At 52.3% G+C, this 70,248-nt stretch overlaps 4 protein-coding genes, 1 long non-coding RNA gene and 1 pseudogene across 7 annotated transcripts in view; 2 read left to right on the forward strand and 4 right to left on the reverse strand.

Moving 5' to 3' along the window:
* LOC112271669 overlaps positions 1-1,136 on the reverse strand; it is a 1,796-nt gene extending 660 nt beyond the window's left edge. Inside the window, exons 1-2 of the mRNA XM_024461413.1 lie at positions 1,030-1,136; positions 391-436 (exon numbers count right to left, since the gene is read on the reverse strand). Coding sequence (XP_024317181.1) covers positions 391-436; positions 1,030-1,136 — 153 coding nt within the window. The remainder of the gene's footprint in view (positions 1-390; positions 437-1,029) is intronic.
* Positions 1,137-13,035: 11,899 nt separating this feature from the next.
* Positions 13,036-15,610, reverse strand: LOC100845103. The gene is made up of 3 exons (XM_003574026.4): positions 15,437-15,610; positions 15,191-15,316; positions 13,036-13,416 (listed from the first exon to the last, which is right to left on the reverse strand). Exons 1-3 carry the CDS (start codon positions 15,455-15,457, stop codon positions 13,303-13,305), a joined length of 261 nt encoding a protein of 86 aa, XP_003574074.1. The 5' UTR covers positions 15,458-15,610; the 3' UTR covers positions 13,036-13,302.
* A 7,713-nt stretch (positions 15,611-23,323) lies between these two features.
* Positions 23,324-29,227, reverse strand: LOC100845411. Of its 2 annotated transcripts, XM_010236529.3 has the most exons (6): positions 28,739-29,227; positions 25,665-25,799; positions 25,552-25,594; positions 25,261-25,323; positions 24,981-25,095; positions 23,324-23,652 (listed from the first exon to the last, which is right to left on the reverse strand). In XM_010236529.3, the coding sequence occupies exons 1-6, from the start codon at positions 29,104-29,106 to the stop codon at positions 23,522-23,524; spliced, it is 855 nt and encodes a 284-aa protein (XP_010234831.1). In that variant the 5' UTR covers positions 29,107-29,227; the 3' UTR covers positions 23,324-23,521. The 2 variants fall into 2 exon arrangements, with proteins under 2 accessions (XP_010234831.1, XP_003574075.1); XM_003574027.4 differs by lacking the exon at positions 25,261-25,323.
* Positions 29,228-33,272: 4,045 nt separating this feature from the next.
* Positions 33,273-36,101, forward strand: LOC104583671. Of its 2 annotated transcripts, none has more exons than XR_002965015.1 (4): positions 33,273-33,631; positions 33,755-33,826; positions 35,074-35,140; positions 35,696-36,101. It is a non-coding gene; the product is annotated as an uncharacterized LOC104583671 (long non-coding RNA). The 2 variants fall into 2 exon arrangements; XR_731573.3 differs by having other exon boundaries at positions 35,085-35,140.
* A 1,837-nt stretch (positions 36,102-37,938) lies between these two features.
* LOC100845710 (flotillin-like protein 1) lies at positions 37,939-39,757 on the forward strand. Its single transcript, XM_010236530.3, has one exon. It carries the CDS (start codon positions 38,043-38,045, stop codon positions 39,480-39,482), a length of 1,440 nt encoding a protein of 479 aa, XP_010234832.2. The 5' UTR covers positions 37,939-38,042; the 3' UTR covers positions 39,483-39,757.
* Positions 39,758-40,732: 975 nt separating this feature from the next.
* Positions 40,733-42,314, reverse strand: LOC100846016 (annotated as a pseudogene).
* Between the last annotated feature and the right edge of the window lie 27,934 nt (positions 42,315-70,248).

The raw sequence follows: 70,248 nt of genomic DNA on the forward strand, positions 1-70,248 counted from the left end.
TTGGACAATAGCAAAGTAAATTCCAGCAAGTTTGTGACATTCAAAACTGATTCCAGCAACTAGTTGGACAATAGCAAAGTTCTCTTCTAAGCCTAAGCATGTTTATACATGTCGTGTCATTCTTTCATATCTTATTATCTAGATACTCTATTCTCATCTTATCCCTATCAAACATTGTCCCATATGTAATATGTTCTCTCCTTTTCCTAGACTCAACAACCATAGCCATCATCGAGATAAGCATATACGATGCAGCCGCATAAATTAACATCTTTGTCCTGTTATCCATCTACAATTCAAGGTTCACAAAATAATCTCAACTTCACATGCAAATCAGTAAACACTACAAGCAATTCTACCATGCAAATATAAAGATAGATGTATCAATACCACATACCTCAGCTTTGCAAAGTCACAAGTCCTCTTCCTTTGTGTCCTGCATGAAGATACATAGAGTGAGATTGACAAAAATAAAACCACAGAACAAAAGAGAGAGCCAATCGGGAGAGGGAAATCAGAAGAGAGGTAGAGGGAGAGAGAGGTAGGCACGGAGGGATGGAGATGGTGGTGGCCCGGGAGAGGGAGATGGGGTCGGGCTGCAGCTACCGAGCGGGAAGAGAGGCAGAGGGAGATGGGGACGGCCGGGGGAGGGAGATGGGGCGGCCGGGGGAGGAAGAGGGAGAGGGAGATGGGGGCGGCCGGGGGAGGAAGAGGGAGATGGGGACGGCCGGAAGGAGATGGGGGTGGCCAGGTCTGAGAGGGAGAAGGTGATGGGGTAGCGGCCGGATTTGAGAGAAAAGCAGAGGGAGAGGGAGAGGGAGAGGGAGAGAAGGAGAGGGTCGGCCGGATTTGAGCGAGACGGGGAGGGAGATCACCTAAGAGCGCCTCCTGCCTCTGCCGTCGTCGCCGCCAACTCGCCAGAGAGAGAGAGAGTGGAGTGGAGTCGCGAGAGGTCGGGGGAGGAGGTGAAAAGAGGGGGAAAAGAGGGGGAAAATGCTTCGGCCGCGCGCTCGCCCGCGCCTGGCTCACCTCGTCCGGCCAAATTTCTGGGATTTGCTCAGCCAGCATCTGAGAGGAATATGCTTCCTAGCTGGTTGTCCATATCCATGCCATCCACCCAACCAAATGAACGCCATCCAGGAAAAATGTGGATATCCCTATCCCATCCACCCCTAGGCAGACAACCAAACGCACCCTAAGCTCCGGCGCTGACCCGGATTCGGGGAGCCAATCGTGAATGTTTGTCGTGGTGGTGTCACGACAGATACCATTTATGGGCCAGTCATGTCACACTGACATGCGGGCCGAGTCTAACGTCACCTTCCTTGGGCCCCGCCGGGCACGCGGCTCGGTTCCCTCCAGGCAGTACCGCAGGGGACAAGACAACTTTACTTTTCCCTGCCAGCATGCAATGGGTACAGCTATCCTCTGCCGGCTTCCGTCATAGATTCCCTTTCGGTGCTTTTTTAGCGTGGTCACCTGACACCGGTACGTAGGCGCTGACTGCTTTTCTGAGATGATGATGGCGCTGCTTTACTTTGCACCGCGTGGTCAGGATAAGACCGTTGAAGGACCTCGGCTCAAGGGGCTAGTCCTTATCCTGCAAATTTACAAGATAAGAAAACTATGCTGGCATACGTCCGGGATGCCGGCTTATCGTTAGTTTAACTTTATGATGCCGGCATACGTTGCTATGCCGGCTTTGCCTCCGTTATCTCGGCTAGAGTTGTGTCGCCATGACCCTACCTGGGGTCATCCCCCCGACACTAGCCCCCGAAGCTGTTGTGGTCCGGCATAGAAGGATGTCGGGCTGCGACAGTTTCCCATAGACAGACCACCAACACCTACTTGGGTCCAGCCGAGAAGGATGCCGAGACAACCCCAGGTTCTCCTAGCCGAGATCAATTCACTCCCGGATTCTGGGTTGGCGTGTCTATCCAACCCTCAGCCGAGATTCTTTCTTCCTCATAACCGACAGTTGAAAACTCGCTTCTGCCGATATATGCGCCGTCCGTGACTTGTACTCTTCACTTCTGACGGGAGGATAAGGCTCGAGTTAGTGCTGTTGCGCCTTTCGGGGCGAGCGTGCCGTCTTGTCAGGCAGTAAAGCCGACAGAGCCATTAAGGATAGAACTTCGGTTCCCACGCGAACACTTATCCTCCGGATCCTGCGGGATTCTTGGCGGCATGCCGCGCGGTAATCGAGCGTGCGCCTTGATGGGAATAACTGTCCCAAATCGTGCGCAATCTTCCCGCTAGCCACTAAGGTGGTGCGCTCGGAAAACCCGCGCCCCATTACTTCGCCTCGGGTATAAAAGCAGGAGGAGGGCGTGGGCAGAGAACCCTTCGCACTCCTCGCTCTCCTCGCCCCTTCGTTCTCCTCTGTCTTCTTGCTCCTTGTGCACTTCACCGCCACTGCTAGCACCAAGCTTGCTTGCTGCACCCGCCTGCAAGCTTAGCCCTTCGCGCAAGCGCTACCTCGCAGAAACTCAAACCCTAGATCTACTTTCCTCCATGGCGTCTTCTTCTCGCAATCCGGCCGTCGACCCTGCTGCTCAGGCGGAGGAGAGGACGAGCTCTGAGCGCGCCGCCTGGGAGGGTTCCGACGTGACCCCGGCGGACATCCAGTGGCTCCGCCGCTCCCGGCGGATCCCGGAGGAGGTCGAATGCCGGGTTCCTGGCGAAGAAATCGTGCCGACCCCCGAAGCTGGTGAGCACGTCGTCTTTCTCTCGCACTTCGAACGCGGGCTTGCCCTTCCTGCCAGTGATTTCTTTAGGACATTCCTAGATTTCTTTGGCCTCCAGCCGCACCACCTTCCGTCGAATGCCATTCTCACCCTTTCGGCATTCGTCACCTGTTGCGAAGGCTACCTCGGCCTTTGGCCTTCCGTTGATCTGTGGTCCCGGTACTTCATGTTCCGGCCACAAGTTCTCTCGGATAAGGACAATCCCGGCGCCGCAAAGACGATGACCCAACGCGGCGCCGCCACCATCGTTCCTCGCTGAAACTCGGCTTTCCCCAGGATTCAGGGTCTTGAGTCATGCAAAAAATGGCTCAACACCTTTTTCTATGTTAAGAACTCCTCCATGGCCGACAAGATCAATATGCCGGGATTCGAAGTCGGCCCCCCGGAAGAGAAGAGGAACTAGTCTTTTGACCCAAAGGAGACCAACCCGGAGGTCAACGAGATCCACGCCACCATCCTCGAGCTTAAGGAGGAGGGGATGACGGCTGACGATCTGTTGGCGACATTTGTGTACCGGCGGTTGTGCCCGCTGTAGTGCCGGTCACAAAAAATGTGCTTCTACAGCGGTCAGCTCGACCCGGACTGAGTGTCTACAGTCCGGCTTGACCAGACTGAAGTCCGGCGCTGGGTTAAAGCTATTGCAAAGACCAGCCTAGCGGAGCAGTGGAGATGGGGTATGCCGGCGTACAACTGGAAGCACTGAGCGCCCCTGGTAAGTTTTTTGTTTATACATAACTTCTGCTCTGATCCGATATAAGATTATGCCGGCCTTGCTTTGAAATAACTCAGTGGCACCTAATTTTTCTTTGCAGAGGTTCGCCCGTCAAGGGAATGAAGACGGGAAATCCCCGGACAAACGCTTTGCGGCCCCGCGCCTGACCATCGACCATGAAGATCCGGACTCGGAGGACTTCATGCCGATCGCTCACGCCGGCCCTCGCCGTACAGAACGTAAGAGTCTCTACCATCTTCTTGTAACCCTTATAATTCTCGTAACCAAAATGCTTATTCATGCTTTATCCCTGAAATTGCCGACTCGGGTGAGCGTGCCGTTGAGGCGTCGGAACCGGCTGCTGCTGTGGCTCCGGTTCAGGAGAAACGCGCGGTTGCAAAATGCCCTGCCGAGAAAGATCTTCCGCAGAATGTGAAGCGGAAGAAAACTGCGGCACGTGGTCCTAAGCCGAAACCCCTGATCGTCGGGTAAGGCTCTTATTACCTGAACCTCTGATGCCGTCTTCCTTCTTCAAAATCATGCGAACGACTAAGCTTTTTATTTTTGCAGGCAGGCTTTAACGGCCACGCAATCTCGGACGTGTATCGCGTCCGAGATCCCGGCGGCTCCCACTTCCCGCGCCGAGGTTTCAAACCCGGCTGTGGGCGAGACTGAGACTGCCGGGGATCCGACATCCCCCGCCCGAGATGTCGGCCCAAGTGCCGACGCCGCGGTCGTCGGCGAGTCCGAGACTCCTGCGGCCGGGGTCTCGGCAGGCGAGGCCGTTACCGAGACCGCTCCTACCTCGGCTGCAGTCAAGACGTCGACGGAGCCACCAGCTTCGGAGACGCCGCAGCAGCCGGCTGCGGGTCCTCAAGGACCTCAAGGGCCGCAGCCGACCCCGACGCCGCCTCCGTCTCCATCGCGGCCGGCGGACGCCCAACTTGCTGCCGCCCGGGCCAAGAAGGCCAAAGGCCCTGCTGTTGCTGCTGCTGCAGGGTTGGTAGCTCAGGGTTCCGTTGCCCCGCGGCCTTCTGTCAGGCTGCAGGAGGTGCCCCTTCGGACGACCAGCGGGCACAACTGGGGGTCATTGGGCCAGTCCATCATGGACTGGAACAGCGCTGAGCACTACGCGGTGACTTCTAACACCTTGCAGTCGGCTCGGCAAAGCCCGCTGGTGGGACCTTCGCCCGCAGCAACTCCGGAGTCAATCTCGACCCGGATGTACCAAGCCCGGGTGGCTTTATTCGAGGCCGGCCAAGCCACGGAGGTGCATACGTTTGTGGAGGGCCCAACCTCTGAAGCTGACGCCGAGATGACCGACGGGGAAGAGGAAGAGGCTGCAGCCGAGGAAGATGCTGTGGAGTCGGCCTCCACCGGAAATGCTGCGCCGAGTTCCGACGCCAACCCCTCCGTCTACACAAGGAAGAATGACGTGTAGCCTGTAGAGCGATTGGGAGTCGTCCTGATACTCCATAGCACAGCCGGGAGCTCATCCAGCCAGCATCCCGGAGTACGTTTCAATGGTTCGATTAGCTAGGGTTTTATGCCATCCAATACCATGCCGTTCGCCCTTTCAACTTGCCCATTGGACTGAGGATGCGCCACGGAAGCAACATCCAGCCGGATTTTCTTTTCAGCACATAATCGCGCGAAAGGTCCCTCGGCGAAGTTCGTTCCATTATCCGTGATGATACTGTGCGGGTACCCATATCTCAAGATAATATCCTTTAGAAATGACACCGCGGTTTTGCCGTCACACTTCTTTGTTGGCTTGACCTCAATCCATTTGGTGAATTTGTCGACCATGACCAGGATATGCGTCATGCCTCCTCGCGCCTGCTTGAACGGTCCTACCATATCCAAACACCAAACGGCGAAAGGCCAAGTGATTGGAATAGTCTTGAGTTCAGATGCCGGCATATGAATCTTGCTGGCGTATCTCTGGCAGCCGTTGCACTTCCTGACTATGTCTTCTGCCTCTTGTAGTGCACTTGGTCCGTAAAAACCATGCCGGAAAGCTTTGCCCACTAGCGTTCTTGAAGATGCTGGTGTCCACACTCGCCTTGATGAATATCCCGAAGTATTTCTTGTCATTCCTCTGGCTCGACGCACCGCTATAGGACGTTAGTAACGCTCCTCTTGTAAAGCTCACCATTGATGATGGTGTACGCTTTCGCTCTTCTCTGGATTTGTCTTGCCGACAGTTCTTCTTTCGGGAGACTCCCATCTTTGAGGTAAGACATTATCGGTTGCACCCAGGCTGGCACAGGACGAGTGGTGAAGATTGGCTCATCCGGCTCGTCTATCTCCATTGGCTCAACCGCCATTGTTTCTGCTGAGTTAAAGCGCTCAGTCCCCGGGTTATCGGAACCGCTGCCACTATCAACGTCCATGGGAGTGATGTCGGCTTCTGAGCTCGCCGGGATAAATATCGACTCCGATTCTGGTGAGGGTTTGATGGATGGTTTACGTAAATGCTCTAACGCCACCCCAGTTGGAATAGACTGTCGCGTCGAACCGAGTTTTGACAATGTGTCGGCTGCTTCATTTTCCGCCCGAGGTATATGATGAAACTCACATCCTTCGAAATGGCCACTGATCTTCTGGACATGAAAACGGTATAGCGCAATGTTGGCATCCAATGCATCCCAATTACCAGAAACTTGCTGGACGATCAGGTCGGAATCACCAAAGCACTGAATCCGGCGGACTCCAGTTTCTTTCGCCATTTTCAATCCGTGCAGAAGTGCCTCATACTCGGCAACATTGTTGGATGCTGCGAAGTGAATCTACAATACATACTTATGTTGGCCACGCTTTGGCGAGGTCAGAACTATGCCGGCACCAAGCCCGCTTTTCATCTTAGAGCCGTCAAAATGTAATTTCCAGTAGTTAGTTTCCGAGGGCGGTGGTTCATATTCCATCTCAGCCCAATCCACCAAGAAATCCGCCAAAGCCTGAGATTTCACGGCATCCCGTCTATCATACTGCAGCGCATAGGTTGCCAGCTCGACAGCCCATTTTGCGACTCGGCCGCTCGCGTCTTTGTTACTCATGATTTCCGAAACGGGTGCCTCACATATAACTCGGATCTGATGTGCCTCAAAGTAATGCTTTAACTTCTTTGTCGCCATATACACGCCATATGCCATCTTTTGGTAGTGGAGATAATTTTGCTTGGATGATGATAACACCTCGCTCAATTAATATACTGGCCTCTGCACTGATTTGCCATTTTCATCCCTTTCCACTACAATGACAGCACTGACAACCCGATTTGTCGCTGCTATGTATAACAACATATGCTCCTTCTCCATCGGCAAAGCTAATATGGGTGCCGTAGCAATCATCTTTTTCAGCTCTTGAAAAGGTAGGTCCGCCTGTGGTGTCCACACAAATTTGTCGGTTTTCTTCATCAGCTGGTATAAGGGCATAGCCTTTTCATCAAGCTGACTCACGAAACGACCCAGCGATGTGAGGCATCCCGTGAATTTCTGCACATCTTTAAGGCACTTTGGCAGTTTCATTCTTTCTATAGCAACAATTTTCACATGGTTTGTTTCTATTCCTCGGCTTGATACCAGGAAACCGAGCAACTTTCCTGCCGGCTCACCGAATGTGCACTTGGCGGGTTCAGTTTCATTCGGAACCTCCGCAGATTTGCGAATGTTTCCCGGATATTATCCAGGAGAGTGGCGCTCTGTTTGGTTTTTATGACGACATCATCAACATATACCTGTACATTTTTGTCGAGTTGATCATGTAAGCACTTCTGCATGCACCTTTGATAGGTAGCTCCTGTGTTTCTCAAACCAAACGGCATAGTGCGATAGCAATAAGCCCCGAACGGGGTGATAAGTGATTTCTTTATTTGATCATTAGGGTTCAGTGGTATCTGATGAAAACCAGAATACGCATCCACAAAAGACAACAACTCACACCCAGCAGTGGAATCAATCACTTGATCGATCCGAGGTAATGGAAATGGGTCTTTGGGACATGCCTTGTTTAGGCTGGTGTAGTCGATACACATGTGCCATACTTTGGCAGCAGTTGGGTCGTCTTTTTTCTTCTCGACCATGACCGGGTTTGCCAGCCAGTCAGGATGCAACACTTCCATGATAAAGCCGGCAGCTAGAAGTCGGGATACCTCTTCCGATATGACTTACCTTCTGTCATCGGCGAAGCGTCGAAGGGGTTACTTCATCGGTCTTGCGTCTGGTCTGACATGTAATGAGTGCTCAGCTAACTCCCTCGGCACACCTGCAGGTCTTGAGTTGAGCATGCGAAGATATTCCGATTCTCACGGAGGAAGCTGCTGAGCTCGCCTTCCTATTTCTCCCCTAGGCCGGCACCGATGATGACAGTGCGGTCCGGGAATTCGTTGTCGACCTGGACCTTCCTTGTCTCCTTGGCTGCCTGAAAAGCCACACTTCCATGAGGATTGGTCATTGCGGGCAGACCGACTTGTGTCGCCTGCGCCATCGCAACAGCTTCTTGTAATTTCTTCTTCTCGCCAGCGATGACCAGCGACTCGGCCAAAGCAGATCCAGCCGCCGCGCATTCCATTGAGCGTTTGTAGTTGCCCGTGATAGTTATGGTACCATTTGGTCCCGGCATCTTCATCTTCAGATAACCAATGTGAGTAGTAACCATGAACTTGGCGAGTGCCGGCCTACCCAACAGTGCATGGTACGGACTGCTAAGGTCCACCACCTCGAACTCTAGATTTTCGGTCCGACAGTTCTCCCTGGTGCCGAATAAGACATCCACTTGGATCTTGCCTACCGGGGCACAATACATTCCCGGCACAATACCATGAAAGGTAGTCCGGCTGGGCTCAAGCATGTTATCTATAATGCCGAGCTTAAGCATCGTGTCCCGGTACAGGATATTGATGCTGCTTCCATTGTCAATGAGAACCCGAGTGAACTTGACGTTAATGTCGGGCCCAATGAGCGTCGGGTCGACCACCAAGGCATATCCACCAGGGTTGGGCATAACTTTGGGATGGTCTGCCCGGTTCCAGTTGACCTCCCGCTCTGACCAATACATGAACCTTGGAACTGCCGGCATAACAGCATTGACTTCCATTTCTCGCATGCGCTGACTTTGCTTGTCAGTGGGCTCAGTGATGAAAATCATGTAGCTCTGGTGAGGCTTCTTGTACTTGTTTCTCTCGGCATACCCTAGGATTTCTTGTCCCTCCACCTGGTTGACTGCATTGTTTGCCTGAGGGGGTCCTTGGATCTGTGCGTTTGCGCCTGTGAGTGGTGGAGGTGGAGGTGGAGGTAACCGGCTTGCCTCGCCGTTCTCGGCCCGTTGCATCCAGCTGCATTGCCGCGTTGTGTGGTTCGCCGGCTTGTTTTGGTTAGTCGTGTGAAAACGACAAGGCTGATCCAACATCACCTCAAAAGTATACTTCGGCTTATCCTGCCAGGGCTTCTTTTGCTCCCCCTTCATAACCAATTGTTAATTTCCTGTTTTTGGACGCTGGTTGGAACCGGCATCAGGTTGGTCCTGAACTGCAGCGACATGGGTTGGACCGTATCGGTAATCCTGCCTGTCATCCCTTCTTTTGTTGCGGTGATCTTGATAATCATTCCTCCGGAAAGCCCCTGTAGGATTGTATGTCGGCTGCTCCCTTTGTGGTTCCGCCGGCATCAGTCATGGCTGAGTCGGATCGCCAAGTGCATACATGTCGACGATCCTGATCATTTTAGATAGAGTGGTCGACATCTCTCTTTGCAGCCTCTGCCATACCATGCTGCGTGCCGACATCCTTGGGCGAATCACGCTATGACTTGCGATTCCACTATCCCCTCACAGGAATTGCGGAGATTGTTCCATCTTGTCAGGTAATCCCAGTCGGTTTCATTGTCTCTTTGCTTACACATGGACAACTGTTGAGGGCGGTTCGGCCTCTTGTACGTGCTAGTGAAATTGCTGACAAACGCTTCCTCGAAGTCTATCCAACAATTGATGCTGCTTTTCGGCAAATTGTTCAACCATATCCTTGCCGGCCCCACGAGCATCTGGGGTACATAACGTACTGCCCATCTGCCGCCACCTGCCACGCTTATTACCGTGACATAGTCTTCCAGCCAATCTTCTGGCTTAGTACTGCCGTCATGCGTTCTTGTACCCCTGGGCAGCTGAAAACCCGGGGCTGCTCTCTTCCTCATGATCCGATGCGCGAAACAACGCGGTCCCGGAGGGCCTTGCTCCTCCAGAAGCTCGGATAGATAAATTCTATCAAGCCGGTGTCGAGCATCCAGGGGCGAAACCTGCCTATTCCCAATTCGGCCTCCGAGCGGATCGAGATTGTCGCGCTCTCGCCTGATATAACCCTCGTCAGCCATGGCCGAGTATCCGTCATCGTAACGGTCATAACGACGATCCTCACCTCGATACATGGGGTTGCGCCCGACACCCTGCTGTCCCGCAGCAGTATTGGGTGCCGGATCTTGAGGTCGGCGCCCACGATCATATGAGTAACGCTCCTGCTGATCTCGGCGGTTGCCGCCGGGACATAGACCACTTTGGCCGTCATCAACCCTTCTGACTATTTGTTTCTCGGCCAGGGCCGGGCCATAGCGTTCCAACTGCTTATCCCGGCCAGAGTTAACACTTTTGTCCCGTTTGCCACCAGGTGAGGACGCGTGTTTGTCAACCCGGCCACCAGCGTCTGCGGCCGAATGGATGACCTGCGATGCACCGGGTTTACCGTGCACTCTCATGTATGCCTCATTCTGCTCGTTTGCTGTTTGTAGCAGCTCTTTTACGCGCAGCTGTTGTTGCCGAAGTGCCTCTCCCGTAAGATTCGGCAACTCTTCAACTGCAGCCTCGGCAGCCCTGAGATTTTTGGCTGGGGTATTGTACTTCGGCTTAAGTGCCGAGGCAAAACTTGCCGACACAGCTGGCACACCCCTGCCATCTCTTGCCATCTCGGCATTCAAGTTCTTGCCATGGTTACGCACCTCCCCGACTCTGCTAGGGTTAGTAAATGCAGTAGAACTAAGACCTTGAGCTCTGTTGTACTCACGAAGCGAGATCTCGAGCTGTTGTCGAGCGCTGGCGACGTCGATTGCCTCTTTTAGCAGCTTCTGTCTCTCCAACTCTAACTCTGCCTGCAGCTGGGCCGGGTTAGCGTTTGATGCTACCGGCGCAGTTAACCACTCGATGGAGGCTTTGGAGCTAGGTCGGCTTCGGCGGCAGGGCCGACGTGCCGGCTTGAGCAGCGATGTTCTCCGGCTTCTCCAGGGGGAGCTTCGCCGTTCTGCCGGATTTGGTTGGGACCACGCCGCTTCCCGCAGGGTTCCTTCCAGCGTCAGCGCCATGAGCCGTCACCATGACCTCCATACGGTCAGCTGGGCAGTCGACATGCCGGCCGCGAGCCGTGCGGAGGGCGGGAGGGTCTTCATCCATCACCACCTGCTCTGGGTACCTGTAAGGGCTGTCAGTAGCAACATAGACCTCGTGCATGCCGAAGTTGATGAAGCGGCCTGCAGAGGGTAGCGGAGCGTTGTTGAAGCAGCCCGCGTTGTTGTCGATGAAGCCCACAGAGCCAAATCTCTGGACCAAACCGGAGACCACGCGTTCTCCGGTGATGAGGAAGCTTCCCGTCTGGATGAAAACTCTAGCCAGTGCCGTTGCTGGCCCCACGGTGGGCGCCAACTGTCGTGGTGGTGTCATGGCAGATGCCATAGGATGGCTTAACTTGGGGCCGATGGACGAAGGAGGAACGGAGGAGGGAGGACGTGAAGAAGAACACACACGATTCACACAAGAACACACAGATTTACCCAGGTTCGAAGCCTTTTTGTCGAGGTAAGACTCCTACTCCTGCTTTGCTGTATTAGCCGAGATAGGCGAGCTCTACAACGGCGCTCCTTGAGCTGTATTCTTGAGGAAGAAGCAAAAGAAGAAGAAGGAGAAACCCTAGAATCTCTAAGTACTCCTCCTCTCTCCAGGGAGGTGTAGTGCTCTATTTATGGACCACGCATGTCACACTGACATGCGGGCCGAGTCTAACGTCACCTTCCTTGGGCCCCGCCGGGCACGCGGCTCGGTTCCCTCCAAGCAGTACCGCAAGGGACAAGACAACTTTACTTTTCCCTGCCAGCTTGCAACGGGTACAACTATCCTCTGCTGGCTTCCGTCATAGATTCCCTTTCGGTGCTTCTTTAGTGCGGTCACCTGACACCGGTACGCAGGCGCTGACTGCTTTTTTGAGATGACGATGGCGCTGCTTTACTTTGCACCGCGTGGTCACGATAAGACTGTTGAAGGACCTCAGCGGTAGGGGCTCGTCCTTATCCTGCAAACTTACAAGATAAGAAAACTATGCCGGCATACGCCCGGGATGCCTGCTTATCGTTAGTTTAACTTTATGATGCCGGCATACGTTGCTATGCCGGCTTTGCCTCCGTTATCTCGGCTAGAGTTGTGTCGCCATGATCCTACCCGGGGTCATCCCCCCGACAATGTTGTTTGGGCATGTCATAAGAGCGTGTGTTGTTTGATATGTACAAAAGGGTGTTATGTTGCAACAATTCCGAGTGTTTTGCAAGGAGTTGTTTCCATGCTGCAAAAGCACGTGTTGTTTGATGCATACACAATGGCGTTGCATCACAACGATTTTAGGTGTTACAAAAAGTTTTTCTCATACTGCTAATGTGATTTTCATTGTTGCATACACTATTTCTAATTGTTGTGTACGTTGATTTATGTTGCACATGTGTTTGAAATGTTACAACATTTTTTAATGGCATTTTATGAGGTGGCAAGGTAGAATGTTATAGTGATGAGTATATATACTGCATGCGAAAGTTTTATGTTATGATGATTAGACGTTCTATTTCGCATTCTTAAGCACTCCCTTCGATTCATAAAAAGTGTGCTGGATTTAGTACAAAGTTGTACTAACTTTACACTAAATCCAAATTATGGATTGGACGGAGTAGACAAATGGTCAATAGGACAACCGACCGGATGAAAGCATCACATGATCGATGCCTATGCTCCATTTTGAATTGTTGGGGCAACCGATGGTCATTTGACACTCACATACGCACCTCTTTACAAAGCAAGAGAATGAAACACTCCACATCATAGATTAGCTTACTTATTCAATACTCTCTCCATTTCATAAAGGTTGGCGTATTTTGTTTCGTTAAGACAAGACTTTGACCAAGAATTACTCCATTAATATGTAAGTTATATGATACGGAATCATGATCATTAGCAAGAACATTTAAAGACGAAACCATTGATATAAATTTCACGTATGAAAAAACGCATATCAATAGAGTTTTCATTGATTAAAGACTTGTTTTAACAAAACAAAATACGCCAAAAACCTTGCAAGAAACATCCAAAGCTATGTATTGTGTGAAATGTTATGTTCATATATTCAATACTCCATGTTCGATCATGACACTCGACTCACGTGATCACGTCCTTCACATCTATATAGACATAGATTCATGGCAAATTTAAAAGCTGGGTGCCGTCTAATCTGCAGCGCCATGCCAGAAAATAGAATATGGGAGTTGAGCTCGCACAGAAAAATGCATTACCGACACCAGAAAATTGCTTTGACAATGAACCACTTCAACAGGGTTAAGAGTGTATAGACCCTGAATATACAAATATATCCAGGGAGATGTGTAACAGGAAGGCATCGCGGATTAATGACTGTATCTTCCCATTTTTAAAGCAAAAGAAATCATTATGTTCAACCATGGGTACAAAGAAATGTCATGGCACATTGTCATAAATTAGCACAATGACAACGTAAATCGGGAGTAGCGTTTGGCTCCAAATGCAGTGCTTGGATTACCATCCACGAGAGCTAAGATATACAACAAGCCGGCCAAGGGTTTCGTCCACTGCCTTGTTCCATACGTGAGCCAAGTCAGCTGAGCCCCTCCTACTGGTGATTTCACTTGTCTGCAGAATATACAAAGTTTCAGTTCAACAAGGGGTTATAACATAGAAATTTAGACATGCAGCAAGTCCACTCTGTAACAGTTCAGAACATAATGACCGTTGGCGAGGTTAATGAAAGGGGAAAATGTGCCCATTGCTGCTTATCAATGATGCTCTATACCCATGTGTTAACAGGCTTACCACTGTTCTCAGCAAGAAAAAAGGCAAAGTACTTTTACAATTATCACGTTCATTTGTAAGACACTTTAAAAAAACAAGCTTCACAAATTCGAATATCTGACCAAATGATAGTTTGCAGCTACAGGGCTGGCAAAGAATATCTGCGAAGGTTCGCAGGCTGTGGTTACTAAGATCTATTCAACCACCAATTTTGTTGAAATGGTGCATAGATTTCATCTTGATATATAAGAAGAAAAAAGGTAATAGTATGACTACTTTGATAACACAAAGAACAAAGGGCATAATGGGGCCAAGGGCAACAACAAAATAAGGTAGGCTGCTGGCCGATAGCCTGTCTAACACGCACTACCTCTGTTCGTGTTTATAAGGCCTGCACGTAACTAACACAGCTCCTGCCGACGAATACAAGCTACAAGAAAAACTTGGAGATGACAGATCCCAAAGCATGCGTTCCTCTTTGATCTACAATACAAACTGTGACAATTGCTTGGAAGATTTGTTAAAAGCTCTAGCATTTCGCTCTAACTAGGTATGCCTCATGGTAAGCATGATAACTGAATTGCATATCTTCACCTGAAGAAATAATTTCTTTTGTCAACAACCACCAGCCTCAAAGAGCCATATCATTACAGGTGTGATTCATTGGCTTCTTATGGAAAGTACTATGACAAAAAATGGTAGAAAGTGGGGAATATACACCGGTGCACAATACCACGATATGTTCAAATCGGTATTCAATATATAAGTTGGGCATCCACATACTGCAAATTAGATGGAATCCTCAGTCATAGTACTTGATACACCCTTTCTCGACGGCATAACAAATTTTAACAAGCTAGAAAAAATTAATCACACAATGATGATTTATGAACGGTAACACAAATTAAGGCCCACACTGTTTTAACAAAAAATAAGTGCGGCCAGACCCTCAAATAACCACAACACTAATATCAGATTTCCAAACGCTAGCTAGAAGTTCTACATTTTGCTAAACTAGTTTCAGATTCACATACCATTTACCTCACTATGATTTGTCGAAATAACAGAATTTCATATTTTAGTCCAAAATCTTTCGATGGCAACAATACAATAACATCAACTCTTTGGATAAAAAGCAGAGTTGTAGGAACATCATTTTAGCCTTTTAGGTAACAGGAAATGCATGGAAACTCTAAACCAAACGGGGGAATGGCTGAACACTATGCACATTTCGTACTTTCCCTTCTTCCCAAACTACTCAGCCTTATTTGTGTTCCAGTATAATTTTTGTCGGGCGGAAGTGTTCCGTGTGGTATTCCCAACCCTACTTGATGATCCAAAGGCAACATTTTTTTAATGATATATCAGCATCATTTAAATATCAAGGGGACTCAAATAACAATAATCTGTGACTAGTCCATGACTTTTGAGAGTTTAGAGCTTTCCTGTTACAGAAATACTGCCGGTAAAAGATCCTAACAAAAGAAACATCCACAACTAGATTTAGGAAATTTGGTACTAAGGTTCTGAAAGTTACAAGATGTTCCTTGTGCGCTGTTCCTACGGAAATCACAAAAGCAGGCAACGAGTCAATTGAATCGAACAAAATGCTGACCTGATAGGCGAATGGCGCCCCAGCGGCCGTGTCAGCTTCAGCAAGGGAGCGGTATATAGCGCGGCGCTGGTGAAGGACGAAGCCGCCCATGGAGACGGAGCCCAGGGCGAACCCTAGGAGGCGCTCCTGCGCGCAGATCCACACCAAATCAACCGAATCAATCAATCAGCCGAATCAACCGAATCAATCGAGCGGGACGGACGAGGAATGGATTGGGAAACGCGAATTCGGTCAGAATCTACAGACCTGCGCGAGGATGCTGATCATCGCGGTGGCGGCCGCCGGCGAGACGCCGAGATTTTGGGAGTAGTTTCCTCTTTCCTTGTACGGTTTCAGCGGGCCTTGACGATTGCGTCGCCGGTGCTGCGTGCGCTGGTCTTCAAAGAATGGAGCGCCTGACTCCTGAGGTGCGACGGCCACCGCGTGGCTGGGATGGGCTGGGCTTGATGCATGTACGCAAGAGCTTTTGCAATGAACTGGGCCAGCTTATCCACCTGTTTTTTTTAACGCAGCTTATCCACCTGGTTTATTCATTTCGCTAAAACAAAGAAACTCGTTTATTCATTTTCTTAGAAGCTAGTTTACTCTGCGACATATCCGGTGCAAATTGCTATTGGATGCAAACTTATAAGCTGGCTTAAATAAGCTTTGTCCGAAATCAACTGAGTTTATAGAAAAATATGCTCAACATTTAGATTTCAAATTAGTTTAATTAAATCTGCCATACGATATATATTTTTGTAGTATACTTATTTAATAGTGCTAGTATAAAGTCATTCCATCTTACAGCTTTCTCGGATGTTCTCATCCATGACAATATTTTTTTTCTTTGCGACTGAATAGAGGGTTCTATTGATAGAACCAAAATAAATTACTCCATCTGATCCTAAATTGTTGTCCAAATATTACATATATCTAGACGCTTTTTAAGAATAGATACATCCATATTTGAGCAAATTTGAATCAAGAATTTACGATGGGAGGAAGTACAATCACCAGCTAAGAGCTTAGCTATGCCTCAAGGCTACTCGAGCCGCAGCACCGCGGCCTCTGCATCTCGTTTCGCTATTTGGGCAAGCTCATGCGGTACCCGTACTCTTTTTTTTAGGGAAAAAGTAACCTCAACTAAGGAAAAAAAAACTAAACCATCCACTAACATCAACCTCACAGTAAGATACCGTGTCTCGAACAGTCATGTTTGGCAGACTTCACGTTGAATAATCCCGCTGCCCATTCTGTTAGCCCTTTCGGTTAGAGTTAGCTGAATAATCAGCCGAGCAGTGTGTATATGTCCACATCTCGGGCCCGTCAGTTTCGTCAGTTATTTTCAGTAGTTTTTAACTAGCGAGTTAGGCGCTTCGACCGGGTCGCGTGGGATGGCACGATGGCAACCGGGAGTGGCGCGTTTAGTGGCGAAGTCACGTCGAGCGTCATGGGATGGCATGGCCGGTAAGCTCGCGAGATCAGCTCTTCGATGCCGGTATAAATAAAGGGAAGAAAGCAACAGAAAAGCTGCACGTTTTATACAGCGCAGATCCTCGCATCTTTCTCTGAGTCTTTCCAGTTCGCGCGCGTGTGTGAGTCCAGGTGTTCGCGTGAGTTTCAGATCGCCGGCAACTACAAGTGGTATCAGAGTGTTGGTGTTCGATCCAACCTGCCACAGCCGCACGGTGTTCGATCCGTGTGAAGGAGATGCCGGGGTCAGAGGACGGCGACAAGGACAAGAACAAGGGCACGGAGCTCGGAGACAGCGGGGTGAGCCCATCGACGCCGATGGCCAGGCTCACTGCTGATGAGGGAGCAGAGCTGCGCGTGGTGGAATGTGTGATTCGCGAGGGTGGTGGCGGCATGCATCCGCCGATGCTCACGCGGACGAACTACTCTGACTGGGCACTACTCATGAAAGTGCAGATGCAGGCAGAAGGACTCTGGGACGCCATTGTCACCGGCGCCAGCGAGGTCCGTGAGGATCGCCGGTCCCTGGCGTTCATCCTTAAGGGGGTGCCGCCGGAGTTGATGCGCACTCTGGCCGTCAAGTCGTCGGCCAAGCTGGCCTGGGAAACGCGGAGGACAATGCGCCTCGGCGTGGAGTGCGTCCAGGAAGCCAAGGCGTAGACCCGGCGCAAGGACTACGACAAACTCCATTTCCGCAGCGGCGAGGGAATCGAGTCGTACATCATGCGGCTCAGCGCGATCGTCAACGATCTAGAGCTGCTCGGCGATCCTGTCACCGAGCACAATGCGGTGCTGAAGGTTCTGCGCACCGTCCCCAAGCCGTACAAGGAGATGTCGACGGCGATCGAATCTCTCCTGGACACGAAGCAGTTGTCCCTTGAGGAGCTCACTGGACGTCTACTGGTCGTCGAGGAACGCGAGCAAAAAGAGGCAGATACGTCAGGCGCGCAGCTGCTGCTCACTGAGGACCAGTGGTCAGCGCGCCAGAAGCAGCGCGACCGAGGAGCCGGATCGTCAGGCTCCGGCGATCGGAGGCCAAGAGGCGGCGACAAGCAAAAATCACCGGCCACGGATTGTGGCCAAGCAAAAGGCGACGATGGACCTCCACGCCGAAAGGGCGATTGCCGCTACTGTGGCATTCGCGGCCATTGGGCCAAGGAGTGCCGGAAGCGCGAACGCGACCGGCGAAACCAGCAGGCTGAGGCGCACATCGCACAGGCCGAGGAAGATGATCGCCCGGCGGTACTGCTAGCCGCATGTGTGGTGGACGTGCATGACTCGGCCCCAAGCTCGCCGGTGTTGTCACGGGCGCCGTCCGTGGTCGCTGTTGAAGAAGCTTCGGCGGTGGCCGGCGAGTACGTGTTCCTGAACGAGGAGCGGCTGATCCCGGTGCCTACCGACGACCGGCGCTGGTACTTCGACTCCGGCGCCAGCAACCACATGACGGGTTGCCGTGATCTGCTGTCCAAGATCGACGACACGGTAGGCGGCACGGTGAAGTTCGGCGATGGATCTCTTGTTGAGATTCATGGGCACGGCTCAGTCTTTTTCACCGGACGCTATGGCGAGCACCGGGCGTTCACGGACGTCTACTTCATACCGAAGCTGCGCACCAACATCATCAGCCTTGGTCAACTTGACGAGGTCGGGTGCGAGTCCAGGATCGGTGGTGGCGAGCTGCGGCTGTTTGACAAGGAGAACGAGCTGCTGGCGCGCGTCACACGCGCCAAGAACCGGCTGTACCCGATCCAGCTCACCATGGCCACGCCGGTGTGCCTGCTGGCTGCTATGGCAGACGACATGGCATGGAGGTGGCATGCCAGGTTTGGCCATCTCCATTTTCGTGCGCTTCACGATCTTGGCGCCAAGAACATGGTACGGGGGATGCCGACGATCGACCACATCGAGCACTTCTGTGATGGGTGCGAGATCGGGAAGATGCACCGAACCCCGTTCCCGCGCGTTTCGCCGTACTGTGCAGACAAGGTGCTCGACCTAATGCACGGGGACCTCTGCGGACCAATCACGCCGGCGTCCTCGAGCGGTAACAAATTTTTTCTGCTGATCGTTGATGATCATAGTAGATATATGTGGCTTGAGGTGCTCAGGAGCAAGGACGAGGCTTTCCGCTACTTCCGCAAGATCAAGGCTCTCCCTGAGATAGACCGGCAAGCCAAGCTCAGGGCGTTCTGCACGGACAGGGGCGTCAAGTTCAATTCCAACGAATTTGCCCGGTTCTGTGAGGAAGGAGGCATCAGGCGCAACACCACGGCACCCTATTCTCCGCAACAGAACGGTGTCGTGGAGCGGCGAAACCAAACTGTCATCGAGATGGCCAAAAGCATGATGAAGTCCATGGACATGCCGCCCATGTTCTGGGCTGAAGCTGTCAAGGCGACGGTGCATATTCTGAACCGGTCGCCTACAATGAGCCTCAAGGGCATGACGCCATACGAAGCCTAGCGGAAGAAGAAGCCCAAGGTCGACTACCTGCGCACGTTCGGGTGCCTGGCCCATTTCAAGCTCACCGGGCCGGGCATCACGAAGCTCTCCGACAGGGCTGGCCGCGGTGTGTTCGTGGGCTACGAGGATGGTGCCAAGGCCTACCTTGTGTTTGATCCAGTGGCCAAGCGCCTGCACATCACGCGTGACGTGGTGTTTGAGGAGCATCGGCCGTGGGATTGGGGCGCGTCGCTGTCACAAGCGGACGGCCTCGATCAATTCCAGGTGGCGTTCTCGGACGATCCAGTGGTGGCTGCGCCGGCGTCTACTTCGTCTACACCGGCCCCTGCCGCACCTGCCGCGGCATCGCCCACTACACCTGCTACATCGACTCCATCGTCTACATCCTCGGCATGCACGACACCTCCAGCATCACCAACCTCGCCCACGACCTCCATCCCCGCGCCACCCACCTCCACTGCCGTCCCATCAGATGCACGCGAGGCATGAGGGGGATATTTAAACCTAACCCTAGGTATCATAATGAGCTCGATTTTGGAGAACTTTGCATGGTTGCAGCAGAGGAACCAGCCAGCGTTGACGAGGCGCTAGAGGAGAGCGCCTGGCATGCCGCGATGGAGTCCGAGATGAAATCCATCCGCGACAACGGCACGTGGGAGCTGGCGACGCTCCCTGAAGGCCAGCGTGCGATCGGCCTGAAGTGGGTCTTCAAGGTCAAGCGCGATCCTGCCGGTGCCGTGGTGAAGCACAAAGCCCGACTGGTGGCGAAGGGCTACGCGCAGAGACAGGGCGTCGATTACGACGAAGTCTTTGCACCAGTGGCACGCCTCGAGACAGTGAGGCTGCTGCTGGCGCTGGCTGCTCGCCGGCGTTGGGAGGTCCATCACATGGATGTAAAATCATCCTTCCTCAACGGCAACCTACTCGAAGAGGTGTACGTGCATCAACCTGCTGGTTTCATCAACCACAACAATGAGAACAAGGTTCTGCGACTTCAGAAGGCTCTGTACGGGCTGCGGCAAGCTCCGCGAGCATGGAATGCGAAGCTTGATGCCTCCCTGGAGTCGCTGGGCTTCGAGCGCTGTCAGCTTGATCATGCGTTGTACAGGCGTGTCGAGGGAGAGGATTTTCTGCTCGTGGGAGTGTACGTGGATGATCTCATCGTCACAGGTACAGCAGCCGGCATGATCAAGGCATTCAAGATGCAAATGCATGACTTGTTCCAAATGAGCGACCTCGGGTTGCTTAGCTACTATCTGGGCATTGAGGTGATGCAGGAGAATGATCGGATCACATTGAGCCAGTCGAGCTATGCCGGCAAGATCCTTGCTGCCGCCGGCATGGGTGATTGCAACTCCTGCCATACTCCCATGGAGAATCGTCTGAAGCTTGGTAAGATGGTAGATGGGGAGGTGATCGATGCAAGTCAGTACCGCAGCATCATTGGCAGCCTGCGTTACTTAGTGAATACCCGGCCAGATATTGCATATTCATTTGGCATCATCAGCAGGTTCATGGAGGCGCCAGGGAAACAGCACTGCGCTGCAGTGAAGCAAATTTTGAGGTATGTCCAGGGCACAAATAGCTATGGCTGTGTGTACAAGTCTGGAGGAAAGGAGGAGATCGTGGGCTACAGTGATAGCGACCTTGCCGGAGATGTTGTCGACCGAAAGAGCACCACCGGTACAGTCTTTTTCCTTGGTTCCAGTGTTGTGTCTTGGGCATCTCAGAAGCAAAATATTGTTGCTCTGTCATCATGTGAGGCGGAATACATCGCAGCCTCAACAGGAGCTTGTCAGGCCATTTGGTTGAGCAGACTGTTGGGAGAGGTTACTGGCAAAGATCCACAGAAGGTGAAACTTCTTGTGGATAATAAATCTGCTATTGCCCTAAGCAGGAATCCTGTGCATCATGAGAGGAGCAAACACATTGATACTCGCTTTCACTTCATCAGAGAGTGCATCGAGGAGGGCAAGGTGGATGTGGATCATGTTTGTACCGAAGATCAATTGGCGGACATCCTCACCAAGTCACTCGGGCGTGTCAAGTTCATTGAATTGCTTCTTTCCAGGGTTTTTATTAAAAAATGCAACACCCTGTTCTGACCATATTGCACTATGTATCAGCATTCGATAAACCGAGAAAAGCTTCTTCGTTACTCAAGCCGACATTCTCGCTTCCGCTTCGTCGACCCCCGCTTTCGCGGTTGCTTCCCTCTAAGGCGGAACGCTCCCCTACCGATGCATTTTGACATCCCACAGCTTCGGCAGATCGCTTAGCCCCGTTCATCTTCAGCGCAAGGGCGCTCGATCAGTGAGCTATTACGCACTCTTTAAAGGGTGGCTGCTTCTAGGCAAACCTCCTGGCTGTCTTTGCACCCCCACCTCCTTTATCACTGAGCGGTCATTTAGGGGCCTTAGCTGGTGATCCGGGCTGTTTCCCTCTCGACGATGAAGCTTATCCCCCAGCGACAGCTGCTTGGAGTGAAGGAGGTGAGTTGAAGGGCATCGGGCTTAAGGGGGTGATTTGTTGAATAATCCCGCTGCCCATTCTGTTAGCACTTTCAGTTAGAGTTAGCTGAATAATTGGCCGAGCAGTGTGTATATGTCCACACCTCGCGCCCGTCAGTTTCGTCAGTTATTTTCAGTAGCTTTTAACTAGCGAGTTAGGCGCTTCGACCGGGTCGCGTGGGATGGCACGATGGCAACCGGGAGTGGCGCGTTTAGTGGCGAAGTCACGTCGAGCGTCATGGGATGGCATGGCCGGTAAGCTCGCGAGATCAGCCTGTAGTTTCCTGCATATCCGGATCACTTCGATGCTGGTATAAATAAAGGGAAGAAAGCAACAGAAAAGCTGCACGTTTTATACAGCGGCAGATCCTCACGTCTCTCTCTGGGTCTTTCCAGTTCGCGTGTGTGTGTGAGTCCAGGTGTTCGCGTGAGTTTCAGATCGCCGGCAACTACACTTCAGTCGGTCAATTTCTCGAACAGTTATGTTGGCAGAGTAGTCTGATTCAATGATCAGGCATGTTGATCCAATCACGTCCGAACCGGAGAGAATTGCTACATTGGCCCCCGCCTAATGAAATTTGCAGAAATGGCCTCCTTCAAAATGCATTGTCAAAACTGGTATGGCGGAGAGGGAAAGCACCACGTGGACCAAGCGCCAATTAGGTTGGCGGAAGGGATATTCCCCCTATTGCATGGTCGGTAAGATGGTTTTGGTGGTAGAAGGCTATTTGGGCCCCACAAAACTCGATGAAAAAGCTGTGGACACCGCCATTTGGTTTGTTTTCTCATCACGAGATGTCTCCTTCCCTTTTTTTTTTAGTACTACATCATTCGCGTTGGCATGGGCCAAAGCCGGCCAACGTTTTTTTTCTTTTGACCATCTTTCTCCCAATTCAATCGGCGGAATATCCCTTCCGCCATACCAGTTGGCGCAAGCATCTTTCCGCGCCAGGCCAGTTTTGGCATTGCGTTTCAGAGGAGGCCATTTCTGCCAATTTCATTAGAGAGGGGCCAGTGTAGCAAAAAAAATTCTCCGAACTGCACCCCAGCGCAAAAGAACATGTCAGCTCTACAGAAATACATACTTAGGCCTATAATTGAAAAGCAAGCCTGGTTAGTTCCTTCCAGCGGTTCACGAGAAAAACTTCTCATCTAGATATTGAGCTACGACAAACTAATAAAAAAACTTAATGAGACGAGAAACGCATGTACATGGAAAACATATTGGGTCTCATCATATCTTGTCATATTTTACAGGAAAAAAAAGTGCAAAGCTACTTATCTGGCTACCTAAAATAGACATGAATTTTCTTAGACCACATATGCCAACATATGCCATATGTGTAAAGGAAAATCTTCATCGAGAGGTTTAAGCCAATGCCCCTTTTCTGTTGTCCTAATCATCATGGCATCATTCCATAAGAACTCCTAAGGATTATCTCGAATATTGAATTTCCATCCAAACATCACATCCAGGAAAGTTTCCTTGGACTTTTTATTTCATCAGAAGTCCTAATACTCATGCCTTTAGTACAAAGTGCGCTATCCAATTGCCATTTCTCCACAGTGGACAACCAATTTCTGTCTTTGGGCCCGGGAGTACAACAAAGTCTTTTGGCAAAGTTATCCACAGTTTGATGGCCCCAGACAGGTGGACCATAAACCCTGAGAAATGATTAAACAGAAGGTGCAGGACAGCTATCTATAATGGCATCAGAACAAATACGAGCTTGAGAAAATTAAGTATCAGGAACTGCATATTTACATCGTCAGGATTTGATTGTAAACAAGCTCTCAATCTAAGCTCGTTGTTGAGCAGCGTTGTAATGAGAACTACAAGCTATCAAAAGAAAAATCCGAGCACTTCCCGAACTTAGTGCCCCTACAATATTTACAGGTCTACCTACACTCCAGGATGGTACCCACTGGGTGCCATGTTTTCCATCCTTGGCATGCTTCTCCTCGAGCCAAACTCCTGACAGCACTCGAGAGCTAGTCGAAGGGCAGTGCCCAAGCCGAGAACGATGAGAACGCCTGGAAACATAAATGGGTCAATGAACATCGAATGCGGGACCTTCTATATGTGGACCAATGCACAAGTGTTGATTAAGATAGAAACAGTAACTCCCAATCTGCCTTTCCTTAGGTAGAACCAACAATATGAAGTATAACAAACATATTGATAAGGTAGCCTACAAGTAAAATAATATTGATTACGGATGGAAAAAATAATCAACCAACATGATCTTTTGGTAACAGCATTTTTCGTTGATTTCTCTGCTGCATGCATTCCTACTATTCACTACTCCTGGGAAAAAAATGAGAATGACTCTTGCAGAAACCTATGTCCCCAGATTATCCACTAGTTATTTATACGCTTCATTTGCATTTAGGTTTGTCCAATCTGGACATACCTTAGTTCTGAGAAATGTAAGCCATTAAAATTAGTACAGTCAGACAAATTGAAATAATTGGTCTGACATTCCTTGAACATTATATTACTTGGAAGATGAAAGAGAGATGACAGTAAAAAAGTATTAACAACGATATTAGGTGTTACTCAATTTCCATTAACAACTTGTTGCAATATTGCTTTTATTGACTAGTTATATTGCTTTACAGAAACTAAGGCTTAGTTTGCAGTTTCTGAACGGTGTTGCACGGAACTTATTTTATAATCTGCAGCGGAAAAATACACACTGAAGTAGGTAAAAAAAATGGTCTGGCAAACAATAGAATAAGCAAAAGCGGGTCGACCAAACGGGATTATGCTGGGAGCTCTGGAAGGAACACATGTCGCACTTTTGAGGAGGTGCAACTCCCGCTGGCTGGCTTCGTCTTGCACACACTGGAAGCTGGTGGGTGGCCTAATCCCCTTTGATCCCGGCTGACCCCCCTCCTCTTCTCTCTGGGCCAGGCCTGCCGTTGTCTGCGATAGCCTGTGCGTTGTGTTTCGTATTTTCTCTGTGAGTTTGGGGGTCTTTTCGGGCCCCTAGGTAATTCTGAATTTAGCCATAAGCTTTTCTTCTATAATGGAATTTTAGCAGTTCTCCTGCTAACTTTAAAATAAACGTGATAGTGAGAATCCACTGGAATGCCAAACGCAGCCAAGTGTTGTTGGGATTTGGGAAATAAAAACATGTTCTGGAGTGCAGATAATCTGATTTTTGCTCTCTTTTTTAAAGACAACCAATAGGATGGATGTTGGGATATTTATTTCTTAATTGAACAGGTCAAAACCCATTCCTTTGTTGCCACAGACCAAACTGTGAAATATCCTTCCTCCATGTCACTTTCCAAGTCAATGGAAGGTAAGTGGTATTAGAACTAGGATGTGGTACACCAAAATAGTGTTTCCTTACCAATTATTATGTTCACAGGAAGTGCAGAAACACCAAGAGAAACAGATATCAGCACATCCAGTAAGAGACCACCAATCAGAATTGCAAATGCAACCCATAGTGGACTAAACCATCCCTACATACACAAAGAAAAAACATCAAATATGCAGCAGGAAAAGTGTACGAGTTTAGCACAATGGAAGATTTGCACGTCATGATTTAATTGGTAATATATTTCTCCAGCAAGACAATCAAATTAATGCACTTGTTTCATTTTTCTTATCCACGGTCATAAAAATACCCTTTGACTTCCTCCTCGGCCCCTTCCATAAGCTGAATCAACCCTCCAAACCCAATAACTTGTCTGCTCAATGAAAACAAATAAAATTTTCACTACCAGAAAGAGGAACTCGAGTTATACTTTTTTGCAGCATATTGCCCACTACAACTTCAGTACAATCTTCAGTTAATAATCAAAAGTGCAGTCAATAAAAGATCGTATAACATAATGACATATGCTTCAAAATAAGTATAGATTTTGTAAAAACATCTTGAAAGTGATATACGATAAGGTCTGAAGTAGAGAACATACACTTGCTTGTGTCTCTGGAGGGGGAATATTTACAGCAACCTGCCTGTGAAGTAAATAACTTCAGTGCACAAAATAATTAACAACAGCCAAAAACCGTCAGAAAGAAGACTTACTGGCATATCTCACACTTGTTTGAACCTCTAGTACGGAACCAAACATCAATACACGTACGGTGAGCTCTTGAAAGATCACCTCGACATCTGCATCCAAGGTCTACCAGAGGTTCTTCCGTATTTTGCTGACAAACTCTGCAGTGGAATTATCACGTATTATGCCTTCATAAAAAATAGAAAGGTAAACAGCAGAAAAGAAGTCACAGGAAATGCAAATTTTGAAGATACAGTACAGTGGCAACAAAGAAGGGCCTATTGGTGCACAGTTTATAAATCTGTCAAGACCTAGATACTGGGCACACATTGCCTACCAAGGAAAAAGCTGACCACATAGCTACGGACTGGTTAAAACTTTATTACGGAGTATCATTTTTGCAAGACAACAGTTTATCACCAAAGCATTGTGTACTACTACTCCTATCAAACCCATGACCAAAGCACAAACTCCCCGAGCACTGTTAGCTGCTATCAATTTTAGTAGGTGTCTATATTGGAAATAGTTAAGCTTCAAAGAAAGCAAAAGTCAAGTTTCTGGCAAATGAATCACGAGGAACAAGAATCATCCAGGCATATAACTAAATGGATCATAAGAAACATAACTATCAAGACACAGGGTTCCCACAGATAGCTATAATTTTAACACAAATAACCAGGATTAATTAAGCCAGTAAGGCACAACAGGAACAGAAAGGATGTATTACTGCAAATAATTAAGCACACTTTGCCTCTCCTTATTGCCTGCTAAGCTTTTTTGTAGTGAGAAAATTAAACATCCCAATAGGACAACACTACATCATAAAATGGTTAATACACTAACACAGTTTGGCATTGCTAGTGGATAATGATAATCTTGTTTGTCTAAACAGCTTTTGCCAACTTTATTGTCTGTTTAACCATTTCTTTCTACTTACATGGCTATTTTTCTGCAGGAGATTATAAAATAAGCTCAGCAGCCGCAAGCTGAGCCTTAATCTGTCGCCTATTAGAATAACTCTAGTACAGATTACCAAACATCAGCATGCAGCCTTACATTATTTCAACACCATCCATGTAACAGCTGGATAGCTTTTAGGCTTTCATAGCTAAGAACTCAGGGAGCTTATAGCGGCTTTTTGTTTCTATTCGTATCACCTTCTTGTTCATCTCCATGAGATTTTCGCCACGGTTCGCCGGCCAGCCCCGTATCCCTCAAACCCAACCCTCTCAACACTGACCATTCGGTGATGTAGGAGTGGCGACTCCACCTCGCAACTCTAACCATTCCGTTGGTCTCCCCTCCCTTGCCTCTGCTGTCGCTGCCAAAAGTCCACCACATGACCCTAACCACACTAGCGAGCTCATGCACCATCAACCGTGGAGAAGAAGTGCACAAATCTTAACGTGGATCTGATAATTGCAAAATCGTCTGGTACTGTGCGCTAGCAAATTGGAGAGCTAAACTAGGTGGACCAATTTATTAAAGCCATCTGCAAGCAATGATGCTTCCTGTAGATAAGATCTTAGATCCTGATTGGTGAACTACTAACCTTGACCTTAGCTACTCCAATTACACCAATCATTTTGGTTGCTTCTTAAAAAAAAGTTACCCCAAATACATTGAGAAGCTTAACCTGTTGAGCTGTCCCCCGTATATTACAAGTTTCCAGGGATCAGAATTAGAGCTAAACAAAGAATTGGTATCTTGCTCCTCCCTTAGATAACTTCAAACTTCAAGCCAAATTTATTAAATGCTACTCCCTCCGTTCCTAAATACTTGTCGTGGTTTTAGTACAAATTTGCACTAAAACCACGACAAGTATTTAGGAACGGAGGGAGTAGCTTGACAGGTTCAGCAATTGACATCTAAAATTTATTTAAATGTGTTCCATTTGCCATCATAATAAGTGTACTGTACTTTCATCCTGAAGTGTGGCACTTTAGCGAAACCAGTACTAATGAGATATGCGCTAAATGCTAGAGGAAGGACATCAGGAAGATACTAATGAATTAATTTTGGAAGTGATCTTGGGCTAAACAAACCAAGAAGGTGCAGGAGAGGAGCCACGTCCCCCCTCCACACGCCCCCAGCAGGCCACGACTCCAATAGCAACGCCCTGATCGGGAGCACCAAGCCAATGTTAGTTTTGGCCCCCCATCACGCAGTGCCCATTACTTAAGAGGTAAGTCAGTATCCCTCACGGGACCATCGTCCTCATGAGGATAAGCCTGACCACAAAACCCAAAATTCCCTAAACCCGATCCAGGGGAGCGCTGAAGTGGTGGGATGATCGACACCACTGCAAAAACGACACTGGTAATCGGACAGTGCTGGTGGCGCCCTGAAAGATGCCGGTACGTTCGACCATCTCCTCCAGCCCTGCACCACGCTTACACTAAGCAGGCACAGATTTCTTCAATGGCTTCAATCGATAAGTACTAAGGGCCTCCACTGTTAATCTCAACTAGGTGTTGTAGCTTACAATGGATAATGCTACGCCTAAAATCTACTCCCTCCGTCCCATATCAAGTGAGTCAAATTTGCCCAAATATGAATGTATCTATAGCCAAAAAGTGTCTAGATACATGTAATATTTCGTCACTTAATATGAGACGGAGGGAGTAACATTAAGGAATTAGCACCTTCATGGTCTTTCTCAGATGTGATAACTGATGAGCTATCTTTAAGTGACTATTGATCGCATTAAAAGCAAAGCAGGAGAATCACCTGCATACTCGGCATAATCCGCGTGTTAGAATCTCCAAGGAGGAGCATATTAGAGAGGGTGCATAATCCGCGTGTTAGAATTATGGAATGGAGGGAGTAAATTACATGGCCTAGGACCTCATTTTCCTTCAGGTTGAAGAACCTTATGGACTTCCTGCGATAATTCACAAAGGGATTGACAAAGCCCTAACTGATAATTCAATCACGAGATGACCAGTTACTAAATCCAACGTAGTCACCACACAAATCAGGGAAATCCTCAGCCAGAATCCTTTCCTGTCCCCTCCCTGGTTCGCAATTCACAAAGCTCCTACGAGACATCCAACGATTTCACACGCTCAGGGCAGAAAACACAGTACCGACGGTCTACCTGCATTGCTCGTCGAAGCTGTCGGACCTCGCCAGCTCCGCCTCCTTCGCGGCCGCCACGGCGGCCATGGCGCTGTCGCCCCCGGGCTCCAGAGGTGCCGGGGAGTCCGGGGCAACGCCCTTCGGCTCGAGCGCAACCTCCTCCGGGTGCGAGATGACGATGGTGACGACCTCCCCGTGCGCCGGCACCTCAGCCGCAGCCACGACTACTGATACCGGCGCCGGCGACGGCATCTCAGCTGCAGCCACGACCACTGATCCCGGCGCCGGCGATGGCGCCTCAGCCGCAGCCAAGACCACCTCCTGCAGTTGCTGCATAGCCGGCTCATGAGCTGTGCCCGGGCCCGATCCGGAGGCTGCGCTCGACATGGCAGCGCCTACTCTGCTCCTCCTGTACGGACTACGGCTCTCCTTGGAACAACACCTCGCGTGCGAGGAGGAAAGGGGTGGTTTTTCCTTTCGGGAAAGGGGACGGGAGGTGGAGGGGGGGGCGCACCTACTCCTGCGGCTACTGGCTGCGGCGAGGGACGGGCGGTGGTGGGCCGGAGATGGGGACGGATGGGGCGCGGCTTGTGTGTGGGGGGGCGCGAATCTGGATAAGCACGCGGGGGGTTTGCCCGGAGGTGGAGTGTCACTGACGCAGGGGGCAGAGGACGCTTCGGGGCGTCGGTGTCAGTGAGACGACTTCGGGGAAGGGTGAGTAACGGCAGGTTCGGATCTGGGGCGAGCGAAGCGAACTGGGAGGATCTGTGCACAGTGTGGGGACGCCAGAGAGACTGGAATGGTACAAATGTACGCCTGGATCTTGAATTCTTGATCTGGGCTGGAGGAACTATTGTTTGTTAACTCCAAGTAGGCAGGTCTAGGTTCAATCTTTTTCGAGTGAAAAGAAGGCCTAGTTTCATTCGTAGAGCACTTTGGACGTGTCCCTCCTTGCCAAAATGACCTCATATCGAACAGGTCGACAGTCGTCGGAACTCGGAAATTTAAGAACATTGCAGGCTGAGAAACTGAGATGCAACACTTGATTCAGCCGATACGATGTGTGAATACGACGATGAGTGCGACGCCTTGGCCTTTGGGTGGTTAATTAACTTCACCCCCTACGATTGACCGATGCTCATCGTGCTCAATTTAGACTCTACGACACTTCTTTTGGGGCATCTGGTGCATGTATCGCAAAGCTCCAATAATCCGGCATTATTTGCGTGTCACTCAAGCTAAAAGCATCTTTGATCCACATGATTTCAATAATACATACTCCTACTAGATGATAACAATGTAACTAAAATTCTAACGCTCTATTTAAGAAATGCCATTTATGATTGCACGAAGAACCGTTGGAGGAGTTCTTTTTCCAGTACGTACCGATCAAGTCAAACAAAACTTCTTTTACAGACGACCATCGTTAGTGAAGAGCTTCATGCGCTAGCCAACGCAACCAAAAGTTCGACCTAATGGAAAGGGCCAGACGATCCACTTATACTTCAACGCTCCCCCTCACATGTGGCTCCCTCAGGCCTAAACGTGGATCGAAAGTGCGTCGCAATTTAATTGCGGCAACAGTGTCTCGAACTCGTGACCTCTTGGCTCTGATACCACGAAGAGTTTCGTGCGCTAGCCAATGCAATCAAAAGACCGATCTAATGAAAAGGACCAGACAATACACTTGTACCTCATCCTTCACGACATGTGAACATGCACCATATATTCATATGCATCCTACGCTCCAATTATACCCACACGGTGTGGAAGTATGTAGGTATATGCCAAGTGGTCTTCTAATCTGGAGTCGGACCTAACAAGTTCATCACATTGATGCCATCCTACCGAATTGAAAGACATGCGAACGAGTGGTCTTTCACCGTATCTTGAAACGACTACAACACGACGCTTGCTTTCTAGCCTTACTATGTGACCCCGACCCATTCCTCATTTCTCCTTCTCTTTTCTAATGGCATTATTTGCCACCACGTTCCCCTCTTGTTCCTCTTTTAGTTAGATGTAGCCACTCTCCATCATCCATCGCTAGCAATAGCAAGCCATGGTCATTCCCTTGCGCAAGGGGGCATCCATGCTGGAGGGATTGGACTCCTCTCCATCGCCGTTTCGTCAGAATGCAGATGTCATTGGAATGGTAGCTGGTCGGCCTCCTCAATCATATATCTTTCCCAATCTTTCTCTTTCACAGACCCAGTACCCCTTCCCCTCTCGCTTCTTCTTTCCCATATCGACAGTGGGAGATTACTTGCTCCCAAAATCTATAGAGCCGAATGCCCCTATTTATGCAATATGGAGTTGCCAATGGCCCTATAGAGTCACCGTCACAACAGAGATAGATCCTCTCAGCTATTGACGCTCGGCCTTGATACTATATAACTCTCATACACAATCCAAATTTAGTGAAATGTGTTGGGACTCTCCGGCCCCTCCCCTACCCACATAGGAGTACATGTTGGTTTACCCTCATAATCTCAATATAAAAAGGAATACAGTTTTAGACAAACCATAACATGTGCGCGAGAAAGAAACGGACGACGCACACACGTGACGCCAAATGTGTACATAGTTCTTTTATACGTATGACAACTCATTGGAGAAATAATGGTCGTAAAGATCCAACCATGGTAGTATATAGTGAACCACAGTGAAAACATACCTTCACACATAGCTGAAGACTCCCGGTGCACCGTAAACACAAGCCACATTCTCATACGGGATTACCCACCCTGAATATACTGAATATATTACTTCAAAGAACCAAAATATTACAAGGGGGGGGATCAAAAGTTCATACAAAACTACGAAGTCAAAACACAACAGGTCTAGAGGACTACCATGGAAGAAACGATCTCTGACATGCACGAGAGGAGTGCCTCCGACGTCGTCGAAGGGCAAGCCACAGCCGAGTCAGAACCAGTTGCACAATCTCCACCTGCTTGGTTGGCAGCCGAGTGGATCCGAGCACCAGCAAGTCAACGAGTGTTATTACCCAGTGTATCTAGTCGAAGGGCGTCACACACCAAGACAACGCTGCAGACATCAACCTCGCCGGCTGAAGATATGCCATCACTGAGAGCTGGTCCACAAAGGCTATCGAAGGGCGCCACGACACCGAATCTAGACCACAAACACGAACGTTGACTGCGATCTCAAGAGCCATGACGGCCCCGAAAACTATGCGAAGCATAGTGTGCTGACTGTGCCGACGAAGGGCGATGGGCAGCCGAGACTTCACCAAGAACACGAAACTTACTTGCAAGCATCGACCACTGCAAAGGGGTAGTCTAATCCCAGTAGGGGCCTGACTGGGAGTTATTGGGGAAGTGACGCTAGCATGCACGTCTGACTACGTAACAACACAAACACACCCAAAGGAAGGAGATGGAAGCTAGCATAGCTAAGCAAATTCGACTAGGGATGTCTCCCTGTCCCATAAACGACGGAAAGACGCAGTAACGCCTCCGCTGCTGATCCGTGACACCAGATCTGGGGTTTCCCCCAAAATCATGGATGCTCTCCTGAAATCCAGAACAGACGCCCTCCAAGGAGGTGAATGGCGCCCTCGCGTCGCCGCGTCATAGCACAAAAGCCCCAGATTTCTCTGCGAATTCCAAGAACCGAGCACATCCTCCATCATATTGGAAGGAAGGGAAGCGAATTGAATCATACCATGGCAGAGCATTAGATCAAGGGCAGGGAACTAGCGCCATGGAGGCGCCTGTCGAGCCGCACGAACGGCAGAACAGCAACATGCAACAATGACCAGGGCCAGGGGGAGGAGACCGCCGACGACTCCATGTAGGCTAGGAGTCGGTGGTAGCGGCCGATGCCGCAGCAGGGCCCTGAGCAGAGGCGACGAGCCACGCCCGCAATGGATCAGGAGTAGAGGAGTGCCGCCGGCACCACGGAGGGCCTGCCAGGCCTTAACGCGGCGGGTCAGGGGCAGAGGACCTTCGTCGGCTTCGTGACTCTTCACGCAAACAAACACAAAGTCATTAATTCTCTCTCATAAAGCTATTAACTAACTGCTACTTTAGATGCCACCTTAAGATACAATGCATTGGGATATGGTTTGTTAGCATTTAATTTATTGTGAGCGAAGAGACAACACCTAAGGGATGATGCATTGGGAGTCACTACACGACGGACCAAACGTGAGGGCAAATAACTGCGGCAAAAATCTGCTTACAGAGGCAATCAAACTGCCGGCAAAACTAAATTGCCGGCAAAATATTAGAAGGCATCTTATCTGCCGGTAAATATAAAGAATCCCCGGCAATTGACTGCCGGCAATTTACAGAGGCAGGTAAACTGCCGGCAAAATTATTTTCCGGCAGCCAAACTGCCGGTACAAACAGTTGGCGAGGGCTTTTGAGAGTGAAAAGGAAAGCGGACGCGCACCTGTCCACGTGCCTTCAGTGGGGAACGAAAAAAAATCCCCACATATGTATCAAGACTTGCGCTCAGCCTCGAACCCTAAAACTAGTCCCACACGATACTGCGCTGCCGGCCCAATCCTTGATCCACTCATCTGGCCGCCATGACGCGCCCTCCACCGTCGTCCGTTCTCCGCCGCGCCCTTCCACAACGCCGCTTTCTCATCCCCGTCCGCCACCACGCCCTCCGCCGCCGCTTTCTCGCTACCACTTGCCCCTCGGCCGCCGTCTGTTTCGATGCTACGCCGCACCTCTCCATTGACGTTTCGTCTCTTCTTCCATGCCGTGCTCGTCCGCCACCGCGCCCATCCGTCACCGTCTAATCTTGCCACCGTGCCACACCCCTCCACCGCCGTTAATCTCGTCCACCACGCCACGCCCCTCCATCACCGTTAATCTGGTCCGCTAGGTCGCTCCCTTCCACCGCGCCCTTCACAGAGCAAAGCTTCTGCTAGGTGCGCTCAGTACCTACTGCTATTGCTCTGTCTCCTCCTTGAGATGCCAATTGCTTTTTGTTTCTTCAGATTCCACAAGTTGTGATTCTCCTGTTCTGAATTTTGTATGTATGTTTGCTGCAGCGACTGAGCCACTACACGCCCATGTTTTCTCTCTTCTTCCCTGGTCTGCATCGATCTATCTCTTCCTCCAAGGTAACCCTCGATTCTTCTCCTCCCTGTCATGAATGTGGCCCGATCTATCTCTTTCTCCAAGGTAACCCTCGATTCTTTTCCTCCCTGTCATGAATGTGGCCACTTCTGCGTGGTAATAGTAGAAGAAATCAAGAAGTTCTGAAACTTTTAGAAAGTAAATTTTATTAGATTTCAGGGTTTCCTTTTCTTTGTGTTCCTTTTCAATTTAGATGCTCAAGGGAGAATTTCTGAGTTAACATGCTAACCTGCTCATACCGGTAAGAGTGTTAAAAGGGGAATGAAGATTGATGGGGGTTAAAGGTGAAGTAGTAGTGCATAGATAAATACTTAAGCTTAGTGGTTGATAGCAGCATCTGGTAGAACTTGCTAGTAGAAGATTTCTGTAGGTGTCAGGATGCTGGGTTCGCTCCAAGTGATTGTAGACGCTGAGTCCTCTGTGCGTGTATATTCTTTGCTTGCATGCAGTTATAATCAATCATATATAGACCAACTGAAGTTGCTTCATGTGAACATCCGAAGCAGCATATCTTTGAAAATACAGTAGAGAATTGTCTTGGAGCTTAAAAGTTAAAACTGTTGTATGTGTTGCTGTGTGTATGAAAGATTGCTCAGTGATTGCTCAACTATTTAGAATAGCTTACTCAAATCATATAGTCAGAGTACACTTGGGCTCAATCAGGACCCTAGCATTTTACTTACCCTGCCATGAAATAAATATTTTTAGGGTCCCAGGTTATCACCCTGTTTTCGGTGGACAATATATAAGCTGGACACCAATATGTCTTTAGGTGATTAATAGGGCAGCTGTGTCTAGATATATATAGCAAGTAACCTCTAAAACAAAATGAGGTCTAGCCATCCAGATTCAGTACAAGAGTTAAAACGAAATTACTGTAGCTAGTCCAGTATGGCATCTTAGATAGTATTTCTACTGTAGTATTGTCAGACAAAAGAACCAACTAGTGGCAACCTGAAACTTAGTTTTGAATGAAGAACTTACTGAACCAAATCAGGTGAATCTGTTTTGAACCTGAGAAGAACTTTGAAACAAATAAGAACATCATCAGTATGTAAATAGCTAGTCCTTCAAAATGGTTGAAAGTCAATTGTGCTTTGCTAATTGCTCATGTCTGGTTGCTTCGTTAATCGGTCATGTCTGTTCACAAATTGACCTAGCCGTGAACTATCTAACTGTATGATTCTTTCAAGAATTATTTCTTGTAACTCATATTTACTTTATTCTCAAGGGCACTTTCAGTTAAGAAAAGGGTGGTACTGGATACTACTGATTTGAGCTAGTACCGGGACAATTAAGTAAGTATCTTAGCTCCTTGGTTGCTGGTTTTGATAAGTAAATTTTATTTGCTTGGACTACCGTAGTTGTGCTTGCTAGCACTTTTATTGACTTGATTATTTCTGGATGAAGTTCAACCTTTAGTTTAATTAATTCATCTATCTGGTTTGTGGTAGGCTGGTAGCGTTTCCACACATTTTGTTGCATGCTTCAGCTATACCATTGATGCATGCTTGATAAGTATGGTTTATGTGATCCCTGGCAGATTGCAACAAGAGTAATAAGTACTATGGGTTCTCTGATCTGTATAAAATGGGAGCTAGCTAAATGTGATTTTGATCAGGCTGTGGCATAGGGATGTGCTAATATGGGTTCTCTGATACTGTTGCTTACTGCTTCCTTTATGAGTAACGTTTGATTTAGTTAAAGTTGCTCGGGGAGTATATTGAAACTAGAAACTGTTCATGCCTTTTGTGCTCCACAAATCTAAAATCATGTCATATTGTTCTACTAGTTTTCATTCTATTTTTATTTTCAGCAATCCTCTCATGATCTCTCACTTGTAAAATTTTTAGGCGACCACGTCAGATAAAATGGCAGATTGCTTACTCTTGTACATGTGTTGGAGGCTTGCTGGAATGACACTGTTTTCAGTCATGTCTACTTTACTAGAGGCTTCAGTAGATTTAGATCAGTATAATTTGTACTCCCTCCGTCCAACAAAAAATGTTTCAGGTTTATCAAAATTTGTATGTATCTAGACATGATTTAGTGTATAGATGCATTCAAATTTGGTCAAAGTCGAGACATCCTTTGTTAGACGGAGGGAGTACTCATTTTTGTTTATGTGCTTCAGTAGATTTTGTACTCATTTTTGTTTATGTGTGGCCATGCTTGAAACTTTTCTGTTCAGTGTGAACAATTCGGCAAACATATGTAGACATTCTGTTGATGATAATGGGTTATTAAATAAAGAATAAATGTAGAGAGGTGGAGATTTATATATGTTTTTATTTTTTTAATAGTGGAATGGAAATCAAGGGCAGTTTGTCTGCCGGGGAAGACATGAATAGCCAGCAGTCAATCTGCCGGGAAATGTAATAACTGCCGGCAAAAATATCTGCTTTAACGGCAAAGGCACTGCCGGGAATAAGCCAAACTGCCGGGAATAGTCTAAACTGTCGGGAAAACTATTTGCCGGCGGACAGATCTTTCTGCCGGGAAAATAACTGGACTGCCGGCAAATCTGGGGATAGCAGGGCAGACAAACTGCCGGGAAAAGTGAAACTGCCGGCAAAAACATTTGCCGTCGGCAATGTAGAGGGCAGGCCCGTCTGCCGGCAAAAAATCTTTGCCGGCAGTTTTTTGGCCCTCTTTAGTGCTCTTTGCCGGCAGAAAATATGCCCCTATGTTTGGTCCATTGTGTAGTGAGTGGCCTAAGGATCGATAGTATTGTATATCTTTATTACTCCAGTTTTGCAAAGTAAGACTATACCAGCAGAATTAACAATAAAGGTAAAGCGATACTAGATGGCCAACTGAATTCTCCACTACAGAATGGAGCAGTAAGCAGCATCATTGTTAGTTTCAGTAAAGAAAGAAGACGCCGTCCTTTGAATTGGGCCACACATGCAAGAATTCGAATGAGGAGCAACGAAGCTCCACGCGGAACCCAATGGTTCAAAAGATTCGGCCGATGGAATATCATGTCAGCTTCCACATTGTCAATACCAACGTCCGGATCCACCCAAGTTTATAACGTTTTTAAACTCCCTCGTATAATAAGGAGAGACCTTTTAAACTAGGAAAAACTAGTTGCGGCACGTAGAGTCGAATACCGGGTACCAGTTGAAGTCGGCAGTTGACGAATCAACGTCAACACACGGATGATTCTACGGTGGAATTTGCGCGCCCAATGCTTGCACAGACATTTAAACAGAGAGGACCAATCCTCAAGCAGACTTCAGCGTCGGTCAATCGACACGGAAGAGGACAATATACTACTACTTGCCTTTCGTTGGAGTTTTCAAGTCATGCGCGAGTTCTTATGTCACAAATTTAACCGATGAAATACAAATTATATGACAAAAAAGTTATATCACTAAAAGTTATTTTGATCATGAATCTAATGGTATACTTTTTTATAATACGATACGTCCATATTTAGTTGATCAAATTGATGATTTTAAAAAACCTGTACACCTAGCTCTTTACTTATTTTGAAATTAATTTAGACCGGCCATTTTCCTATTTAAGGGTCTAGATTAGCTGCCAATATTCCTTAATATATACCCAACTTGCACGTATGAAGTATCATCTCAAAACAAGGAGATGAGTATAAAAAAGACAACGCTAAAAACATAATCTAATCCGATAAAAAATGTAATATTAATCAAGAACAAACATGAAATATTAGGGACCCTAAAATCTATATTCCAAATATAATACTCCGTACGTCTACAAAAGAGACGCAGAATGTGAAAGATCTAAGGACATAATGTCGTATCTCTTTGGCAATTACTCATCATCGCAGTTGGAAATGGACAGGAAAATCGATCGATTCATTCGAGGGCACACCAGCTTCAAGCTTGGTCGTTGATCTTCTCTAAATAAGTGTCGCTACTCGCTAGGTCTATGTCTAGTCGTATGTACGTACTACACGCTAAGCCATCAGCCTGAAGCAAACCTAGCTATCCAGCGGAAATGCGGAATAAACGAAGAACATCTCAGCAATGACGGGGAAAATACAGGGCTAGATAAATTGGGTTGTCTTGCTTTGACCAGCCTCGCGTATATAACATGCTGCGTGTGCATGCTGTGATCATATCCAATTCTCCGTTTCCCAGCTGGTACGTAGCTGCTGCACTCGATCGATACATATATCTAGAAGAAGTTAATTAGCTAGCAGGGTACTGAATTAAAATGGGGTTCGTGTACCGCATCGCGAGCCCGTCGGAGTACCTGGCGATCACCGGTTACGGCATCGACGACGTGAAGCTCGCGAAGAAGGCGTGGTTGGCGCCGGGGCAGCGATGCGCGCGCTTCGACATCTCCCCGGTGAACTACACCTTCGAGGTGCAGGCCATGAGCGCCGAGAAGCTCCCCTTCGTGCTCCCGGCCGTCTTCACCATCGGCCCCCGCGCCGACGACGAAGCGTGCCTCCTCCGGTACGCGAAGCTCATCTCCCCTCACGACAAGCTCTCCCACCACGTGAACGAGCTGGTGAAGGGCGTGATCGAGGGGGAGACCCGCGTGCTGGCGGCGTCCATGACCATGGAGCAGATCTTCCACGGCGCCAAGTCGTTCAAGCAGGCCGTGTTCGAGAGCGTGCAGCTGGAGCTGGACCAGTTCGGGCTCATCATCTATAACGCCAACGTGAAGCAGCTGGTGGACGTGCCGGGCCACGAGTACTTCTCCTACCTGGGCCAGAAGACGCAGCAGGAGGCGGTGAACCAGGCCAAGGTGGACGTGGCGGAGGCCCGGATGAAGGGCGAGGTGGGCGCCAAGGAGCGGGAAGGGATGACGCGGCAGAACGCGGCCAAGGTGGACGCCGAGACCAAGGTGTACACCGTGAAGCGTCAGGGGGAAGGGTCCAAGGAGGAGGCCAGGGTGGAAGCGGAGGTGAAGGTGTTCAGGAACGAGAGGGATGCCGAGGTGGCGCAGGCCAACTCGGAGCTGGCGATGAAGAAGGCCGGGTGGGAGAAGCAGGCCCAGGTGGCCCAGGTGGAGGCGGCCCAGGCCGTGGCGATCCGCGAGGCCCAGCTGCAGGTGGAGGTGGAGCGCACCAACGCGGCCCGGCAGACGGAGAAGCTCAAGGCGGAGCACCTGAGCAAGGCCGTGGTGGACTACGAGATGAAGGTGCAGCAGGCCAACTGGGAGCTGTACAACCGGCAGAAGGCGGCAGAGGCCTTGCTCTTCGAGCAGGAGAAGCAGGCCGAGGCCCGGCGGGCCGGTGCCGACGCCGAGTTCTTCGCGCGGCAGAGGGAGGCCGAGGCTGAGCTGTACGCGAAGCAGAAGGAGGCCGACGGGCTGGCGGCCATGGGCCAGGCCCAGAGCGCGTACGTGGCCTCGTTGCTGGGCGCGCTCGGGGGAAGCTACGGCGCGCTGCGCGACTACCTCATGGTCAGCTCCGGGGTGTACCAGGAGATGGCGCGCATCAACGCCGATGCCGTCAGGGGGCTCCAGCCCAAGATCAGCGTGTGGAGCAATGGTGGTGCCGAAGGGGGGAATAATGGGGCGATGAAGGAGGTGGCCGGAGTGTACAGCATGCTGCCGCCGCTTCTGACGACGGTGCACGAGCAGACTGGGATGCTGCCGCCGGCGTGGATGGGAACTCTCAACGCCGGCCCATCCACGACTTAGCTGACGACGAGCTTGATTTCTTCCGGGCGTGAAGCTCGGTCGGTCTCACCGCCAGGTACGTACGTGCGTCTTCCGTGTGTAGTCGTGTGCGTATATATTCTGAGTGGCGTACACACAATCGTACATGATATGTAAATTTGGGTGAATTTGTGAAGTTACGTAGTCGAGATAAAGTGCATATATGTGTATATCATTCTTTTTGTAACAGCGAAGTTGGGTTGGATTGTGCAAGTCTCACTGTATTCACGTGCTAAATAAAAAGACGAGGCGGACGATGTATTTCGTTGTGTAATTTTAATGCAAAGACGTATTCTGCATCTAATGGATGGAAATTAAGTGTACTACTGTACCATCTTCAAAAATTACGAACGACGACATGGTTCTGGAAAAATACCAGGAACCAACGCACACCAAAACAGCAGAGATGTGGCCGAGCTGTGCAATGTGCATTTGCTAGTCACGACGGCGCGCGCGCTCAACGGAAAATCCCGGCAACGCGGGCGGTAAGTTGGATCTGCGGAAAAAGAGGCGGAATTATTTGTGCGGTTACTGGATCGATGGATTTTCGTCCGCCCGGCATGCGCCACGCCGCCGCTTCAGTCTCAAGTTCTCAACAAAAATAAGGAGAAGAAATACCGGCCAGAAGAAAGGAGAAGTAATACCGCCGCAGCGCCATACCGGGCAAGAAGAAAGGAGAAGGAATAGGAGCTTTTGTTCGGAAAGAAAAACAGATCAAGTGCGAGTGAATAACGAAAAATCCAACTGACCGCAAGACAACAAGTTTTATTTTTGTGTTTACAATTTTAGAGAAACGTTCAACTTAATTAGATATCGGTAGTTGCTCCAAATGAACATCTCGAAAGGGCCAATGCCGGACGACGTCCGTGATTTTTGAAACTTCTCAATTAACGAGGCGTTATACATACGTACTTTGGAATAATATTTGAGTATGCTTGCAGACCTGGAAAATTCGAATTATTAATTCATCTATCATAACTCATAAGCATTGTTTTAGGACCATGCATGCCCGCTCACTTACTTAAAAAAATATAACCCTGATACAAATTGTAACAATCTGAGAATTAAAATCTGAGACCCAAAGCAACATAAGAATTACCTAAATAGAAACGCAATATTCAAGAAAAAAATAATACACTAGCTTGTGGCAAACTGACGACACGGGATTCCAAAACAGACGATCTGATGAAACGGGCCACGCAAAAACGAACTCCAGTACGACGCATGATCGATCAGTTGGCGTCGCCGTTCATGGGCAGCGCGCCCATCCACGCCGGCGGCAGCATCCCGGTCTGCTCGTGCACCGTCGAAAGGAGCGGCGGCAGCATCTTGTACACCCCGGCCACCTCCTTCATCGCTCTACCAGCGGCTGCCTCTTCCCCGCCGTTGCCGTTGCCGTTGCTCCAGATGCTGATCTTGGGCTTCATGCCGCTGACGGCGCCGGCGTTGATGCGGGCCATGTCCGCGTAGATGTCGCCGTCGATCATGAGGTAGTCCCTGAGCGCTTGGTAGTTGTCGCCGAGCTCATGGAGCATGGACGCCACGTAGTCCGTCTTGGCCTTGCCCACGAGCGCCAGCGACTCCGCCTCCTTCTGCTTGGCGTACAGCTTGGCGTCCTCGGACATCTTCTGCTCGAACAAGTGCGCGTCAGCCTGCGCCTTGCGCGCCTCCGCGGCCCTCATCTGCTCGAACAGCGCCGCCTCAGCCGCCTTCTGCCTGCTGTAGAACTGTGCATTTGACACTTGAACCTACATCGACAAATCAGCAATTAAGTACTACATGTTGGCACAACACAGAAAATTAACATGAGTGAGATCGATGTAACATATATACAGTATACGATGCGTACCTGTGTATCGTACTGCACGATGGCCTCGCTGAGTTGCTCGGCCTTAAGCTTCTCGATCTGGCGCAGCGCGTTCTTACGCTCCACCTCCATCTGGAGCTCGGCCTCACGGATGGCGACGGCCTTGGACGCCTCCACCTCGGCTACCTTGGCCAGCTTCTCCCACGCGGCCTTCTTCATCGCTAGATCGGCCTTGGCCGCAACGACTTCGGCCTCCCTGGCATTCTCGAACACCTTCACCTCAGCTTTCACCTTGGCCTCCTCCTTGAGCCCCTGGCCCTGCTGCCTCGCCGAGAGCACCTTGGTCTCTGCGTCCACTTTGGCAGCGTTCTGCCGCGTCAGGCCTTCCCTCTCCTTGGCGCCGACCTCGCCCTTCATCTTTGCCTCCGCCACGTCAACCTTGGCCTGGTTCGCCGCGTGCTGCTGCGTCTTCTGGCCCAGGTACGAGAAGTACTCGTGGCCGGGCACGTCCACCAGCTGCTTCACGTTGGCGTTGTAGATGATGAGGCCGAACTGGTTGAGTTCCAGCTGCACCTTGTTGAAGACCTCCTCCTTGAAGGTCTTGGCGCCCTTGAAGATCTCCTCCATGGTGAGCTCCGCGGCGAGCACGCGGGTCTCGCCCTCGATGATCCCCCTGACGAGCTCGTGGACGTGGCTCCTCGATCTGCGCAGCGGGGCGATGAGCTTGGCGTACAGGAGGAGATGGGCGTGGAGGTCCTTCTTGTCGGACTCCTCGGCGCCAGCGGAGGTGATCTTGGGGCCGATGGTGAACACGGCCGGGAGGATGAAAGGGAGCTTCTCGGCGCTCATTGCTTGCACCTGGAACTCGTAGTTGACGGGCGAAATGCTGAATTTCTTGCACCGCTGCCCAGGTAGACCCATGCCTTCTTCGCCAGCTTCACGTCGTCGATGCCCCAGCCGGTGATGGCCAGGTACTCCGACGCATCGGCGACACGGTAAGTAGCCATCAATCTCAGGATCTCCGGCGAGAAGTGGTTGGATCGTGCTGAGAGAATGGAAATAGGTGGCAAGCGGTGGCGAGGCATTTGGCCCTTATATAGAGTTGTTGTGCTAGCTTGCTAATCGATGACGCGGTTAGTCTGTTACACAATCGAGTCTATCCCTTGAGTTCAGGGAGCTACGATTTAGGAACTGATAGAGTCTAGCTAGGGGGTGGAGCCCCTCCACTCCTCCAGGCCTCCAGAGAGTTAACGTGCGGCTGGCCATTGGGCCGACCCGGCACGGCCCGGGCACGAGGAGGCGGCGGCCCGGCCCGGCACGGGTCGGTTTGAAATGGATCTGTGCCGTGCCAGTTTGGCCCGTGGGCCACATTTCTGAAAAAAGCCCGGCACGTGGTTAATTCGTGTCTGGCCCGGCGGCACGTTAGCCCGAAGGCTCGAGAAAGGCAGCTCGGCCTGTTCGGGGCTTCGGGCTGCTTTCGGCCGTTCGGGTGCCCCCCGTGCGCGCTGGAGATGTGGAGAACTGGAGACTGAGCCGTTCGCTCGTTCGGGAGCTGCCTGTGCGCGTTGGCGACGTGGAGACTGGATTAGTTCGTGCGTTGCTTTGGCTCAAAAAAAAAAAAAGTTCGTGCGTTGCTGCCTTCCCGGTGTTCCATCCGAGCTGCTGTCCAATTTGAAAGGCAAAAATAAATAAAGTTGAGACAAAGAGACCAAGTGCCATAAGGATAAATAGTGAGCTTTATTAATTAAGCCTGCCTCGTTAAAACCTTCCGGGTAAACTCCCCTTGGACACAAACCCTGGTAAGGAAAAAGAGTACAAGCTTGCTCAAAATGAAAATAAATTGTCCGAAAGAAAAAAGAAAATTACAAAAGGATAATAAAATTACAGAGGATACAACTATTCTTGTTCAGCCTCGTCTAGATAAATATTTTGGAACGCGGCTGTCAGCTCTGGGTTCACCGGAGTGTGTTGAGCTCGGTGTTTGGCTAGCTCCATATCCTTCACGGTCATCAGTGTGCTCACCATATCGGGTGTGAGACATGCTCTTCTTTCCTCAAGTATTCTTCCTGCAAGACTGAAAGCAGACTCCGATGATGTTGTTGAGACGGGTACCGTGAACACATCTCGTGCTAGTACGGAAAGCACCGGATATGTCATCTTGTGTTCCTGCCACCACTTCAATATGTTGAATTCATCCTCGTTGCTTTCTTCAAAGGTCACAATTGGGGACCTCAGGTACGTGTCTAACTCCCCGTCGCCGCCACCTAAATGTGTGCCGGCAGTTGATGATGACGAGCCCGACGAAGAGGAGAAAATCTTTCCCCAAGCTGTTTTCCTAATGCCTCAAGTTTAGCCCTAGGATCCAAAATAAATGCAAATGCATACAAAAGAGGAATTTCTTTCCAATATTTCCTATATTTAAGAACAGCCGGGCGTAAATCAATATCATTTTCATATGCTTTTAAGTGGCCAGCAATGTTTAAAAGTTGATGCACCATTAAAGGAGATGTGGGATAATAAACACCAGACAAAACATTACTTGAATCGGAAAGAATGTCCAAAAAATCATACAAAACTTGCGCAGCATGCCAATCATGTTCGGTCAGTAGGATACGTTCGTAATTTGCATTAACAAAAAGTGTGAACCACTCTTTTTCACGAAGCACAATTTTAAGCATGTCATGTGTAGAGTTCCATCTAACATCCATGTCTAAATTCAACATAAGAGGACGTGTTCCACTTGCCGCGCAAAATCTCTTGTAATTTGCAATGCGGGTATTAGAAGCATTCAACCAAGATATTGCACATTTAGCAATAAGATTAAGGATATGACAAGCACAACGTTGATGCAATAGCCAAGATGCAGCATATTTGCTAAGGACAGGACTAAGGTGGTTCATGGCACTAGTATTCGATGCAGCATTATCCAAAGTTATTGCAAAAATCTTTTCGGTGAGACCAAAATCATTAACAACTTTAATGATTTTTTCAGCAATGTTCGAACCGGTATGGGATACATCAATTAATTCGAAGCCAATGATTCTTTTTTGTAGTTCCCAAGTTTCCTTGTTAACATAATGAGCAACAACACTAATGTAATCTTGCTTACGCCTACCACTCCAGATATTAGATGTCAAAGAAACTGAGAAGGTGCATGTAGTAAAGTCTTCTTTTAATTGCTGAAGAGCATTCTTGTTTAGTTTTTTCATATCCCTAGTTGTAGTTTGTCTAGAAACCGGTTTGAAATTAGGATTATGAGCAGTTTGAATATATTTGACAAAACTGGGAGACTCACCAAAACCAAGCGGTAAATTGTTATGAGCAATTAAATAGCAAAGTTCATTTCGGGCTACCTGAGCATCGTAGTTCCAGTTTCTTACCGAACCGTCGGGGTTGAAGCCGATAGTGCTTTGTACCTTCCCTTGTTCCTTGTCCTTCTTCATGTGGCCGGCGATGTGCCTCTCCAGGTGGCCGGTTCCTGACTTGGAGTTCCTGCTAAGCAGCTTCTTGCATCTCTTGCATATGGCCTTCCAGTTGCTTGTCTCATCCGCCAACTTCTCTTCTTCAAGGTCAAACTCTTTCCACACCGGTGATGTAGTGCGGCGCTTCTTTGCGCCGATGGTGCAGGAAATGGTTGCATTAGTGGAACCGATGGAATGGGGAGGTGGAGGCATCTGTTGTGTTTGGGTTTGTGAAATATCGGGAGGAATGGGAGTGGGGCTGAATCCGTAGGCGGTCATGTCTAACCCAACTCCTCCGGAAGGAAGAATTGGTTATTTTGATCGCCAGGAGTTGTATTGATGATTTGGATTGGCCATGAGATTGAAGTGTGAGGTGAAGGAGAAAGGTGTGGTCTGAGAGTGGGCAAATGAGTGTGATGTGCAGATCTATTTATAGGAAAAAATGAACCAAATTCGAAGCTCTAATGCTCTATTCAAAATTTTCGGGCCATCTCTTGCTTTACGTGCCTGCGTGCTTATCTATCGTGCCGTGCTTTTTTCCGTTTACATGCCGAGCAACGTCCGAGTTAGACTCCACGACGTTCTGCGCGCCTAGCCGCCCGCGCCCGATTGGTCCCTCGCGCACGCGGAACGCGTCGATGCGCCAGGCCGCCTGCTCCTGATGCGGTGCACCTACTCCCGAAGTCTCCTTGAGCGGGATTACCACGCGTCCACGTGGAACGTGTTGAGCCGTCCATGCGCCAGGCCGCCTGCTCCCGAGAAATCAGTGCGCCTACTCCCGAAGTCCCGAGAAATCAGTACTCCTCGAGCAGGATTACCATGCGGAACGGATGAACGGACGAACGGTCCACGGTCCACCACTCCACTTGCGCCTGCGCCCGATTGGCCGATTGCCCCGAGCGGCCGCGCTCGCGAAATCAACGCACGCTCGATTGGCGGCCTGGCGCGGATGACCGAAGCCCGATTGGGTTGCGCGGTTGGCCCAGAAGCGGATATCCGGATCGTGCTTCCGTTCCGTGTGATCGTTCCTCTCCTAAAAACCGTGCCTCGTGCCTCTTGTTACGGTTTTTTCGTGCCGTGCCGTGCCGGGTGATTTCGTGCCGGTCGTGCCGTGCCGGGCTCGTTCCCGTGCCGTGCTAGTCCCGCGATTTGTCGTGCCGTGCTCGTGCCAGCCCACGAGCCGCATCTAAGAAAAAAGCCTGGCACGTGACGGGCTTCGTGCCTGGCCCGGCCCGATTTGCCCGTGCCGTGCCGTTCTGTGGGCCGTGCTTTTTTTTGCGTGCCTCGTGCGAGCCCGAAAAAACACGGCCCGATGGCCCGGTGGGAGTCGTGGGCCACGACTCCCACCCTCGATCTTCTTCAGCTCGTAACGACCATGTGCCTGCGCCTGCGCCTGATTGGCCGATTGCCCCGAGCGGCCGCGCTCGCGAAATCAACGCACGCTCGATTGGCGGCCTGGCGCGGATGACCGAAGCCCGATTGGGTTGCGCGGTTGGCCCAGAAGCGGATATCCGGATCGTGCTTCCGTTCCGTGTGATCGTTCCTCTCCTAAAAACCGTGCCTCGTGCCTCTTGTTACGGTTTTTTCGTGCCGTGCCGTGCCGGGTGATTTCGTGCCGGTCGTGCCGTGCCGGGCTCGTTCCCGTGCCGTGCTAGTCCCGCGATTTGTCGTGCCGTGCTCGTGCCAGCCCACGAGCCGCATCTAAGAAAAAAGCCTGGCACGTGACGGGCTTCGTGCCTGGCCCGGCCCGATTTGCCCGTGCCGTGCCGTTCTGTGGGCCGTGCTTTTTTTTGCGTGCCTCGTGCGAGCCCGAAAAAACACGGCCCGATGGCCCGGTGGGAGTCGTGGGCCATGACTCCCACCCTCGATCTTCTTCAGCTCGTAGCGACCATGTGTCTGCGCCTGCGCCTGATTGGCCGATTGCCCCGAGCGGCCGCGCTCGCGAAATCAACGCACGCTCGATTGGCGGCCTGGCGCGGATGACCGAAGCCCGATTGGGTTGCGCGGTTGGCCCAGAAGCGGATATCCGGATCGTGCTTCCGTTCCGTGTGATCGTTCCTCTCCTAAAAACCGTGCCTCGTGCCTCTTGTTACGGTTTTTTCGTGCCGTGCCGTGCCGGGTGATTTCGTGCCGGTCGTGCCGTGCCGGGCTCGTTCCCGTGCCGTGCTAGTCCCGCGATTTGTCGTGCCGTGCTCGTGCCAGCCCACGAGCCGCATCTAAGAAAAAAGCCTGGCACGTGACGGGCTTCGTGCCTGGCCCGGCCCGATTTGCCCGTGCCGTGCCGTTCTGTGGGCCGTGCTTTTTTTTGCGTGCCTCGTGCGAGCCCGAAAAAACACGGCCCGATGGCCCGGTGGGAGTCGTGGGCCACGACTCCCACGCTCGATCTTCTTCAGCTCGTAGCGACCATGTGCCAGCTCCAGTTCATGTGGTAATGGCCCATCTTAATGAGCCCACTATCTTTTCTTTCTGTATAGGCCCAGCTTTAAACAGCCGCCCAAAATCTGTGACAATTCTTTTTTTTTTCTTGGGCTATTTCTAAGTCGCTTGATTTTTTTAGAGTAAATTTCACAAAACCACTACTCTAGGGGTTATTTCTAAGTCGCTTGACTTTTTTAGAGTAAGTTTCACAAAACCACTACTCTAGGGGTTAGGGTTTCACGGAGCTACCACTTCGGGGGATTGCATCAGTTTGCCACTACTCTACGGGCAATAACTATCAGTTTTTCCAAATCTCGTGGATTAGTGCACTTGACAGCAGAACTGACAAGTTGGGGCCACTTGTAAGATCCTATGTAACATCCAATTTATCCATTTAGCCCCTCGTTATTTCCATCAATTCCTTTCTCCCATCCTTTTTCCACTGCTCCGGCTACTAGCCCCTGCCTCGGCCTGCGCCCATGCCCAAGTGCCTGCACGGCCGGCCCACGCCCGTGCTCGTGCCGCCTCGTCTTGCCTGCCCGCGCCGCCGGCCTGCGCCTGCGCTGCCTGCCCACGTGGGCATGGCTGCTCTGGGGCAGCCTGGGCCGCCGCTGCCTCGTCCTCTTGCTCCGGCATTTCATCGAACAGTCTGCGCGCGTCGGCCACCTTGCATCAACCAGAGTGTCAGGGGGATGACCCCGACTAGGGTCATGACGACACGCTCTAGCCGAGATGACGAGGGCAAAGCCGGCATGGTCGGGTATGCCGGCATCGTAAAGCCAAACTAACGCTAAGCCGGCGTACCGAGCGTATGTCGGCGCGACTATCTTATCTTGTGAGTTTGCAGGATAAGGATGAGCCCCTTGATCTCGGCCAGCACCGAGATCCCACAACGGTCTTATCCTGACCACGCGGCGCAAAGTAAAACAGCGCTATCATTACCACGGGAAAAGCAGTCGCCGCTTATGTAGAGGTGTCAGGCAACTGCACAAAAGAAGCACCGAAAGAGAATCTCTGACGGGAGCCGGCAGAGGGCAATAGTACTTGTTGCAGGGTGCCAGGAAAAGTAAAGTTGTCTTGTCCCCTGCGGTGCCACCCGGAGGGAACCAGGCCGCGTGCCCGGCGGGGCCCAAGGAAGGTGACGTTAGTACTCGGCCCGCATGTCAGTGTGACATGGGCGGCTTATAAATAGAGCACTACCCCTCTGTGGAGAAAGGGGAGCACTTAGGCATTTAGGGTTTTCCCCTTCTTCTTCTTCTTCTTCTTCTTCTTCTTCTTCTTCTTCTTCCTCAAGAATACAACTCAAGAAGCGCCATTGTAGAGCTTGCTTAACTCGGCTAATACAACAAAGCAGGAGTAGGAGTCTTACCTCGGCAAGAGGGCTCCGAACCTGGGTAAATCTGTGTGTGCTTGTGTGTTTGTGCGTGTTTCCCTTCACGTCCTCCCTCCTCCGGTTCCTCCTTCGTCCATCGGCCCCAAGTTAAGCCATCCCATGGCATCTGCCGTGACACCACCACGACAGTTGGCGCCCACCGTGGGGCCAGCAGCGGTGCTGGCTGGAGTTTTCATCTGGACGGGAAGCTTTCTCATCACCAGAGAGCGCGTGGTCTCTGGTTTGGTCCAAAGATTCGGCTCTCTAGGCTTCATCGATAACAACGCGGGCTGCTTCAATGACGCACCGCTTTTCTGCGCGGGCCGCTTCATCAACTTCGGCATGCATGAAGTTTATGTCGCTACTGACCATCCCTGCAGGTACCCCGAGCGGGTGGTGATGGCCGAAGATCCTCCCGCCATCTGCATGGTTCGCGGCCGGCATGACGACTGCCCCGCTGACCATGTGGAGGTCATGCTGACGGCTCATGGCGTCGATGCTGGAAGGGGCGCTACAGAAAGTGGCACGGTCCCAACCAAATCCGGCAGAACGGCAAAGCTCCCCTTGGAGAAGCCAGAAAACATTGCTGCTCAAGCTGGCACGTCGGCCCTGCCGCCGAAGCCGACTCAGCTCCAGGCTTCCATCGAACAGCTGACCGCGTCGGTGGCGTCGAACGCTAACCCGGCCTAGCTGCAGGCGGAGTTGGAGCTGGAGCGACAAAAACTGCTGAAGGAAGCTGTCGACGTCGCTCACGCTCGGCAACAACTTGATATTTCACTCCGTGAGTATAACAAAGCCCATGGTCTCAGTTCTACCGCGTTGACTAACTCTAGCCGAGTTGGAGAGGTGCGTAACCGTGGCAAGAACTTGAACGCTGAGATGGCTAGAGATGGAAGGGGTGTGCCCGCAGTGTCGGCAAGTTTTGCCTCGGCACTGAAGCCGAAATACAATACCCCTGTCAAGAATCTCAGAGCTGCTGAGGCTGCGGCCGAAGATTTGCTGAATCTTACAGGAGAGGCACTCCGGTAGCAGCAGCTGCGCGTGAAAGAGCTGCTCCGCATAGCTAATGAGCAGAATGAGGCATACATGAGAATGCACGGCAAGCCTGATGCATCTCAGGTTATTCACTCGGCAGCAGATGCTGGTGGCCGAGTTGACAGACAAGCGTCTTTGCCTGGTGTCAAGCGAGGCAAAAGTGTCAACTCTGGCCGAGATAAGCAACTAGAGCGTTATGACCCGGCCCTGGCCGAGAAACAGATGATCAGAAGGGTTGATGACAGCCAGAGTGGCCTACGTCCCGGCGACAATCGCCGAGACCAACAAGAACGTTACTCGTTTGGTCATGGACACCAACCTCGGGGTCCGACACCCAATAATGATGTAGGATAGCAGGGTGTCGGGCGCAAACCCCAATATCGAGGTGAAGATCGTCGGCAAAATCGTTATGATGACGGGTACTCGGCCATGGGTGATGAAGGTTATCTCAGGCGAGAGCGTGATAATCTCGGTCCGCTCGGAGCCCGAGTTGGGAACAGACAAGTGTCGCCGCTGGACGCCCGACATCGGCTCGACAGAATCTATCTTTCGGAGCTTCTAGAAGAACAAGGTCCACCGGGACCGCGTTGTTTCACGCACCAGATCATGAGGGAGAGACCAGCCCCGGGTTTCCAGTTGCCGAGGGGTACTAGAACATATGACGGCAATACTAAGCCGGAAGATTGCCTGGAAGATTATGTCACTGCAGTAAGCGTGGTAGGCGGCAACCGCAGATGGGCGGTACGCTATGTACCCCAGATGCTGGTGGCACCGGCAAGGATCTGGCTGAACAATCTGCCGGAAGGCAGCATCAATTGCTGGATAGACTTTGAAGAAGCTTTTGTCAGCAATTTCACCAGCACTTACAAGAGGCCAAATCGCCCTCAGCAGTTGTCCATGTGCAAGCAAAGAGACAACGAGACTGAACGGGATTACCTGACAAGATGGAACAATCTCCGCAATTCCTGTGAAGGGATAGTGGAATCGCAAGCCATAGCGTGGTTTGCCCAGGGATGCCGGCATGACAGCATGTTGTGGCAAAAGCTGCAAAGAGAGATGCCGGCTACTCTATCTGAGATGATCAGGATCGCCGACATGTATGCGCTTGGCTATCCGACTCAGCCATCGCTGATGCCAGCAGAACCACAAAGCAAGCAGCCGACATACAATCCTGCCGGGGCATTCCGGAGGAATGATCATCAAGATCACCGCAATAAGAGAAGGGATGACAGGCCAGATTGCGGATATGGGCCAGCCCATGTCGCCGCTATTTAGGATCAACCTGATGCCGGCTCTAGCCAGCGTCAGAAAACAGGAAATCAGCAATGGGTCAAGAAGGGAGAACAAAAGAAGCCCTGGCAAGATAAGCCGAAGTATACGTTCGAGGTGATGTTGGATCAGCCTTGTCGTTTCACACGACAAACCCCAACAAGCCGGCGAATCACACAACGCGGCAATGCAGCTGGATGCAGCGGGCCGAGAAGAGTGAGGCAAGTCGGTTACCGCCTCCTCCACCGCTCACAGGTGCTAACGCACAGATCCAAGGACCCCCTGAGGCAAACAATGCTTTCAACCAGGTGGAAGACCAAGATATCCCAGGATATGCCGGAAGAAATGAGTACAGGGAGCATCAGCAAAGCTACATGATCATCACTGAGCCGACTGACAAGCAAAGTCAGCGCAGGCGAGAAATGGAGGTCAATGCTATAATGCCGGCTGTTCCAAAATTCATGTACTGGTCAGAGCAGGAGATCAATTGGAACCGGGCCGATCATCCCAAGGTTATGCCCAACCCTGGTGGATATGCTCTAGTGGTTGACCCGACACTCATCGGGTCCGACATTAACGTCAAGTTCACTCGGATTCTCATTGATAATGGGAGCAGCATAAACATCATGTACCGGGACACGATGCTTAAGCTCGGCATCACTAATAACATGCTTGAGCCTATCCAGACTACCTTTCATGGTATCGTGCCGGGAGTGTCTTGTGCCCCAGTGGGCAAAATCCGAGTCGACATCCTATTCGGCACCCGGGAGAACTGTCGGACCGAGAACCTAGTGTTCGAAGTGGTGGACCTTAGCAGTCCATACCATGCCCTCCTTGGCAGACCGGCATTGGCCAAATTCATGAAGACAACCCACATAGGCTATCTGAAGATGAAGATGCCGGGGCCGAATGGCACTATAACCGTTACCGGCAACTACAAACGCTCAATGGAGTGCGCAACGGCCGAGTCTCCTTTGGCTGAGTCACTGGTCATCGCTGGCGAGAAGAAGAAGTTACAAGAAGCTGTTGCGATGGCTCAGGCGGCAAAAATTGGCCTGCCGGCTATGACCAATCCCCATGGAAGTGTGCCTTTTCAGGCAGCCAAGGAGACAAAGAAGATACAGGTCGACAGTGATTTCCCGGACCGCACCGTCATCATCGGTGCCGGCCTGGGTGAAAAATAGGAAGGCGAGCTCACCAGCTTCCTCTGTGAGAATCGGGACATCTTCGCATGGTCAAATCAAGACTTGCCGGGTGTGCCGAGGGAGTTAGCTGAGCACTCATTATATGTCAGACCAGATGCAAGACCGGCGAAGCAGCCCCTTCGACGCTTCGCCGACGACAGAAGGAAAATCATATCGGAAGAGATATCCCGGCTTCTAGCTGCCGGCTTTATCATGGAAGTGTTGCATCCCGATTGGAGGGGCTACTTATCAAAGATGCATCCAGAAATGCTTGCACGATCAACTCGGCAAAAATGTGCAGGTATATGTCGATGATGTCGTTATAAAAAACAAGGAGAGCGCCACGCTCCTGGCTGACATCTGGGAAACATTTGCGAATCTGAGGAGATTCCGAATGAAACTGAACCCGGCCAAATGCACATTCGGTGTGCCGGCAGGAAAGTTGCTTGGGTTCCTGGTATCAAGCCGGGGTATAGAAACGAACCACGTGAAGATTGCCGCCATAGAAAGAATGAAACTGCCGAAATGCCTTAAGGATGTGCAAAAATTCACTGGATGCCTAGCATCATTAAGTCGTTTCGTTAGTCGGCTGGGTGAAAAGGTAATGCCCTTATACCAGCTGATGAAGAAAACTGACAAATTTGTGTGGACGCAACAGGCAGACGTAGCTTTTCAAGAGCTGAAGAAGATGATCGCTACGGCACCAATATTAGCCTCGCCAATGGAGAAGGAGCCGATGTTGTTATACATAGTAGCAACAAACCAAGTCGTCAGTGCCGTCATAGTGGTGGAAAGAGATTAAGACGGTAAATCGGTGCAAAGGCCGGTATATTACTTGAGCGAGGTGCTATCGTCATCTAAGCAGAATTATCCCCACTACCAAAAAATGGCATACGGCGTCTACATGGCGGCAAAGAAGCTGAAGCATTACTTTGATGCACATCAGATCCGAGTTATATGTGAGGCGCCCGTCTTGGAAATCATGAATAACAAAGACGCGAGCGGCTGGATAGCAAAATGGGTTGTCGAGTTAGCACCCTATGCGTTGCAATACGACAGACGGGATGACGTGAAATCTCAGGCTCTAGCGGATTTCTTGGTGGATTGGGCCGAGAGGGAGTATGAGCCACCACCGCCAGAAACTAGCTACTGGAAGATGCACTTTGACGGTTCCAAGATGAAAAGCGGGCTTGGTGCCGGCATAGTTCTGACCTCGCCAAAACGCGACCAACTTAAATACGTGTTGCAAATTCACTTTGCAGCATCCAATAATGTTGCCGAGTATGAGGCGCTTGTGCATGGACTGAAAATGGCGAAAGAAATTGGAGTTCGCCGGATTCAATGCTTTGGTGATTCCGATCTGGTAATCCAGCAAGATTCCGGCAATTGGGATGCATTGGATGCCAATATGGCGCTATACCGGTTCCATGTTCAGAAGATCAGTGGTCACTTCGAAGGGTGCGAATTTCACCATATACCGCGGGCGGAGAATGAGGCAGCCGACACATTGTCAAAACTCGGCTCGACACGATAGGCCATTCGAACTGGGGTGGCATTGGAGCATTTACACAAACCATCATTAAGCCATCACCAGAATCGAAGTCGATCTTTATCCCAGCGAGCTCAGAAGATGACGTCACCCCCATGGACATCGACAGTGGCAGCGGTTCCGGTAACCCAGGGACTGAGTGCCTTAACTCGACAGAAGCAATGGCGGTTGAGCCAATGGAGATAGACATAGCAGACAAGCCGATTTTTACCACTCGTCCCGTGCCGGTTTGGGCACAACCGATAATGTCCTACCTCAAAGACGGGAGTCTCCCGGAAGAGGAACTGTCGGCAAGGAAAATTCAGAGAAGGGTGAAGGCATACACCATCATCAATGGCGAGCTATACAAGAGGAGTGTCACTAATGTCCTCCAGCGATGCGTCGAGCCGGAAGAAGGGCAAGAGATACTCCGGGATATTCATCAGGGAGAGTGCGGCCATCATGCGTCTTCAAGAACGCTAGTGGGCAAGGCATTCCGACATGGTTTCTACTGGCCGAGTGCGCTACAGGAAGCAAAAGACATAGTCAGGAAGTGTAACGGCTGCCAGAGATGTGCCAACAAGATTCATATGCCGGCATCTGAGCTCAAGACTATTCCAATCACTTGGCCGTTTGAAGTTTGGTGTTTAGATATGGTGGGACCTTTCAAGCGGGTGCGAGGAGACATGATGCATATCTTGGTCATGGTCGACAAGTTCACAGAATGGATTGAGGTAAAGCCGATACGAAAATGCGACGGCAAGACCGCGGTGTCATTCTTGAAGGACATCATATTGAGATATGGGTACCCGCACAATGTTATTACGGATAATGTAACGGACTTCGCGAAGGGACCTTTCACGCGATTTTGTGCGGAAAAGAAGATCTGGCTGGATATCGCTTCTGTAGCACACCCTCAGTCCAACGGACAAGTTGAAAGGGCAAACAGTATGGTTTTTAGCCGGCAGAAAACCTTGGCTGATTGAACCATTGGAACGTACTCCAGGATGCTGGCTGGACGAACTCCCGGCTGTGATATGGAGTCTCAGGACGACTCCCAATTGCTCCACAGGCTATACGCCATTCTTCCTCGTATACGGGGCGAAAGCTATCTTACCAGCCGACATTGAACATGACTCCCCGCGAGTGACCATGTATACCGAAGCCGAGGTAAAAGAGGCCCGAGAAAATGATGTCAACTTGCTCGAAGAAGCATGGGAGTTAGCTCTAGGCCATCTATCAACAGCACCTAAGGCGTTATCACAGCTGAAAGGTCAACCCGCGGGTATTCCGGGAAGGAGACCTCGTTCTCCGACTTGTGCAGCGCACAGCCGGCATGCACAAAATGTTACCCCCATGGGAAGGACCCTTCATTGTGAGCAAAGTGCTTCACGACGATTTTTACTATCTTATAGATGTGCAAGATCCCAAGGCGAAGAGGATGGACCGGTCAGGCGAGGAGACCAAGAGGCCATGGAACGTAGCTTTGCTTCGTCCGTTCTATACTTGAGAGATGAGTATTAGTATCGTTTTCTCCTTATGTTGAATGTTTTGAGACAATAAAATTATCCGCCGAGTTCTTAAAAGGAACTCGGGGACTTCCATGTTATTTAAGTGCTGTATTGCAATCATTTATCTTTTGTATGCCGGCATGGCTTAGTTGTGTAATCTTATGTCGGTTTAGTAGTGTGTCGGTATTGAAAATCTGCTCTATGACTTCGCTGCTGTCCGCAACCCGGCTTCATGGCAAGCTAGAGATAGGTACGAGATAACCGAACACATGAAAAGCGATTGCGGAGACAAACAAAGAAGCGATCCGAGATGCGCGTTCTTTCGCTTAACTCGGCATTTCTTTCCTAGCTCAAGTATTGCTAAGCAAATTTTTCGAGTTTAACTTTTTGAAAGGGTTTTTCTATGACTTCGCCGTTCATACGTCGAACGCCGACAAGAAAGACAAAAGAACCGGAGTCAAAAAATTTTGCCAACAGAAAAAATAGACTCGGGGACTCGGTTGGGAACTCGATATTTAAAAGACTTAAGTAAATTAAATTAAAAACATTGTGCTTCACAACTAATAGTATCTCAGACTATTTACATGTGCACCCGGCATCCCGGGGGTCTGATAATTTTAAAGTTCATTTTGCCGACATGACTAAGAAGAAACGGAGGGATTATGTCCACCGGAACTCGGAGCATCTGTGGCGGTGGAGGCCGACTCAACGACAATCTCCTCGTCGACTGCTTCTTCTTCGTCTTCGTCAGCCACCTCGGCCTCTTTTTCGGATACCGGGCCCTCCACAAACTTATGCACATCGGCATATTGTATGAAGGAGTAAGCCCGCTCCTGGCGCTTGGCGATCAGCTCCGGGTCCGAGAGGTAGGGGGAGCCGGCACGCATAGATTGCAACACGCCGAGGTTGATGCCGTCGTACCAAGACAGTACGAACGACAAGGCCTCGTCGGCGCCGACACGCGCGGCCGATTCCCGCCACTCGTTGAGGCGATCCTCCACCTCCAGCAAGCGCGTTGCCAGTTCTAGGATGCCGGTCGGAGCTTCTTCTCTCGGCCAAAGAGCTCGGAAAGCCCGGATGCCGGCATTCAGCATGTTCACTCCGAACGAATTCAGAGGCTTTACCCAGCTAGCAATGCTTACCAGATAATCCACTAAGTCGTATTCGAAGGGGGTTGTTCCGTCCGGATCCCTCTTCCTGCGCGCCTTGATCACGGCAACTTGGGCGGTCTCGATCAATTGGGGAAAAAATTCTGACAAAAGCACAAAAGATAGTAATGAGTCTCGGCATCCTATTTCTATTACTCGGACAAATGATCAGATGAAGAAATTTGTGTCAGGGCAGCTTACTGGTCAGCATGGTGTCGATCTTGACGAGCTCATGCCGGACAACCTTAAGCAGCCGGGTCTTTTCAGCATCCTCCTTCTCAGCGGCAGTGGCGCGGGTCTCAATCTCGGCGACCAGACCTTTGCATTTTTGCACCTCGCTCTCTAGACGGATCTTTTCATCGGCCTGGGTAGAGAGGGACGAGGTGAGTTGACCCACCTCGGTCTTATGCGCCTCCGCTTGCGCTGCGACTTGCGCCTGCAGCCGGGCCAGTTCCTCCCGGTGCTGTTCTGCTAGCCGAGTCTTCTTATCTGTGTAGCAGATATATATTACATAAGCTGGAGTTTACAGTGGATGGAACCCGAATAAGGATAAGATGATACCTTGGATTTCGGCGACGCGCTTCAGGAGCTCCGCCACTTGAGCGTTGTCCCCGGCTATGAATAAGATTATGTATTAGCTTTCGCAGCACATTGATACTCGGACAAAGGTTTTATGACAGTAAGATATACTTACTCTGGCTCTAGCAATCGGCTATCAAAGCCTCGTGCTCCGCCTCCAACTTCTTGTACTTTGCTAGCAAAATTTTGAAGGTGGCGGTGCGCTTATTCATGCAGGCCTGCAAAACGATAATTCATCGATAAGTTTATTGCAGTAAGAAGTTAACAACTATTAATTTCAGGCGGACTGTTCTAAACTCGGCCTGAATCTTGGGGAATAAATATTTGAAGTTTCTAAGCTTCAGGCCGACTATTCTAAACCCGACCCGAATCTCGGGAAATAAGTGTTTGAAGTTTCTAAGCTTCAGGCCGACTATTCTAAACCCGACCTGAATCTCGGGAAATAAGTGTTTGAAGTTTGTAAGCTTCTGGCCGACTATTCTAAACATGACCCGAATCTCGGGGAATAAGTGTTTGAAGTTTCTAAGCTTCCGGCCGACTATTCTAAACCCAACCCGAATCTCGGGGAATAAGTGTTTGAAGTTTCTAAGCTTCCGGCCGACTATTCTAAACCCGACCCGAATCTCGGGGAATAAGTGTTTGAAGTTTGTAAGCTTCAGGCCGACTATTCTAAACCCGACCCGAATCTCGGGAAATAAGTGTTTGAAGTTTGTAAGCTTCAGGCCGACTATTCTAAACCTGACCCGAATCTCGGGGAAGAAGTGTTTGAAGTTTCTAAGCTTTCGGCCGACTATTCTAAACCCGACCCGAATCTCGGGGAATAAGTGTTTGAAGTTTCTAAGCTTCAGGTTGACTATTCTAAACCCGACCCGAATCTCGGGGAATAAGTGTTTGAAGTTTCTAAAGCTTCAGGCTGACTATTCTAAACCCGTCTTGAATCTTGGGGAATAACTGTTTGAAGTTTCTAAGTGTTGCAGAGCATTTGAAGTTTTGTGAGATAAGCTTCAGGCCGACTAATTCTTACTCGCACTAAACCTCGGGGACTAGGAGTATGGATACTATACTGGAATTAAAAGTAAAATCTTTAAAGGAGTTCTCCATACCTCTGCAGCTCGGCTAGACTCGAATAAGGCGACTCTCGCCTGGTGCATCCGGGCCGACACCGAGGTGCAGGTCCAACCAGGGGGCTTTGATGTGCGGACTGGAGGCTGCTGGAAGTCACCTCATAATTGTCGGCGCTGTTCCAGTCCATTACGAACTGGCCCAGTGACCCTCAGCTGTGCCCGCTGGTTGTCCTGAGGGGAACTCCCTGGTGCCTCCGGGTAGGCTGCGGGCTGGAAGAACCCGAAGGCGCTGATCCCGCCAGGATAGCGGAGTTCTTAGCCTTCTTGGCTTGTGTAGCAGCAAGCTGAGCAGCTTGCGGCTGTGGTGGTGACGATGGGGCTGTTGGAGTCGGCTGCGGTCCTTGGGGTTCTTGTGGCCCCGTTGTTGGCTGTTGCAGAGTCTCCGTGGCCTGCGGCTCCGCCAGTGTCTCGGCTGCCTGTCGTCGCACGGGACTCCCATACCGGGGGCGTGCGGCCACGCCCCCTTTTTTAGGTTCGGCTGGGGCGTCGGGGATCGCTCTGGCGATCGCCGGCGTGGCCGATGGGCCTACGTAACCTGCAAAGTAGTATACCCAAGGTGGATGCAAAGCTAAGAACACATGCATGCACGTTTTTACCTAGGTTCGGGCCACCCGGAGGTGTAAAACCCTACGTCCTGCCTGTCTGAACTGGTATTGACTATAGATCAAGTGTTTACACATTGCCAGGGGAGTGTCCCCGGGAGTTCTCTCCTTTTCTGCTAAGTGCTGCTTGCTATTCTTGGACTAGAACTGGTAGGAATAGAACCAAACCCTTTGACCGCTGGCGCTGGTCCTCCTTTTATACTCAAGGGGATACCACACGTGCCGCGATGCATGCATTACAAATGTCGAACAGGGAGACGTACAACTCCCCCTCGGTGAGCTGGTGGCATGCATGGGCGCCACCTCCGCTGCTCGGGGTCTAAAACCCTAAAGGTAGGATTGGACAGCCACTGTTCACCTGATTTGGATGGGTAACGCCTCTCTTGTCAGCTCATTTAATGCGCCATGTGCCTCACTCCTCGCCCTGGTGAGACTGTGCACCCGACGCCCGCCACGCGCCCGCGTGGCGCTGTTGCTCTGTCTGCTGGGCCCCACCCTCGCAGCGGGAGCCTGCGCCCGGGAACTCCTCCTCCCGGCAAGGCGCTCCCCGGGAAGCGCCCAGGCCAAACACACCCGGGAACCCCCTCCCGGGAAGCGGCTTCCCGGGAAGTGTCCAGGAGGGAATATTTCCCGAAGCCCCGCTAGCCCTTCCGGTCTGGTAGCTTGCCGGGCTGCTCGTGGCTGCTGCCCGGGACGAAATCCTCTCAGGAACTCGGAGACGGGGCCCACACATCACGCAATGGTGGTACCCCGGGTGCCACTAGTGCGACAGTAGACCCCGGGCGTGGGCCAGCATCACCTGTTCCCGGACGAGCCTTCCCCAGGTCGGTGGCCGGGCTACGCCCACAACTTCCCCCTTAAACAGGGAAGTTATGGCCACTCCGCGCATTACTCCTTATGATTAGGAGTTATCCCCGCGCACCCGTAGGGTACGGAACCGGCCGTTACCAAACGGCCGGGCGTTATAAAACTCTTACTATTGCCAAAAGGGGAAAACACTCTGCCCCCCACAGCCTTCGTCTTCACCCTCCTTCGCATCTCGCACCCAAGTGTTTTTTCTAGCTTCCACCTTCGTCCCGAATGCGCCCCCCACCACCAGGAAGGGAAAAGAGGCGCAGGTCCCGAAGAGAGCAGCAGCCAGCAAGAGCGAGGCGGCAACAAGGGCAGCCGCCGCCAAAGACCAGAAGAAGCGGGAGATGCAGGCCACGCTCGCCTTCTTCCGGCCTGGTTACAACGGCGAGGCGCTGGACAAGGTCCGGCATGCTGTCGCCTCCAATTTCAACGAGCACGAGAAGACCCTGATCTTCCCGGCAGGTGCCGAGCACCAGGACAATGACTTCCGGGTGTTCGTGCGCTTCCTCCTCACTGGGCTGGTGCCGCCATTCTCGTTGTTCCTCCACGCACTGATGGAGTCGTACCAGCTGAAGGTGGCGCAGCTCCACCCCACATCGCTGTTTCTTCTCGCCACCTTCCAATTCCTCTGCGAGGCGTTCATGGGGGTGATGCCGGCGGTGGGGCTCTTCCACCACTATTTCTACCCCCGGATTGACAACGCGAAAGCGATGTCGTCGGGGGTGGTATTCCGCGCCCGCGACCAGATGAAGTCAGAGTTCATCGTCCGGTCGGGGAAGGAGATTGAGAAGGAGTGGCGGGGCGATTGGTGCTGGGTCCGGGTGGAAGACCCCCAAGAGTTCATCCTCTCGCCCACAGAGTTGCCGCAAACCCACAGCGGCTGGCAAGACAGGTACCACCGCGACGCCGATCTCCTCCCCATCGTGGAAAAGATCAAGGCGCTGCGGCTAGCGGGGCTCACCGACGTGGACGTGGCGCGCACCTTTGTCCACCGGCGCATCGCGCCACTCTGTCATCGCACGGTGCTCCGAAATCGGGCGCGTGCGGCCACGGCCCCCTTTTAGGTTCGGTAGGGGCGTCAGGGTTTGCCCCGGCGATCGCCGGCATGGCCGATGAGGCCCTGCGGGGCCGGCACGATGAAGTGCTAGAAGTGCGCGCTAATCAAAGAACAGACACACGCACGTTTTTACCCACGTTCGGGCCACCCGGAGGTGTAAAATCCTACGTTCTGCTTGTCTGAGCTGGTATTGGTTAAGAACCAAGCGTTTACAAGTTGCCGGGTGAGTTCCCGGGCCCTCTCTCTCTGTGGCTAGGTGCTCCTTACTATCCCCTGCTCGTGCAAGAGGCTAACTGTGGACCGATCGAACCGAACCCAACTCACGCGGAACAAAAACTCGAACCTTCTGAACCCCTTGACCATTGGCGAGGGTCCTCCTTTTATACTCAAGGGGATGCCACAGGTGCCACGTTGCATGAGTTACAAGTGTCGGGCGGGGAGGCATACAACTCCCCTCGGTGAGCTGGTGGCACGCATGGACGCCACCTCCGCCGCTAGGGGTCTAAAACCCTAGAGTAGGATTGGACAGCCACTGTTCTCTTGATCGGACGGGTAACGCCCCGTCGGTCGCTTACTCCTTGCCCCGGTGGGACCGCGCATCCCACGCCCGCCACGCGTCCGCGTGGCGCGTTTGATCTGGGTATTGGGCCCCACGCATGAGGCGGGGGCATGCGCCCGGGAACCCCCTGTCCGGCAAGTCGACCTTCGGGAAGCGCCCGGGCCCAACACACCTGGGAACCTCCCCCGGGAAGTAGCTTCCCGGGAGGTGCCCTGGCGGGAATATTCCCAGAAGCCCCGCTAGCCCCTTCTGGGCTGGTAACTTGCCGGGCTGCCCATAGATGCTGCCCGAGATGCAACCTTCCCGGGAACTCGGGAACGGGGCCCACGCGTCGCGCAGCGGTGGTGCCCCGGGTGCCACTGGTGCGACAGTAGCCCCCGGGTGTGGGCCGGCATCACCTGTTCCTGGAAGAGTCTTCTCCCCGGTCGGTTGCCGGGCTACGCCCTTAACCGACGTGTGGGCCCCGATCTACCGCAGGCCCGCGTCCCTTCGCTGCCCCGTGTACGGCGCCGTTACAAACGGGGTAGTGGGCGCGTGATTTCCGCCCTAACCCCCCCCTTAAATAGGGAAGTTAAGGCCACTCTGCGCATTACTCCTAATGATCAGGAGTTATCCCCGCGCACCCATAGGTTACGGAACCGGCCGTTACCAAACGGCCGGGTGTTATAAAGCCATCACTGTTGCCAAAAGGGGAACAATACTCTGCCCCCATAGCCTTCGTCTCCATCCCCTTCCGCATCTCGCATCCCTGCGCTCCTGCTAGCTTCCGCCCTCGCTTTTCATGGCGCCGCCCACCACCAGAAAGGGGAAGGAGGTCCAAGTCTCGAAGAAGGCTGCGACAAGCAAGAGCGAGGCGGTAATCAAGGCGGCCGCCGCCGAGGACCAGAAGAGGCGGGAGATGCGCGCCACAGTCGCCTTCTTCCGCCCCGACTATAACGGCGAGGCGCTGGGGAAGCTCCGGCATGCCGTCGCTTCCAGTTTCAACGAGCACGGGGAGACACGGATCTTCCCGGCGGGCGTCGAGCACCAGGACAACGACTTCCGGGTGTTCGTGCGCTTCCTCCTCTGCGGCATGGTGCCGCCCTTCTCCCTATTCCTCCACGCACTGCTGGAGTCCTACCAGTTGCGGGTGGCGCAGCTCCACCCCACGTCGCTGTTCCTCCTCGCCACCTTCCAGTTCCTCTGCGAGGCGTTCGTGGGGGTGATGCCGTCGGTGGGGCTCTTCCGCCACTACTTCTACCCCCGCATTGACAACGCAAAGGCGATGTCGTCGGGGGTGGTATTCCGCGCCCGCGACCAGATGAAGTCCGAGTTCATCGTCCGGTCGGGGAAGAATATTGAAAAAGTGTGGCGGAGCCATTGGTGCTGGGTCCGAGTGGAGGACCCCCAGGAGTTCATCCAGTCGCCGATGGAGTTGCCGCTACCCCAGAATGGCTAGCAGGACAGATACCACCGCGACGCCGACCTCTTCCCCATCGTGGAGAAGATCAAGGCGCTGCGGCTAGCGGGGCTCACCGATGTGGACGTGACACGCACCTTCGTCCATCGGCGCATAGCCCCGCTGCAGCTACGCTCCCGCCCCGCGTGGATGTACACGGGTCCCGGGGCCATCTCCTCGACGGCAACGTCCGCCCTGGCAGCGGCCCCCAACCTTGCGGCGACAGTTGCCTCAGGGGCGTCCGTCGGCACCTCGACGGCATCCGCGGCAACAGGGGCCGCGGGTGTCTCGGCGGCGGCCTCCGCCTCAGTGGCAGCCACCAAAACCGTGGCGGCAACCGGTCCCGGGGCGCCCGCCGGTACTCCGGCAGCGCCAGCGCCTGCAGGGGTCGCCAGTGCCCTGGCAACGGCCTTCGCCCCGGTAGCGGGGGCCTCCGCGAGTTCGGCTTCCGGCACCGCGGCGGCATCGCCGTCGATACCCGGGGCTCTCCGGGTCAAGACGACCTCGCGGGCGCCCACGGTGCCACCTGCTCGGGGGGTCTTCTGGGGCTTCGCGCTTCGGCGTAACCTCCCGAAGTCCTCCTCGCTGGCGGGTGCCAGCAAGAGGGCGAGGAGCGATTCCCCGCTCGGTACACCAAGCAAGAAGGCGCGCGCCGATGCCAGCGGCGCCGCCGACCCCACCGCCGCAGGGGTCGGCAGCGACACGGGCGCGCCCCTTGGCGACCCAGCCCCCACGGAGGCAGGGCCGGAAGCCGGTATGTCTTCGTCACTCCTCTGCAACTGCAATTTTTGTTAGCCAAACTCATGAACGTACCTTTTCTTTTTCTTTTGCAGTGAGCGGCAGCTCACTCGCGGCAAGCCTCTTCGACGCTCCCGCCGGCGCAGGTGAGGCAGGGGAGGCTCCCCCGGCAAGCCCGGCGGCTGCACAAGGTAACCATCCTGGTCACCCTTGCATGTCTTCAATAGCGCCATCCTTCGCCGATCCTCATGCTTTTCATTGTTGTAGGCACTAGTGCGCCCATGCCTAGAACGGGCGCGACCGTGGTCGATCTTGACCCAGTCGTCGAGGTCGTGGGGGCGGAGGTGGAGCCGGAACCGGCTCTCACGTCTAGCCCCGATGCGGTGGAGACAGCGGCCGCGGTGGATACCGCCGCCGCCATGACAGCGCCTGGCGACGCGCCCGCAGCTGCGGACGCGGCTAGCGTGGGCTCTCCTGCCGCCCAACAGGGAGCAGCCCCTGCCGGGAGCAAGGAAGCTTCCCCAACCCTGGGGTCCCTGGGCGCAGGCGCAGGGGAAGTTGCCGGGGAAGGACAGCAAGACCCCCGGGAGCAAGTTGGGGACCCCGCGCCCAGCCCCACTTCAGCAGTAGGGGCTTCGTCGTCCTCGGCGGCTCCCCCCGGTACCGACCTCGGCACCCTCGCCGGGGTCACTTGGACCCCCTTACTTGGGATCCGAGCATCTTCGAGCGGGGGCACCAGTTCCTGGACGCCGTCAGGGACCAGCAATTGGCCTTCGTCACCTCCTTCAATGAGGTGAGGGAGCAGCACACCGCCGCCAAGAATCAGCTCGGCGAGGTGCGGGAGGCGGTGGAGAGAGAGCGGCGAGAGCTGTCCCGGCTGCGCGAGGAGACGCGCCTCGCCAAAAGGAGGCGCGGCTGGCCCGGCAAGCTCTGGAGGACGCCCGGGAGCCAGTGATCCCGGAGGCTGAGCTCCACCGGCAACTGGAGGCCTAGCGCGCGGAGCTTCAAGGGGAGCTCGACTCAATGGCGGCCACCCTCGAGGCGACCAGGAAGGAACACGCCGAGGTGGTCGCGGCGGCCCAGGCCCGGCTGGACGAAAAAAGCGTCCTGATCGCCAACTACCGCGGCAAAATCCAAGGCCTCCGCATCGTGCTGGAGGTGCAGGTCAAGGCCACCGAGGACGCGGTGGGAGCGGCGGCCCGGCACGAGACCGAGCTCAACTCCGCCAAGGACAGAGCGGCCAGGCTCGAGACCGAGCTGGCCGCCGTCCGGGAGGAGCTTGCGAAGGCGGGCAATGAGATCGCGGCAAAAACCGCGGAGCTCACGGCGATGGAAGGCAACGTTCGCAAGGCTAAAAAGGCCGCGCATGACGCTCGGCTCCATCACGGTACGTTGATCAGGCAGCGGCAGATCGAGACGGAGAAGCTATTGAAGATCGTCCAGTTGCTGCGCGACCTGCTGCCCAAGTTCGAGCTGCATGCGGCGGAAGTGGACGGGACAGATGTCACGACGCTAATCCCCTTCTTCTCCGACCTGGTGGGGAAGCTTGGGGCGCTCGACGTCTGGATTGCCCGGTACGGCGCCAACAAAGTCGCCAACTGCGCCCGGGAGGTTGCCGGGACAATCCTCCCGCAGATTCATCTTCGGGACCCGGAGTTTCCCTTCGAGTCCCTGCTGGACGCTCGGTCCGACAGCAAGGACGAGCCCACGCACACCCAAGCAGTGCGCGAGTTTGTCGACGAGGTCGTCGAGCGGATGCAGATGAAGCCGGAGCCTGATCTCCCCGCCGACCCCCCGGCCGAAGACGGCGACAACTAGTTGCCGCAGCCCCCTGCCGTGATCGTTGTTCCCAATGTATCTTCTCTAGTTTGCTTTCTTTGCAAGTATGGCGCTTAGCGCCGTTTGAACAATCATATTCGGATTAGCCTAACTACTCCAAGCCGTGCCCTTCCAGGACGGACCAGCGAAGCCACACGGGGAGCGCACTCCCCCACAAGCGTCCTTTTAACACTCCGGCTACGCGCAGGATCTGGGGCCACACCCAACGAGACAGTGCTCTATTTCGTTCAGTTCTTGGTGAATTCAGCGTTCATGTTCAGACACTTAGCTTTTCCGTTCAGTCCAATGCCTCGTGACGCTTGGCGGTAAAGTGCAGCTGGGGCACTGCCAAGGTAGGGACCCACCTCGATTACCTGTTCAAGGAAAACGACTCCTGAGGGATGCGGCAGGAGCGCGGGGGCAGAATCGCCGCCCGCGGAAACCGCCGACGGCGATGCTACCACCACGCTCATGCGCAACCCTCGCCTTCAGGGAGGAACCCTGGCTTAGGAGGGCTCCGCCCTGGGAGCAGCCACAAGATGGCTATAACGTCCTCGCCGCCAGCTGCGACCCACCCCGAGCGGCGGGCGCGGGTGGCGAGGAAGTTATAGCCTCCCGGCGACAGCCCCCGCAACTGGGGAGGCCTGGTTTTTTCTGGGGAACTCGTCCCAAGGGGTGTAACAGCCCTCGTTGGCCGAGAACAAAACCGCTCGAGGGCCGTGGTGGGGACGCGGTGACGGGCCAGAACGGGCGGCGGGCGCCGGCACCGGCGCCATCACAGCGTCCTCGCAATGACCCGCGCCCGAAAAAAGGCTCTCCCAAGGGGAATGCGGCCGGGTCTCTATGATAGTGCACCCGTCGGCACAAGGCAAGGATGGCATGCACTACCATAGAGTCTCCGCGGCAGCCCCTGCTCCTTGCGGAGGTGTCTCATGGAGGGGCGTGGCAAGGGCACTGCGGCAATGCACCCCGTCAGCGCCGGACGCTGATGGGATGCACCACCACAGTGCCCCCGCGGCGGCCCTCGCCCAGGAGCCACCCGCTTGAGGAGGCGCGGCAGGAGCACGGCGGCAGTGCACCCGTCGGCGCAGAACGCTGATGGCACGCACTACCACCGTGCCTCTGCGACGCCCCTCGGGGCGGGCTCGATGGGGTGATGCGGCAGGGGCGCGATGGTAGCGCACCCGTCGGCGCTAAGCGCTGATGGGATGCACCACCATTGCGCCTTCGTGGCACCACCCGCCTTAACAGCCACGGAACCGGCTTCGCTCTGAGCCGTTCCGTGGCTGGGGCACGCCTTTTATAGGCGCGGGAGCAGGGTTTGCCACCGCGCGTGATGGACCCGAGCGGCACCCATGGCACCCCTCCGTCATGCATACCAGGCAACTGTGGCACCCGTGGCGGCGCCCTCCCGAGTCAGAAGCCTCGGAGTGCGGTGAGCCTCTTGTGTTTCGATACAAGGCACCAGTGCATGGTGCGACCCGTGGGCAGCCCACGGGCACCACAGTGCGCAAAATTCCACCCTTTCCTGTAGGTTAGATTCTTACCAGGCCCGAGGTGCTGCAATTTTTTTTCGAAACTCACGAAAATACACAAAGCAACAAAGAAAAACTCCTCCTGCCTCCCAGCCCCCGGGCACAAAGGGGTCGATGCCAAACTTAGATGTGAGCATTTCCTTTCCCAGGCGCAGCGACTGCGCGGTGCATGTTGCGGGGGGCCCGGCAACTGCATGTCCAGTGATGCGCGTTGCGGGATGCATGCCCCGTGATGCGCGTTGCGGGAAGCCCAGCAACTGCATGCCCCGTGATGCGCGTTGCGGGAAGCCCAGCAACTGCATGCCCCGTGATGCGCGTTGCGGGAAGCCCGGCAACCGCATGTCCAGTGATGCCGGTTGCGGGAAGCCCGACAACTGCATGCCCCGTGCCGGAACGATCCGGCAACGGGTTAACGTTTTCGAGGCTCCAACAGCCCCCTGCTCACAACCAAGTATAGAAAGACACCTTTGTGCACTTAAAGCAGGAGACAGAAGAGGGAGGAACACGCGAATAAATAGGGCAAACTCAAAGCTCAGGGGCAAAACAATTATCTTTATTCACAATAACTAGTGGTTTACACACGGGGGCTGCCCGGCTACCCTAGTTCGAGAGGTATGCATCGGCGGCATCACCTGAGGGTCGGGCTTCGCCGCTTCACGGGTAGAACTTGCGCAAGTGCTCAATATTCCAACTATTGGGCACCGGCAAACCGTCTTCGGTTTCCAGCCGGACAGCCCCCGGCCCGGTCACCTGCACTACCCGGAAAGGCCCCTCCCATTTAAGAGTCAACTTGTTCCCGGCCTTCGTTCCTTGTATCCGGCGTAGGACAAGGTCTCCGTTCTCGAGCCCCCGGGGACGGACTTGCCTGTCGTGATAATGACGGAGTCCCTGCTGGTAGCGCGCGGCACGCACAGCAGCCCGGCATCGAAGCTCTTCGATGAAGTTTAGATCGTCGACCCTTTGCTCATGTTGGCTGGTGTCGCCGTACGCGCGTACTCGGGGAGATCCGTGCTTGAGCTCGAGGGGCAGCACCGCTTCTGCCCCGTAGACAAGGGCGAATGGAGTTTCGCCCGTTGCCCGACTAGGTGTGGTCCGGATGGACCACAGCACAGGCTGGAGTTCTTCGACCCAGTGTTTCCCGTGGCCTTTGAGCTTGTCAAAGGTTCTCATCTTGAGCCCCCGCAGCACCTCTGCGTTGGCTCGCTCCGCCTGTCCGTTACTCCTCGGGTGAGCAACGGACGCGAAGCGCAGCTTAGTGCCCATGCCTACGCAATAGGCTTGAAACGCCGCGCTCGTGAATTGCGTGCCGTTGTCGGTGATGATGCTGTTAGGCACACCAAACCGGCACACAATGCTTCTGAAGAACTTGATGGCCGCCTGGGCGGTCACCTTCTGCGCTGGTTCCACCTCCACCCACTTGGAGAACTTGTCGATGGCCACGAACAAATATTCGTAACCGCCAACCGTCCTCGGTAGCTTGCCGACGATGTCGAGCCCCCAGACCGCGAACGGCCATGAGGATGGGATGACATGTAAGGCCTGCACCGGCTGGTTGCTCTTTTTCGAATGGAACTGGCATGCTTTGCACGTCTCACCAGCCGCTCCGCGTCCGCCAGAGCCGTGGGCCAGTAGAAGCCATGCCGAAACGCCTTGCCGGCTAAAGCCCGGGAGGCCACATGGTGTGAACATGTGCCCCGATGTATGTCCTCCAACAATGCACGCCCTTCATCCTGCGGCACGTAGATAAGCTTGACACCGTTCGCATGCCTGCGGTAGAGGTTCCCATGCACCACAGTGTACATCTTAGCTTGCGGCGCTACTCGCTCCGCGACGACGTCATCTATCGGGAGAACTTCGCCTTTCAAGGAGCGGGCGATTTCTTCTGCCCGGGGGGGAATCTCGCTGCCAACGTATGCCGCTATGTCAGCGGCATGGACCACCGCTGCTGCAGGGGTTCCTTTGGTTGCCGGAGGGGCATCTCCGGCAACTGGCTGGGGGGCGATTGAAGGAGCTGCCTGGTTCTGACAGAATACCCCCGCCGAAGGCTTCCGGTGCTCTGCTGCCATCTTGGCCAGCTCGTCAGCAGCGAAGTTATCCTTCCGCTTGACGTGCTCGAAGCGCAAGCCTTTGAACTTTCGTTCCAGCTTGCGGACCTCCTCCACGTACGGCGTCATTTGAGGGCAGTCGTAGTCCTTGTTCACCTGGTTGATCACGAGCTGGGAATCGCCGCGAACAACTAGGCACTTAATGTCGAGGGCGACCGCCGCCCGCAACCCGACAAGCAGGCCCTCGTACTCCGCCGTGTTGTTGGTGGAGTTCGCGAAGTCGAGTTGGACAGCGCACCTCAACTGGTCCCCTGTCGGTGACTCGATGACAACTCCAGCGCCTGCTCCTTGAAGACGGAACGCACCGTCGAAGTAGAGGACCCAGTGGTCCTCGTCCAGCTTGCCGGGCAGGCTGGTCAACGGTTCACTTTGTTCTACGCCCGTGGACGTCCATTCCGCGACGAAGTCCCCCAAGGCCGTGCTCTTAATGCTTTTAGAGTTGGCGAAGGGAAGGTCGAACTCCGACAACTCCATCCTCCATTCGGCCACTCTCACGGTGGCTTCACGGTTGGTGAGGGCCCACTCAAGGCAGAACCCGGACACCACCGTGACGCGGTGCGCCTGAAAGTAGTGACGCAGCTTGCGGGACGCAAGGAGAATCCCAGAAGGAGCTTCTGCACTTGCGGGTACCTCGTCCGCGCATCGCGCAGCACCGTACTAATGAAGTACACCGGGTGCTGCACCAACCGCTTCCGCGGCGCCAAGGTCACCGACTCGGGGGTGGTCCCTAGGTCCGAGGCGGTTGCCGGGGGCCGCTCAGCCCCCTGCCCCGTAGCCCCAGTCCCCGGGACGTCTTCCTCCCTCTCGGCAACCAGCACCGAGCTGACCACCTGGTCAGTCGCTGCTAGGTAGAGTAGCAGCGGCTCGCCCAGCTTGGGGGCGACGAGGACGGGTGGCGAGCTCAATTACTGCTTGAGTTCCCGGAACGCCGCCTCAGCCTCGGGAGTCTAGTCGACTGGACTCTTCTTCTTCATTACCCTGAAGAAAGGCAGGGCACGTTCGCCCAGCCTGGAGATGAAGCGTCCCAGCGCGGCGACACAGCCGTTGAGGCGCTGGACATCCTTCACCTTGCGGGGGGCCTCCATCTTCTCGATGGCTTCTATCTTGGTCGGGTTGGCCTGTATCCCCCTGTGCGAAGCCAAGAAGCCCAGAAGCTGCCTAGAGTTAACATCGAAGGTGCACTTATCGGGGTTCAGCTTGAGCTTGATCCTGCGGAGGTTGTCAAACGTCTCCCGCAGGTCATCAATCAGCGAGTCCCCACGCTTCGATTTGATGAGAACCTTTAACAAGCTCAAAGGCCACGGGAAACACTGGGTCGAAGAACTCCAGCCCGTGCTGTGGTCCATCCGGACCACACCTAGTCGGGCAACGGGCGAAACTCCATTCGCCCTTGTCTACGGGGCAGAAGCGGTGCTGCCCCTCGAATATTGAGCACTGGACATGCAGTTGCCGGGCTTCCCGCAACGTGCATCACTGGACGTGCAGTTGCCGGGCTCCTCGCAACGTGCACCGTGCAGTCATTGCGCCTGGGTGCAGTTGCTGGGCTTCCCGCAACGTGCATCACTGGACCTCCAGTTGCCAGGCTCCCCGCAACGTGCACCGCGCAGT

Source organism: Brachypodium distachyon, chromosome 3 (assembly GCF_000005505.3).
Source record: "Brachypodium distachyon strain Bd21 chromosome 3, Brachypodium_distachyon_v3.0, whole genome shotgun sequence".
Lineage (NCBI taxonomy): Eukaryota > Viridiplantae > Streptophyta > Magnoliopsida > Poales > Poaceae > Brachypodium > Brachypodium distachyon.

Coding starts and splice junctions, on each gene's coding strand:
- LOC100845103 (XM_003574026.4), bottom strand. CDS start 15,457: ATGATCAGCATCCTCGCGCAG. Junction 15,317..15,436: donor TGATCAGCATCCTCGCGCAG/GTCTGTAGATTC, acceptor ATCTGCGCGCAG/GAGCGCCTCCTAGGGTTCGC. Junction 13,417..15,190: donor GGGCGCCATTCGCCTATCAG/GTCAGCATTTTG, acceptor TATATTCTGCAG/ACAAGTGAAATCACCAGTAG.
- LOC100845411 (XM_010236529.3), bottom strand. CDS start 29,106: ATGTCGAGCGCAGCCTCCGGATCGGGCCCGGGCACAGCTCATGAGCCG. Junction 25,096..25,260: donor GCCGAGGAGGAAGTCAAAGG/GTATTTTTATGA, acceptor TTGTGTATGTAG/GGATGGTTTAGTCCACTATG. Junction 23,653..24,980: donor TCCTGTGAACATAATAATTG/GTAAGGAAACAC, acceptor TTATGTTTCCAG/GCGTTCTCATCGTTCTCGGC.
- LOC100845710 (XM_010236530.3), top strand. CDS start 38,043: ATGGGGTTCGTGTACCGCATCGCGAGCCCGTCGGAGTACCTGGCGATC.